The sequence below is a fragment of the Lactuca virosa genome, chromosome 5 (genome assembly GCF_052849685.1).
Source record: "Lactuca virosa cultivar CGN04683 chromosome 5, Lactuca_virosa_CGN04683_v6, whole genome shotgun sequence".
Classification (NCBI taxonomy): domain Eukaryota; kingdom Viridiplantae; phylum Streptophyta; class Magnoliopsida; order Asterales; family Asteraceae; genus Lactuca; species Lactuca virosa.
In genome coordinates this window covers 451,978,818-452,050,906 of record NC_136430.1, presented here as the reverse complement: position 1 = coordinate 452,050,906, position 72,089 = coordinate 451,978,818, and the positions used below count along the sequence as shown (strand labels likewise).

At 36.6% G+C, this 72,089-nt stretch overlaps 2 protein-coding genes, 2 long non-coding RNA genes and 2 other non-coding genes across 10 annotated transcripts; 3 read left to right on the top strand and 3 right to left on the bottom strand.

The window, feature by feature from the left end:
* Positions 1-3,729: 3,729 nt before the first annotated feature.
* Positions 3,730-3,836, top strand: LOC145117870 (small nucleolar RNA R71). The gene has a single exon (XR_013712864.1). It is a non-coding gene; the product is annotated as a small nucleolar RNA R71 (small nucleolar RNA).
* Positions 3,837-17,163: 13,327 nt separating this feature from the next.
* On the bottom strand, positions 17,164-17,268 carry LOC145117960 (small nucleolar RNA R71). The gene has a single exon (XR_013712951.1). It is a non-coding gene; the product is annotated as a small nucleolar RNA R71 (small nucleolar RNA).
* Positions 17,269-33,590: 16,322 nt separating this feature from the next.
* LOC145114444 (uncharacterized) lies at positions 33,591-49,014 on the bottom strand. The gene is made up of 4 exons (XR_013711012.1): positions 48,800-49,014; positions 35,614-35,712; positions 35,381-35,493; positions 33,591-33,741 (listed from the first exon to the last, which is right to left on the bottom strand). It is a non-coding gene; the product is annotated as an uncharacterized LOC145114444 (long non-coding RNA).
* LOC145116448 (uncharacterized) lies at positions 43,943-44,917 on the top strand. Its single transcript, XR_013712094.1, has 2 exons — positions 43,943-44,232; positions 44,703-44,917. It is a non-coding gene; the product is annotated as an uncharacterized LOC145116448 (long non-coding RNA).
* LOC145116068 (putative pentatricopeptide repeat-containing protein At5g52630) lies at positions 45,060-47,317 on the top strand. The gene is made up of 2 exons (XM_079052434.1): positions 45,060-45,330; positions 45,383-47,317. The coding sequence occupies exons 1-2, from the start codon at positions 45,141-45,143 to the stop codon at positions 47,122-47,124; spliced, it is 1,932 nt and encodes a 643-aa protein (XP_078908560.1). The 5' UTR covers positions 45,060-45,140; the 3' UTR covers positions 47,125-47,317.
* A 5,820-nt stretch (positions 49,015-54,834) lies between the features above and the next one.
* LOC145114443 (cytochrome P450 94A1-like) lies at positions 54,835-58,979 on the bottom strand. Of its 5 annotated transcripts, XR_013711008.1 has the most exons (3): positions 57,420-58,979; positions 56,441-56,527; positions 54,861-54,914 (listed from the first exon to the last, which is right to left on the bottom strand). XR_013711008.1 is itself a non-coding variant. In XM_079050455.1 (1 exon), the coding sequence occupies exon 1, from the start codon at positions 58,951-58,953 to the stop codon at positions 57,472-57,474; it is 1,482 nt and encodes a 493-aa protein (XP_078906581.1). In that variant the 5' UTR covers positions 58,954-58,979; the 3' UTR covers positions 57,370-57,471. The 5 variants fall into 5 exon arrangements, 1 of the variants encoding a protein (XP_078906581.1); XR_013711010.1 differs by lacking the exon at positions 56,441-56,527 and having other exon boundaries at positions 54,835-54,914; XR_013711011.1 differs by lacking the exon at positions 54,861-54,914 and having other exon boundaries at positions 56,512-56,530.
* Positions 58,980-72,089: the final 13,110 nt, after the last annotated feature.

The following is a 72,089-nucleotide window of genomic DNA, read 5'->3' as shown; positions in this document are numbered from 1 at the left end:
AACTTGTTTTACTCTAATAACGTATAATACACAAGTTATGAATATTGTTTTTCTTTTTCAACCGTGGTTTCTACGGGTTTAAATTTATTATAAGTCGTTTCACACAAATAATATGTTGCATTATACAAACTCATGACTTTTATAAAATAGGTAGATTTACATGTGTAATTAAATACTTACAAATTACAAAGTTATTAAAAAATACAATATTACAATTCATAAGTGTTTCTAAATTAATGATATATTATTTTATTATATAATCAATTTTTTAATTCTATTTAAAATTATTACCGGTGGGTTCCACGAGTTTTAACCTAGTTAGGTTATAACCCGTGTACTATGCGGGGCAATGTAAAATAACTTTGAAAGTTAATAAACCTTAAAAATAATAATACATTTGTCAATGGTAGTGTGAACAGAAGTAAAAGGATATTAGCCCCTTAATCATAGATAAGAAACAAAAAATAGTCATAAAGGAATTCCTATATATGATAACAAAGAAATTGAATGATTAAATGTTGATTCCACGCTTTGATCTTCAAATACTTCTTCAACGATGTTCTTCAATTTTGAATATGCTTATGATCTCTAAAATTTGTCATTTTTCTTATTGCACAATGCAACATATTGGATATCAATGAGGAGGTCCTTTATTTGTAGGATTCTAGAAATCCTTCTCGTCGGGTCACAAATATAGCATTGTCGTGTTTGTATCATCGCATTTTTGCATTCTGGTTGAAGTAAGACGATTGGCCGCGACGCGAAAATGGAGTTGCCATTACACGTCTTCTTGATTTTTGGCATATTTTCCTTATCCTCTTCAACTAAGAATTTATCTGTAAAAATATGATTTCAAAGGAGTAATAAAAACATGAGTTTAAAGGAGTAATAAAAAAAATAAAACCATGAATTTAATGGAGTAATAAAAAAAGTATCTACCTGATAGAAATCCCGATTATTTAATGTCTGTCAATAGTCTAAAAGTAATTGTTCATGGTGTTTGCACACGAAAAAAGAACTGTGTTTTCCAGTCCAAGAATAGTCATAAAATGAAGTAGAATGCTTTTTCTAGTAGGTTGCAACAAAAAACTATTTTTCTGTAAAGTAAGATGCTATAAATTGCTATTTTTAGTAAAAAAAAAAGGTAAATAAATAAATAAAATGGTTTACAGTCCCAAAGCAATAAAAAAGCTTTGTTTTTCACTCCAAAAAATTGACCGATTTTAAACAACTAGTTAAATCTTCGATTGAGGGTATCTTGAATTTTTTGGGCTCTTGACATTTTTGCCCCTGGTTCCCTTAATGAGTGTTGGTTGCTTATCGGTATCCGGTTGTCTTGTTTTGGTTGGTTTGATTTGGTGGTCTTGACACATGCTGTTATGTTTTCCTAGTTTGGTAATTTGGTGCATTTTTAGTTCCTTTGACGTTTTTGCCTCTGGCCTATTTTTTCAGCAGCCTTGTAACGCTTCATCAACTCTGCAAAAAAATATATATATCCCTTAAAGCTTTTATTCATAGATTTATTAAGTTGTAAAAACACAAAAACAGGATCAGGTTGAGCAAGACGGGGAGCTTGGTCGAATTCATAGACCTATTAGGCTGTAAAAACACGAAAATATAAATATTCAAGGGTTACCTTGTCACACCCTAAGTAAAAACAAATTTCTTGGAGTAATAGGTCTATGAATTCGACCAAGCACCATGCAAATGAATAATAAATGGTATTAATATGAGATGAAAAGATGTCAAGCTCTTAATTGCAAGGAAATATAAGTTAAGATAGTAACAAGTGAAACGAAGGAGGAGCGCAAGAAAAATGAATGCTTTATTTTAGTGTAGTTTAAGTCATTAATCCAAAGACTTCACTAGATTCGAAAAAATAAATAGGGAATATATCAGAAACCTAAAGAGAATTTATCACTGCCAAGGTCAACATCTTCAAGGGATTTTACCCGAACAATGCAATATAACCGCTCTTCAACACATCAATATCCATCTTAGTCCGGTCAGTTGCTTGCATCTCCACCTGGTTACCCTACGATTAATAAGAAAAGAGTGTAACATCCACCTTTCAATCTACCACCCGAATCAGAAAGATTATATGAACCCAAAACTTGATTACCCTGCAATTAATAACAAAAGAGATTCAAAACAAAGAAAAAGAAGTACCCAAAACCAGAAAGGTGTATGATAAATGGTGTATGATAAATGATTATTAAAGTAAAAACAGAAATACCAAACATGATCTGCATCATCTTGTGATGTTTAAACTTAATGGACTCGAAGGTCCAATCAATAGCGGAAGATGGTGATATGTTGGTGGCGGTGACTTAATCCATACAAAATAGAAAAATGAAAGAAGATCTGGCTTCCAAAAATATCAAACCAAGCTTTATCATAACGATTCTTCATTGAGGCAACATGGCTAAAATTTTAGTTTTGGGGGCGGATTAAAGTTGAACAACAATATAAAATGAATGTGTCATTAAATTGATGCTAGCTCCAGAATCGGCTAAAGCGAATGTCTTCGTGGCATTTCCAAATTCACAAGGTAACGTCAGGCTTCCTGGATCTCCCATCTTTGTTGGTATTCCTTCCATGATAACTGCTGAACATTTTTCATTAAGAACAACATTGGAAGTCTTTTCTAGTTGTTGACGAGTGTCGATAAGATCTTGAAGGAAGTTCGCATACTCGGGCATTTTAGCTATTGCTTCAATGAACAGGATATTAATTGGAATAACCTTACTTGGTTGATGAACCTCTTATGCTCTTGTTCCAATGGATGTGACCTTGCTTGAGAAGGATAAGGTAACGTAGGTTGATATGGTTTAAAAAAATAATTATGTTTTGAATTATTCTGATCCCATTACGTGAGAGGTAGCTGCTCACGTCGTGAATCCTGGGCACCATATTGTCTTTTTTTTTATCTTTGCTTCTTTTGGTTGTGAATCGGGTTGCTTCGACTATTTATTTAAGATTACTAGAGGCTCATAGATGGTGTCTTCTTCAGTGGTCATGGCCATGACGTGAGGTTGTGGTTTTGGATTGCGATTTTTGGATGGTAACCGTTCGGTAACGAGTTTAGTCAATTGCCCGAGTTGAGTCTCGATGTTTTTAATGGAAGCTTGTTGGTTTCTAATGGTAACATCAGTAGCATCATGTCTTTTTTCATAAGTTTCCATGAATCTATTAAGCATTGACTCAAAATCCGGTTTCTAATTGGGTGGTGGTTGTTCTTTTCGGTAGATGCCTCGTCCGGTTTGCCGATACTTTTCTTCTTTTTGCTTCTTGTATTCTTCATATGGAAACCATTCCCTCCTGGGCTTCCTCCGATCTTCATCAAACCGGTCACCACTAGTGTAGCATACTTGAGCTTTTTGGATCCCGTTCTCATCCAAATCACAACCTTTCATTAAGTGTGGTCCATTTCAATTGTCATACCCTACTTGTATGTCATGAATAGACTGACCCATCTTTGTCATCCTCCGGTCCATATTCATGAGTTTCACCATCACAACTGCTAAATCCTCCAAAGCTCCATTGCCTTTTCTTCTTGTAACATCCTCTTGAGGGTTGTGGTATTCTCTAGAGTGCTTCGCAAATTCTTCTATTAATTCTTTGATATTAGCAGGATTTTTACTCGCCATTGGTCCTTGAGAATCAAGGAGTTGCCTTATGGTCACATTCACCCCATCATAAAATATGGAAACTTCTTGTTGAACATTGAGATTGTGTTGATGCAAATTTTTAAGCAATCCATTGTATCTTTCCCAAGCTTCATATAAGGACTCGCCATCATTTTATTGGAAATTAGCAATCTGCTTTTTGAGTTTGGCTATCTTTGAAGGATGACTAAATTCTCTATGAATGTTTCATGAAGGTTGGCCCAAGTTCGAATAGTTTTACAGGTGCAAGTGACTTCAAACAAAATTTTGCATCTCCAGTAATTGTCACTGGAAGCATTCTTAATAAAACTGCATCTCTTGAAACATTTGGAACATTGAATTAATTTTCAATTTCCAATACTTCATCAATGAGTTTGAAATCATCTTCTTGCCTAAGGGCGCAGCACAACGAATTCTCCGTTAAAAGCTGAGATTTTCGGCGGCGGTTTCGTTTTCCGGTAAGAATTTTTGGTGAGTTTTTGGAGAACATTTTAGTGAGGCTCATAGAGGAAGGTGAGTGGAGCGCAACGCCGGTTTTGGAATTGGAAATGGTGGCTGGAGTTGGTCGGAAAATGGCCGAGAAGGTGATAAAGGGTGGTGGCCAGCGATGACAACTCCGACCATGGATCGGGGGATTTTTTTAGTGGGGTTTGTAGAGGGGAATAAAAGGAGAAGATTGGTGGTGATTTCGTGAAAATCCAACTGGTAGAACTCCGGAAATCCACGTTTTTTCGGTGAAGTTGAGTTGTGGATGGTGGAGCTGTGAGAGAGAATGAGGAAGATGGATAGGGCTGGCTGCATGTAGTGTTCGAGTTCTTGAGGATTGATTAAGTGAACATGTCAAGGATTCAAGGAACGTCAACTGAGTCAAACATGGTTAACGCGGGTTCGAGGGTAAGGGCGCGGCCGCGTGAAGCTCTACGTGGTCTCATGAGGTGTTGCGCGGCCTAGTGAGTTTTTTCTTTGATTTTTGCGTGGCCTCGTGAACTCAATTGAAGACTTGTTTGGTTCTTTGATCAATCTATGCGGGCGAAGAAGAACCCGAAGTGCGGCCTCGTGAACTTCTATGCGGTCTCAAGAGAGCTATTTGTTTTCTTTCTTCTTAACTCTCAGCTTGTTTCACGCGACTTTAAGTAAAAATTTAAGCGTGGCCTCGTGAACTGAAGACATAAAACTGAAAATTAGATTTTCCAAAAATTAAATTAATCCCAGAAGGAATCCTGACGACTCCCGGTTTGAAAATTTCTACAAAAATGGGACCCCGAACATGGGAAAAAATTGATTTTTCAAAAACAACCACTTTTAAAATTTCAAAAGTGTTAAAAAAATCATTTTATTTGATTTTTTTTAAAACGCAAAAGCACAATGATTTCCAAAAGTGCCATTCTTTAACGTCTTTGGCGAGACATCCTCTAAACTTTTCTTTGACACTTTGGGGCATCCAAATGGATGATGTCTTGGGAATTTGAATCAAATCCTTCATAGAACATCTTTAATCGATGTCCATTAACCTTGAAAACTTGCCCCATGTCAACATTTTTTAATTTCCACACCTCCATTGGGGCTCTTTTCTTGTATTTTCTTTTTACGGGAGAAGCATACTCGACTTAGACCTTTGATAATATGTAACACCGTAAATTTTCAAACAAATTTTTCATTTTAAAATCTCATAATTCTCATTAACCCATTTCACAAAAACCACAAGGTGTCAAATCATCAAAAACACAAATCCATAATTATTTAATAAAAATCCAGGATCCTCCAATATAACTCCATCTCGTGTGTACAATCAAGTCGGCGCCTTCCCGCGATCCTGAGAAGTACCTGAAACACATATCACATAACACGGTAAGCACGAAGCTTAGTGAGTTCCCCGAATATACCACACACATCTCATTAGCCTCTCATGGATATGGACCCTCTGGTCATGTGTCTCAGTGAAGACCCTCCGGTCTCATAGCTCGGGTCGGACCCTCCAGTCCTGTATCTCAGTGAAGACCCTTCGGTCTCACCACTCGGTTTCGACCCTCCTGTCCTAACTCAGTATGGCACAAAATAATATAGCATATATCACAAAGACAAGATGCATAATACCACATAACTCAATATAAGTACATAGGACCCTTCGGTCGACAACTCAAATAAGACCCTCCAGTCACTCAGTAAGTATAGTGAGACGACTCACCTCGCAGAGTAAAGCAATGTATCTCACACTCGAGCTGCTGGTCTAATCCCCGCCCATCCATGGCCTCCAAAATCCACAGTTAACCAGAACCCTAAAGCCAACGGAAGTCAACAGTCAAAGCTGACCCAACTCTAAAAGTCAACAGAGGTCAACACTCAAGTCAACAGTCCATGTTGACTCAACTCGCCGAGTATAGCTCATGAACTCGTCGAGTCCCTCAGAACTCAGTAAATTGCGATAACCCGAGTCTACTCGCCGAGTTGCTAGCCAACTCGTCGAGTCCATGCAGCGTCCATAAGACCAGGAAAACCCTACCTACTCGTCGAGTTGTCTCATCAACTCGTCGATTCCACTCTGAATCCAAAGACGGGTAAAATCCTCTCAACTCGTTGAGTTGTCTCATCAAGTCGTCGAGTTTGTAATGTGTCCAAACCATCAGGGTAAACCCTAACTGACTCGTCGAGTCGACCCACCAATTTGTCGAGTCCCTTTAGTCCAATTCCTCATTCAGATAATTTTGGACAGAAATAAGGTCTCATACTCTGGATCTAGCTTCCTAAGGATGAATCATCACGTAAAGCTGCAAGCTTTACGTTCATGCATGGCATATAGGGCTCAAAATGTCAAAACAAGCTTCATAAAGGTTTTCATACATGGATACTTTCCCAAAGCTTGATAAAGCTTGTATCTTTGGGCTCATAGGGACTCATATAGATCATATGTGGAGTCTCAACCTCTAGTATCAGCTCAACAACTAAAAATCCAAAAGATGGTGGAAATAAGCCCTAAAATTCCCTAGAAAGAGATCTACCACAAGAGATGCCCAAGATGGTAGCTTTTTACCTCAAAGCTGAAGCTAGCACAGAGGAACACTTGATCCACAAGCCTCTTCTCGTTCCAAGGCTTGATGCACTTCACTATTCCTCCAAAAAATGCACTTGAACACAAGATCCTTAGCCTTTCTCTCTCTCACAATGACTACAACTCGTCTAGGGTTTCTCTCAGTGTGTCTAAATGATCAGGGAGGCAGAAATGAGGGCTTAAGGTCCTTTAAATAGGGTTCAAGCCGTAAAATTAGGGTTTTCTCAACATAGACTCAACTCGTCGAGTCCAGCTCTTCGACTCGACGAGTAGGCTTCATAACTCACGCGAACAGCTTTGCTCCTACACGATGAGTCGGGACCAACCAACTCGTCGAGTAGGTCCTACAATATGCATAATAACTCTCAAGTTTCACATCCAGGATTCGGGGTGTTACAATTATAGCAATCATCCAACCACATTCTTTCTTGTACTTGTTCAATAAGGTGATCAACTCTTCCCTCTTTGACATGGTGGTTGAGTTGGTGACCAGTTGGGCGTCTTCATTCTCGGGATACGTATATTTGAAGGGTACGACGGATATATCATTTTCTGGATCTTGTGGTTGGTCTGCCTTTGGAGTTATTTTCTTAATGGTAGTAGGTGGCTCAACTTCTCTTTCGTTAACCCCTAGCAGTTCTTCTATATTTTCATTGACACCTTTCTCAATTTCTTCTTCCTCCTTGACAACCTCTTCCACTTCTATTTCTTCTTCCTCTTCTTTATATAACACTCTTGGGCCATCAAAAATTTTCTCATCTTTCAAAGGAGTGACACATGTGCTATGACATGGGCTCTCTTCAGATGGTAGTTTTCCTTGAGCTTCCATTATACTTATTGATTGAGCAAGTTGTGTTATTTGTTGCTCTAAGCTTTTGAGGCTAGCTTGGGTTGTTTCCTGGAAATTTTGGGTAGAAGTGGAAATGCTTTTCACCATGTCCTTTAAGGACATGCTTGGCATTTCAGGTTGTTGAGGAGGGTAAGGATAGGGTTCATGGAACTATGGACTTGGTTGGTATTGGTTATTTCCCCAAGATTGGTATGGGTTTTGGTATTGGTTATTTCCCAAAGCTTGGACGTTGTCCCACCATTGATCATATTGAGGCTGATCATAACTCCATTGGTTTGACCAGTAGTAACTTCCCCTCTCTTGCACTTCTTTCCATTATCCTTGTAAATATGGACACATGTCGGAATGATGTCCATTTTAGGTGCAAAAATCGCAAGGAAGAGGTGAGGGTTGCATACTTTGGTCACTTCCAATCATCATAACTAACTGAGCCAGCTCAGAAAGTTGGTCTACAATGCAAGGAGTGTTCATTTCCGAGCCACACTTTTTTTCAAAATCAGAATCGTAAATTAGAGTACATGCATGATGAGATCTAGGCATAGAGAAACAAACTGATTAAAAATAAACCAATCCCCAGCAACGGCGCCAAAATTTGGTGGTTGTTGAGACCAAAAAAATAAACACCCTTAATATTGTAAACCAAAATAGCGTATAATGGCAAAGGGATCGTATCCGCAGAGATTGGTTCAGTTTTGTAACTCTATGAAGGTCTCTTGTTCAAGCACTTATAAAACAAAAATAAAAGTAAAAATGGGGGTTTAAATATTTTTTGTTGTTTTGAGAAAATTAAAATTATGCTAGAATGTAGAAATCACAAGAAAACAAGTAAAGAGTTTGATTCAAATCAATGAGAAAAAGATAGCTGACATTGGAATTTCATCACTTGAACATTTGGTTGATAAATCATTAGAACTCAAGGTGCAATACTGTCACACCCCCAAACCAGACGGCGGAAACGTCTGGGGGTGGAGGACTTTATTTGTAGTATCACAACATATGCATCATAGTAATCAAAGTACAAACAACCATTGTATTTAAAAAGTATAAGTATTTACATGTGTTCAATCATTGTATATTGAAACCAAAATAATTATACAAAAGAAGAAGATATGACTCAAAGTAGCTCCATCTTCTCAAAAAGCTCGGGGAGTACCTGTTTATTGTTTCCCTGAGAATACAAGTAATTTGAAAAGGGAGTATCAACATAAAGTTGAGTGAGTGCATAAGTATTTATGTTTGAAAGGGTGTCTCTGTATCTTGCATATGTAAACTGTTCCAGAAAATCCTATATTTTCTGTTGTATATGAAAAGTAGTTTTATTCCCATAAAATCATTCTATTTGTAAATAAATGTTTTGTATTTGTATTCCTTTATGTAAAACTTGTAACTGAGAGTGTGCCTGGTTTCACCATCTGTTATTGAAAACTGTATTGTCCTATTGTAGTTTGTATTCTGTAAACTGGTACTTTGAAGGTGTACTTATGTTTAGTTGATTATACACTAACGTATTGTTAATATCTTTTTAATGAGTTATTATAACCATACTAAGACATGATGGCCTGAAACAAACGCTTTGTGGGCGTTTAAACTGTTGATAACAATTACCACTCATTGGCGTGTATGCCTGACTGTAGCTAGCAGCCTGAGTGTGGGGTTGTCAATCCCGATATAGATCTACACACAACTTGTTTCGATCCCCTGACTTGAGACTCTGCTATAATATCAGGACTTTACCTTGGTTGTCTAAATGAATTAAACAACCTGAATTGAATGTCTCATAAAAATCATATAAACGTTACATTATATTAGTTATGAAAACCCAATCATTCTGAAATAAATGATTGACAGTATGTTCTTGAATTAGTATTCTAAACATGTATATGAAAATTGTATATCCCTTGATTTGTTTTGAATCAAACCTTTGTTTCATGTAAAACGGTAGTATACTTGAATCATGAATTATTGTTCTATGTATCACAGTATCATAAATTATACCTATTATAATTTATATGTTCTTTTTGAATTGGTATTTAACTGTGTTTGAATGTAATTCCTTTGCTCAACATGTTACAAAGGGTATTTTAACTGAATGAAATAACTTTTATAGTTATATACATATACAATTATATATAAGTAAAATTTAAACGACATTCGGACAAATAACCGGTACTATAAGCCCACATCCAAACAAGGAAAAGGACCCAGAATGAGTTATTAGTCCTAAGCCTTTTAATTCTTATATATATATATATATATATATATATATATATATATATATATATATATATATATATATATATATATATATATATATGAATTTTGGGGAAAAATATAAGTTTACAAAAGAGTTTAATGTTTTTAGAATATTTTGATGATTTAATGTCGTTTTATCATGATTTAAAGTCATGATTTTATAACACAAAGTTCTTGTGTTATACTTGTATTCCCCCCTTAAAACAGTAGAAATTATGAAAATACGGGGGTATGAACTCACTTGATAGGTGGTGATTTGGACAGCATTTCGTTTCCTGGAAAGGAGTTTATTTGACGAAAAAACGGCTTAAATCGAGCAGAGTTTCGACCGGAGAAAGATGTTTTTCTTGGGAATCTCCGGGCTTCGAGGCTTGCTTAGGGTTTGAGATATGATATCGGGGCTTTGGGGGTTGTTTGTAAGTTTATGGAAGTGAAAGGGGTGAAAAAGGATGGAAAATGGTGAAAGAAATGTGTAAAATCCGAGAAGTCTCGCAGGCCTTATATAGGCCGAAGCCTCGGATCCGAAGCAAGGGGAGGTTGCGGCGTGTTCGAACAGGTGACGAGGGAGAAGGGCTCGCTTCGGACAGCTGGATCGGTGGTGTCGGATCAGGAGTGGACCGAACTTCGGTCCAATCAGGAGGAGGCGCGTGTCCGAGCTCGGTGGCGTGTTCCTGCGAGGGGTATTGGCTGGCTACTGGACCGCAACTTCGGTCCAATCAGAAGGTGCCACGAGGCAGACACGGAGAAGCCTCGCATGCGAGGGTGACGTGGCCGAAGGTACACCATGCGAATTTTCCCGGTTTTCAACATTTCTCGATTTTTGTGCCCAAAACTTGCGAAATTCATAACTTTCGCATACGAGCTCCGTTTTCGACGTTCTTTATATGCACGCGTAGGTAAAATTATACTCTACGACTTTCGTTTAGACTTTGTCGACTTTCGTTTAGACTTCGTAGGTCATCTTTCTAAACTAGAACTTTGACTAAAAGTCAACGAGTCAAAAGTCAACGGTCAAAGCTAAGGTTAAAATTGACAATCAGCAGCCCTCCATGTTGTAGCCTTCCTTGGCCACGTAGTGGGAACAAAATGCCAAAACAGTCGATGATTCCGAAGTCACCACATCATGGCAGCCTAAGGCCACGCCATGGGTATTGGTCTGAACAGCTCAGTAGAGCTTAATCCGTTTTCTTCCGATTTCAAGAGCTCTAAAGTTCAGATCTGGTCCTTTCCAAGGTCATGATGGATAAAGTTACCAACTTTATCCATTAAGACATCCCTTTAAGTCTAGATCTAAATCCTAAAGTCCAAAAAGGCAACTCAATACATGGAACTAGACCATTAAGCACTTAATCCATGAAATCTTCAATCCAAAACTTCCATAAGTACTTTAGGGATCCTAATAAACGCTAGAAATGTAAACTTTATGGACATGTATACCCCATGCATGTCCTTTCCCATACTTAGGTCAAATGATTCAATAAAACCTAAACTTTAAGAAAGATCTCCAAATCACCACCAAAACCTAGATCTATGAGATATAAAGCTCTTGGAACATATAAAAATCATAAAGTTGCAGACTTTATCTCTTCAAACACAAAAATCACATCAAAGGGACCATAATATGCCATAAAACCTAAATCTAAGAAGAAAGACATGAAAAGATGGAAACTTGAGGACTTACAAAGGGTCCAGAAGATGCACAAAAGAGAAAGGGTGGTTTGCTTGGTGAATCAATGCACTAACTCTTCTTCTTCTTCCTTCAACAGCACCAAGAGCTTGCAAAATGAGCATAAAATCTTCCAAAGGGATTAGGGTTTGCAAAAGGAGCCGTTTGAGGGTGATGGAGGCTGAAGGTGGAGGAAACCCTAACATTAACTTCCCTTAAATAGGGTTTAAAGACCAAAAATTAGGGTTTTGTCCTAAAATGGTCGCCAAGGAGTGGCCACTTAGTGCCACAGTGTGGCACCTAATTAAAACACATGATCAAAAATCAGATTTTCGCGTCGTGGTGATGCCATCATCACGTCGTGGCAACCCAAATTTTCATATATAAATAAAATTCATACCTCGGGATCTGGATGTTACATTATATATATATATATATATATATATATATATATATATATATATATATATATATATATATATATATAGTTTTCAACCACAACCATATCAAATCAAGTGTCAAATACAAATACTCCCAAGATCAATGCATCATAAAAATCTCTCAAAACATATCATCGAAGGATGTGTACGATCACACCTTCGCCTTGCCCTGGTATCCGAAGTACCTGGAATATAAAACTAAACTGTAAGCCAAATCCTAGTGAGTTCCTCCAAAGTACCACATAGCGCAACCAAAAAGATATATAAAATGCATGTTGGGTCCACAACCTCCCGGTTGGGTTACCCTAGCCTACAACCTCCCGGTTGGATTGCTCTGCAAATAACGTATTGGGTCCACAACCTCCTGGTTGGATTAGCCTGGCCCACAACCTCCTGGTTGGATTGCTCCGGATTTGTTGACTGAACGCACGAAGCAGTAAAGTCTTAACCCAACCATACTATGTCGACATATAACATATAACATATATTCAAGAGATAGATAATCATATAGCCAGACAACATACTCACAGGCACATCTACCGATCATTACCGCATAATAACGTCCTATATAACAGGACTTAGTTCTAATTGATCAATACAATATACAAACATTCCCTAGACCATGGTACATAACTCAGTGGGCCGACATTAGTGCCTTCGACCTGCAAATATAGTGTGGAAAACTCACATCTCAGTTTGAAAAAGATCTCTGATAGGGTACAACTCTGAATGTCAGCTCAACCGGTCACCTATTCATCAAGAAATGACCAACCTCAAATACCATTCAAAATACCCAAAATACCCTTAGGTCAAACTTTGTCAAAACCTGGTCAAAGTCAACAAGTCAACTCAGCCATTCGCCACGTCGTGGTGACTAGAGGACGAAATAGTCAGATGGTAGCCATCCACCACATCGTGGTGACCATTCACCACGCCGTGGTGACTATTCAGACCCGTTTATTCCAATAAGCTCTTAATCCTTCAAACCAACCATTTAAACTTCCCATAAGGCATTCTCTCATCTAATGAACCATAAAAAACGTTGCTTTATAGACATGCATGTCCAATGCATGTCTTGAACTCAAACTAGGTCAAAATAGAGTAAAAAGGGGCCAATATCTCATTCAAGAGTTCAACACTCTAAGAAACTCCAGATCCAACACTCCTAACCCCAAAGGGACTCAGGGGATCCATAAAGGTGGCACATTTTTGGGAACCCAACACTCCAATAAGTCCCAACATGAAGAAAAAGGCTTAGAAACCTAGATATATGCAAAAAGAACTAAAAAGCATTGAACTTGAGGACTTAAAAAAGTTCAGAAGATGCATAACAAGAAGATGAGAAGAGTCCCTTGTTGAATCCAAGTCCAAATGTCACCTTCTTCTTCTAATACCTAAAAATCAACACCGAAGGCTCAAACAGAAAGTTGGAGGTTAGGGATTGCTTGGAGGCTGAGAGATTGTGATGGAGGTTGAGGGTGAAAAACCCTACCCATCACACTCCCTTAAATAGGGGCGCAAACCCTGCAAACTAGGGTTTCTCAATAAACCACCACCACGTTGTGGTTATAGGCCGCCACGCCGTGGTGGTCATTAAAAACCCGTGATTACAAAACACTCTACCACGTCGTGGTGATGCTCCACCACGCCGTGGCCACCCCAATTAAGATTTATACATAAAATTTGATTTATACCTGGACTGGATGTTACAATTTTGCAAGGATCTTGTAAGATGATTTAACCTTTTGTATATTTTTACACCTAAATTGGACGTTTTGTTACATTTTTCAAAAATAAGATATGTTTGTTTTTTTTTTCAGATTATATCAATTTATTTTAAAAATTCCCAACCAGCAAACCTCTATTGTATGGTAATACATAGTCCATGTTTTTTTCGGTTAAGTGCTATCTTAATAGCAACTCATCAACCCACCAATCAGAAACATATATTTATGTGTGATAAATAGTAATTTATAAACATTTCTCAATAAAATCAAACCAACTAAAATTAGGAAATTGTTAATGAGTGTAAGAAGACAACATTACCTCTAAACGGATTTTAGTTTTATTATAAGGCCATCCAGAGTATCCACCGTTAACCACTAATGTCGTCCTCAGCACGACACACAGCCACTAAAAGGTTGGTATACCCACCACTATATTCCTCTTATTTTTTGATTATTTAAATAAAAAATATATATGTTTTAACAACTTAAAATGTAGAGAGAGGTAGAGATAGATAGAAAGAGAAAGAAGAAAATAGTTATGCTGGTTCGTGTTACCCACCACAAATGACCACAGAACTTGCAACCATTAGCCACCATTAAACACGTGGGGTGGTGTTCATATTTTTTGTTTGGGCTAGCTAGACCACGAGAATCTTCATTGCATGTACTCCATTTGGTCTAAATGAAAACTCACGATGTTCTCATATCTAAAATTTATCAAATTTTGATACACTGTTCATAAGTTTAAATAGAGCAACAGTTCTCTATTATGGGTTTGAAAGTCGAGACACGCTTCGTCATTCCTCTGATGTCTCTATAAACTTCAGCCAAGAACCACCCCTCACCGTCAATGCTACTACCATCTTCATCGTCATGCCTTACAGTTTACACCAACACCAGTATGACCCGCTCACATTGCACTTGAGGTATGGGTTGTTAATGACATGGTTTTAAAAGGTACACTCATTCGTCTCTGAAAGAAATAGTCAACTACACCATCACTGACGTCCCTCGACTTCTCCCTCTCCGCCTTTATCGAGAAAACAACACAAACCCAAGATCCAAGCCACTTAATGCTGCCATCAGCCACCAAATACATATACCTATATCCATCTCTTTTTGGTCTATTTTGATAAACACACTGATAGAGTCATATTTATACATGTATTTATGCATTATTTTAATATATTTGAGCTATATTTTGGTAAAATGCCAACATATTTGGTACTTATTATGTTTAAATGGTAGCTTGAAGCCAAAAAGGACATTCTCAAGGGAAAAGGTCTAAAATTAAAGAAAGTTGGAAAGTTGGAGCTTGGAGGTCGAATTAAGAAGAAAAGAAAGAAGAAAATAGAGCATATTTAAGTTACCATGACGTGGACAATTACTTCCACGACGTGACATTTGGAATCTTCTTGATTCATGCATGAAGATGTCTCTCACAACGCGACCATATCGCTATCACGATGTGACCACTTGTCAAATATAGAATCTTCTACGGACATGCACGGAAGCCTTGGCGCATACATGATTACCATGGTTCCCACGACGTGGAATATTTTTCCCACGTCGCGGTGAACATTTTTTGGAAAGTATATATTTCAGATTTTAGGGCGATTTCAGGGACTTTTGGCAGAGAGCTACGATTGAAAGGTGACTAACACCGTTCTAAGAACCCTTGGAAGGTAGAAGAAGATTAAAGATCAATAGATTAAGAGATTGGATCAAGAATACCACATAACTCATTCGGTTTGCCAAGACTTAATCATGTTTAACATAGATTTATATTTGATTGTGTTTTTTTCTTCTGTAATCATGGGCTAAAACCCTATAATTTCGTTTAGTGATGATGAACCCTAATACCATGAGTTAGTTTCTCTTTTCATGGATTATTGAAGTTGGTTTAACTTGTCATTGATAATTCACTACCTCTTATGTTAAATGTTACAATATTTATTGCTTAGCTTTCAATGTTTTGTGTAGTTAGATGATCACTTTGATTGCATGAATTTTTTACCTAGTTGTTTATGAATCTTATATTGCTAGAGCTAGTGATTGACGAAATCCTAGATTAGGTGATAAAATTTAGTTGCTTAAAATGTGCTAGAGAGCATAACTAGATCATAATTTGTCTTAATCTTATATAATTAATCTTATATTTATCAGTCATAGTCCAATAATCTTCATAATTAATTAAGTGTCCCACTTGTGCAAGACCTTTGTCTAGTGGTTCATAAATTGGTGAGAACATTAGGAGATCGGACCAAGACTTCTAATAACATTTAAATTGTTAACCGACTGAAATTAATCCATGTGTTGAAACTAACCATAGGAAAAAATGGTGATTCAAAGCTAAACAGAAGTGTCTTTATTCTCTTGCATTTAAAATCGCCTTTACTTGTTGCTTTAGTTTAAAAGTTTTTAGTAATTAATCTAAGTTAATCTGAACTTTCAAAATCATATACCCCCCTAATTTGTAGTTGTTTTTTTCTAGTTTAACTTTTAGTATTTTTTTATCAATTAGAATAGCGTTCTCTATGATTGAGTCCTTACTTACTCTAATTTACTAGTATGCGACTAGGTACACTGCCAAATTGTGTTTTAGCTAAGTCTAATAACTAGGATTATAAATTTAAAGCTTTTGGTATATATAATAAAACACATCAAGTTTTTGGCGCCGTTGTCGGGGAACGACTTATCTTAGTTTTAGTTTAATTGATATTAGTTAATCGATCCGTTTTATGGGGTAAAAACCGAAAAAGTTATTTTTCTACTTTGTTTTTAATTTTTTGCTTAATCAGAGTTCACGATGTCACGAGCTAACGGTCACGACATGAAAACTGAGGGTTTTTAGTTTTTCGTTTATTTTATTTTTGTTTGTTTTTATGTGTTTTCTTTCTTTTGTTTCAGTAGTACATGACCAGGGGAACTTCTTGAAAGATTGTGCCACCACTTGACGATCCGGAATCTGCGTTTCACAAGAAAAAGGACATGAAGAAGGAAGGAAACGATTCAAAATCCGAAATGTTCTCACATTTCAAGAGTAAACTAGACAAGCAAGAAAGCGGGTACGAGCCAGAAACTGAAACCGGAAGCAAGGATGGGAGTGAAGTAGAATACATAGATGAGATGGCTAACATTGTAGAAATGACCATGGAGGAGTACAATAGGCAGATACGTAATGACAATGGGTCGGGACTTGTACCACTAGAAATTCCAGTCGTGACGAACTTTGAGCTGAAGGGACACATCCTCTCTATGCTCAAAGATATTCCATTCTATAGGAAGGATCACGAAGATGCCTATAGACACATTGATGGGGTGTTGGACATTACAAAATACTTCAATATCCCAAATGTTACATGAGATGCGGTGCTACTAAGGATTCTTCTAGTGACATTTCCAGGAGAAACAAAGGATTGGTTAAAGTCACTTGCACCTGGAGCGATCACTACATGGACCAACCTTCGAAATGAATTCATTGAATAATGCAGCCCTCATTTGAAGATAGCAAAGCTCAAAAGAAAATCCATAATTTCCAACAATTAGATGGAGAGTCTTTATACGAAGTATGGGAACATTACAAGGATTACTTCGCAATTGACCACAACATGATCTAAATATGCAACAAGAAATCTCCACCTTCTATGATGGAATCAATGTGAGTACTTACCAGCTCCTTGACTCTCAAGGACTAAGTACTAAGAAAGATTTGGCAACCAACAACGCTTTAATAGAAGAGTTTGTTAAGCACTCAAGAGAATATCACAACCCTCGAGATGATGTGACAAGAGGAATAGAAAATGGAGATGGAGCTTCGGAAAGCTTAGCACTGGTGATGGCAAAACTCAATTATATGGATAGGAGGATCTTGAAGATGGGACAGTTCATTCAGACATTACAAGTTAGGTGTGACAACTATCACTGACCACTTTTGACTAAGCATTGTGATTTGGATGAGAACGAGAATAAGAAGTTGCAAGTATGCTACTCAAGTGGTGATCGTTATGATGAAGATTGGAGAAATCCTAAAAAGGAATGAAAAGAATATGAAGAGTATCGGAAAGAAAAGGAAGAGAAATATCGACAACAAGGGCGAGGTTTCTACCAAAAGGAACAAGCACCACTCGAGAAAAAACCCGACCTCGAATCGGTGTTAGCTAGATTTATGGAAGCTAGTGAGAAAAAGCATGATGTTACTGATGTTACATTAAGAAATCAACAAGTAGCCATATCAAACATAGAGACTCAAATTGGAAAATTCGCAAATCTAGTCCAAGAACATTTACTACCTAGCAATTCCAGACCAAAACCGCAACCACATGTGATGGCGATATCTACTGAAGAAGAAACTCTTTTTGAGCCTTTGGTGATCCTCGAAGAAGCTATCGAACCTTCTAATCAACAACCGAAATAAGTGAATCAAGAAAAGAAAATTGCTTATGCCCAGTCTTTACGACGTGACAAGCACGGTGTCACGTCGTGGACCCTGCAAGAAAGTTCTAAAACTTATCTTGTTAAGTTGTATCAGCCGCCACTTCCATATCCTTCTCGAGCTAAGTAGCACCCACCGGAACAAGAGCATAGGAGATTCATGGAGCAAGTGAAGGGGATTTCGATTAACATGCCATTTATTGATGTAATTGTAAAAATTTCAAACTACGCAAAGTTCCTCAAAGACCTTATTAACAACCGAGAAAATTTGGAGACGGTTTACACGGTTGTCCTCAATAAACACATAATTTTAATTTCTTTTTTTTGCATGTTTTTTTTCTCGTAATTACTTTTTTCAAATTTCAAATTCAAAGAAACTTCCCATTTAATCATTCGTATTTAACATTTAGTTTTAATCAACCCTTATAGTATACGAGTCTCACAACTAATTAATGATATATTGGAAAATGAAAAATGAATTAAATGACAAGTAGAAAATAACTATATCTCAAAATTATGACAATTTGACATATGACCAATTGAATGAGAGAACGACATGTGGTAGAATCATTTTTATTTATTAGGATATATATATATATATATATATATATATATATAATTTTTTTGGAAAAAAAATACATTAGACAAAAAGTTTGCATTTTAAGAGTAGTGCCAAGTATATATATATATATATATATATATATATATATATATATATATATATATATGAACTAATCTTAAAATGAAAACTTTTTGTCTGATGTATTTTTTCCAAAAAAAATGTCAAACACTAAATCGGTCTTATAAACGCATATCCGCAAGGTGCATATGTCCATTTATGACACTTTTTTTTGAAAAACAAATATAATTTTTTTATATTTGAAGAGTGTTTGCGGAAAATATGGGTTCACAAAAGATTATAAACCCCTCTCTCTCTCTCTCTCTATATATATATATATATATATATATATATATATATATATATATATATATATATATATATATAGTTAACTTTTCATAAATTTACTTAGGTGTTGTTTGTTTTTTTCTTATGAAAAATGTCTGCAATGTGAGGACCACATCTGTAAACATCTGCAGTAGAAGAAGTGCACCAAACGTCTGCAGTCTAAAGAAAAAGACTGTTTGTTTTTTAACTTCTGCAAACTGCTAAAATAAACTAAAATCTAATTCAACCGATTTAAAAAAAAAAAACTTAAAAGAGTTTTTCAATAATTTTATGACTCTATTATAGAAAATTACCAAATATTGATCAACTTTTATGTATTATTGTATAAAAAGTGAAAATAAATGGTATATATATTTGATAAAAACCAACAAACTTTCGTCGCAAAGTTATAAATATACATTGTAATTAGAAGTAAAAGAATTTAACACATAAAATAGATGAATATAAATTTTGATTTTAAATGAAAATTTTCAAAATATTCATTTTACTTTTTCCATTAAATCAATTAAAAAGTGGGCATAAATATTTTTCCCAATAAATGAATAATTCTGCATTAAATAATGTTTTATAAAATTTGGCATACAAAATATAAGACAATATTAAGATTTTTTTTTCATATCTATACAACAACTTCAACGGCCGTTATTGTAATTAAATATTTATTTATAAACTTGTCACAAGGATCATAAATGTTTCGCTTTGAATTTTTTTCTTGAAGTATAGTAACTTTTTTTTTCCAAATTGTTAAAAAAACAAAGATATATGTGTTTTTTAGGCTAAAAGATGTGTGAAGAGGTTTGAATACTCTAGTCCACATCTGCATCAAGAAGATGATGCGCATAACTTTTTAGGTCTGCAATCTTAAAAAAAAAACAATCTGTGAAGCCTAATATCTACGCGTTGTCTGCGCGGCGCAGACAGAAGAGACCAAGAAAATTTACAGCCGAAAAACAAACAACACCTTAGTAGTTGCAGATAAGATAAATCCTCATGGTTTAAAAATGGTTAGCCATGTATTTTAATGGTGTTACAGTAAGCAAACAAGAAATTCAATTTCGAATTGATTTTGATAGAAATTGAAATATAAAAAATTTCAAAAGTATGATCCATTGATATGAACACAAATGTTTCATGTTTCTAGAAGGAAAACTACATATGTACCAACTTTAAGGAGAAGTTTGTTTTTTTTTCTTCTTACACTTTTCGATATCATATTGTAATTTAACTTGTTCAATTTCCAAAAATTTAGGATTTTAAATAAACTTTCGAAGGTTGTTTAAAGCGTGATTTTGCAACTTGAACTCTTGAAGTATTAGTAAACAATTTGAAACATATAGCAAATTCAATATGGATTCTTTAACTTTATAAGAGCAACTTAGAAAAAATATATATATAGAAACATATTACCATAATTTAATACAACGACTAGACGAGTTTTTTTGGGACCATTTCTTTCTACTTTAGATGAGACAAGTACAAGATGCCAAAATTCGATGATTAATGAATATGATGATAGGATTTCAAATTGAATTCACACCAAAATGAACACAATCAACAATGGATACACAATAACTACATCACGATATGATTCTTTTTTTTTTTTTTTTTTTTGTGGGTGTGTTTTTGTGGATCAAATGATTGCTTTTTAGTATGGAAGCCACCAACAAATTTGGGTCAGGCAACAAGAGAGTTGGGAGTCTAGGTGGTATTCTGGGCTAAAAATAGAAACTAAATTAAAGCCTATAGCTGAAGTTGGAAAATAAATAGAGCCCACTTTGTTGTTCCTCTCAAGCTTCAGGGCAGCCAACATTTAGCAATAGCATGACTCCATGAGGCAAGAGTCACGAACAAAATCATAAAACAGAGCTATGTTTTAGTTATGTTTCAGTGTAATTGTTGGTAGTGGAAGAACTAACTAATAAAAAATTATGTTTATTAAAAATTAGCTGATAAGTTAGTTGAAAGATATAAAATAACAAAAAAAGTCATTTAGAAAAATATTAAATTTTTAGGTAACTAAGGGTATATTTAATTTTGTTTTTTAAATCTCCCGAAAAACTAGCATAGGTAGCTTTTTAAAAAACTAACTTATAAGTTAGCTTTTAAGTTATTTTTTGATTTGCCAAACATGACAATTTAAAAAAACTTGAAAAAAATCAGCTTATCATTTAACTATGACACGTCAAACAGTAATCTTCATTTTCCAATAAGACATCATTGCGATTAACATTGGGACTGAGTCTCGACATATCTTTAATGCAGTTAGTCTCTATGTTGTCTCTCTTATCTCTAAGCATCCAATACAATCATCGGCGGATCTAGGGGTTCCCGGGCCACTACTCGATTTAGGCTCCAAAGTGTAATATTTATTATTTATTTATTTATTTATTTATTTTTGTATCAAGGTGCTACCACAAAAAACAAATACGTGCACCTACTAGTTTATAAGTCTAAAAAGAAAAGAACATGGTGCAATAACTATTAGCCCAAAACTTTATATATATATATATATATATATATATATATATATATATATATATATATATATATATATATATATATATATATAGACACACGAAACTTTTATCTAAACAAATAATAGTCCAAACTCACAAAACCCAAAATGAGTGTGAGTATACACACCGATCGGGGAAAAAAAAAGAAAAGAAGAATCGTTGTTGGTTGTTGGTTGTTGGTGAACCAGTAGGGGTGTCAATTTATGACACGACACGACAAAAATACATGAAACGAAACGAAATCGGGACGAAATCAAAAATCGAATTCGTGTTTGTGTCAAGATTAAAAAACACGATGTCGTGTCGTGTCGTGTCCGTGTTCATAAATTGACACAATTAAGCATGTAGTTGCCGTGTTTTTCGTGTTTGTCGTGTTATATATCCTTAAGTATGAATGAAATAAAGTAATAGTTATGTAGGCTTAGGTTATTCTATTCAAATTAATTATTGTGTTATTGTATGCATAAATGTGGGCCAATCATTTTTGGTAAATTAAGAAAGTGATTATTGTGTTATTGTATGCATAAATAGGTAACATTCACTTTCTTAATTTACCAAAAAGTTACTAATTAGGAAACACAAGTTTAATTAATAAAAAGTTTCGAATTTTCAGATATATTTGATTTTCTTAATTTTGAATTTTCATTTTTTTAATTAATTAGATTATAATTCTAAGATAATTCTGTTAGAATGATATTCTATGAGAATGTCAGATTATCTATTCTGACAAAATATATGTTTTGAATGAATGAATATTTTGAAGACAAACAATAGTTTTGAACCATCAGTTTAAAAATAACTTTAAAAACTTCTTGGAGAAAACAGAATTGGAATTCGTGATTCCATTCTAAAAGAAAACATCAAAATCTAACAACGAGTAATACATTCTAAAAGAATAATGTGGTCCGTTCTTCAAGCATCAACTTCTGTGATTCCAACATAATTGGAATTCGTGATTCCATTCCAACAGAATTGGAATTCATATCTTACCTAACCAATTACAAATAAAATCATATTCCCCAGCATAAACAAGCATCTGAATACCATCTTCCAAAAGCACTGGAATCCCAACCTTGAAGTTGGAACACAAGAATACCCCGTTTGACTTAGGAAAAGTCAAAATTGAACCACTTCACATCTATCATGAATTCTGATTGACATCCATTAAACCCGATGTATGTTCTAAATTCAATTCCGATCGTGATTGATCCGGATTTTGAAGATATGATTTCGACTTCCAATGAAGCTTGCAATACACAAACCAATTTTCTATCCTCTGATGCTCGAACAGTGAACGATAATACCGATTTTTGCTTCTAAATGATTTTAGTTGCAGCATTCAATCCCAAGTTAGTAATATTCGAAATCGCTGAACGCTGATACGATCGATTTCTGTTTTACCTCCCGATTCCAAATCAATTACACATTCAATTATAAGCGAGCCTTCGTTTAGGGTTAATGCGATTTCAAAATCGAGTCAAGAACTGTGATTCTAAAGATTACACATCGTTCTAAGTGTGTGACTGATCTCCGAACGAAAGTGGCTTGTGCGAATTTGATTCCAAGTGCAAATCATAATCAACAAACGAAAGCAGAATATAAAGCTTGAACATGAACGAAAGTGTTACAGAGCGAAACCGATTTCCCCTGACTTTCGCTTATTGACCTGCAAATTCTGGTGAGTTCGATGACGATGGTGGCTCGGTAGTGGCTGATGGTGTTGGTCGGCGAACGGGCAAGCTCCAGCCTCTTATCTTCTTCAATCATCGGCATCGGTTAGGTTGAAAAAGTAGGGATGGATCGGTGATAAAGAAGCAGTAACGGTTTCAAGGGATTTAAAGGAAAGCAATCCAATATTTTAGGGATTAATTAAATTTTTATTTAATTAAAAAAATTAATTAATAGGTAAGATTATATATCCTTATTTAAGTTTTTGAAATGATTGGTCCACATTTATGCATACAATAACACAATAATTAGTTTAAACAAATGAACCTAGCTCTAGTTATGTAATATTATCTTTGTCGTGTTTTAATTGGTTCGAATTTTCGTGTTAATGAAAAAATACACGACATCGTGTCGTGTTTGTGTTATACAAAACTTTGTCGTGTCGTGTCGTTCCAGACAAAAACACGACACGACTGCCCGATTTGACAGCCTTATGAACCAGGCAAAAACTCACTGGAAAGCGACTAAGCAATTTGATTTTCACAATACTTCTTCCAAGAAATTTGATTTTGAGGCTCGAACTTTTAAGAAAACCGTTTTTGAGGCTCTTTCCAAACCCTACAATGAAACAAGTAACTATTGATATTTTAGGTTTATGAAACTAATTGTTTTTTTTAAAACTACTAATTGTTTTGGTGAATTTAGTAGTTGTTTTGCCCAATACGACAAGAAAAATAAACAAAAATAAATTAATTAAAATCATAAGAACATATGTTGTAAATTGTGGAAATTTAAAGGCATATAGGATGAAGAAATCTCATTTCATCTCACATCGCTGGTAGAAGGGAAGATGAGAGTCAAATCTCTTCTATAAAAAGGCAATTCGAGACTAAAGGAAGAGATCTTGCTTGGTGGTTCATTTTTTTGTAGGTTGCCTTTCGCAAGTTCAAGTTACAAACTTTATTAAACCTAAAATACTTGATTTAAAAAGGAAACTCAGTTTTTTTTTAGTAAAGTTATTTATTTATTTATTTTTTACTTCGTCTGAGTTTGACAGGTTTCATAGGTTTGTCTTGTCTCGACCCGAACCGACGTGAACCCGACCTGACACAAACCCGTTTGTCGGGTCTATGTTATTATATTTTATCGGGAAAAAATTGGTGTTAATTATGCGAACAGATAACTGGACCGGAAAGACTGCATCGGTGTTGGAATTAATTAGTCAATGTTTTGAGCCAAAATGATTAGAATAATGTCAAATCCACCTAGATTATATTCATATTTTATTTTATTAAAGTTTAGTCCTTGTGGAAGGAGGTATTGTTAGTTAAGAGATTTTACCATTTAATTGTGTTTTGGGCCGAAGGGTAGAAAGGGAAAAGTCATAGGTTGGGTTTTTGCGTGAAATGTAGATTTTTGTTCGAGCAGTTTTTAGTCTAAGATATTTAGATAATATTGTAGAGCTCTTCAATAACTTTCCGTGGATATAAAGAATGTCGAAAACGAAGTTGGAACCAAGAAGTTATGGTCATTTGAAGTTAGGACGATTTTTGGGTCATCCGTGTACGTTGGGTGTAATTTGAGTACACCGGGCTTACCGAGTATGCCTGAGTACGCTAGGCGTACGCGATTAGTGCCCAAACCCTATTTTTGTGGTTTGAGCCCTAATTAAGCTCCTTGACTTCCCTAAACCTACTCCATTCTCAGCCTCCACCTCTCCAACACCCTCTCTTGAAACCCTAACTCTAGATTGAGCCTTGTGAGCAAAAAGAAGGTGTTTTTAAGTGATTTAGAGTGATCTTGGTGCAAATTAGATAAGAAGGAACTCATGGAAGAAGTGTTGGTTGCATTGGAGCTTGTAGATCCAGACTTTGTTCTCCTTGATCTTTCTTCTAGAGGTAAAAAGTTTGAATCTTGATGATGATATTGTTAGATCTAGCTAGTTTTGAGTGTTATGAGCTTTTGGTCACTTTAAATGCATAAAGTTTAGATCTTGAAAGTTTGTGACCTTGTTATGAATAAAGTTGGAAACTTTATCCATCCAAACATCATTTTGGGCTTGGATATGGAAAATGGGCTTAAGAGCTTAAAGATTAAGCTCTTACTGAGTTGGGTTGGCAGCCAGCTGCGTACGCTGGGCGTACAAGGCGTACGTTGCATGTATGTGGTCAACAAGCCCGTTCCTGGTCAACCAATGCATACGTTGGGCGTACAGCTAAGTACGCTTGGCATACTCAACTGGGTTGACTCGATTGACTTTTTGGAATTTTGACTTTTATATGATTTTGACCAAGTTTGACCAAAGGGTATTTTGGTTATTTTGGATTGTGTTTGAGAATTGGTCATTTGTATGGATAGGTGACGGTTAGAGCTGATATTGGGAGTCGGGACCTCATCAGCTATTGATCAAATCGAGATGTGAGTTTTCCTCACTATACTTGCGGGTCGAAGGCACCAAGGTCGGCCCATTGGATTAGATATCCTGTTATGTAATACTCCCTCCGTCCCAAAATTAGTGTCCACAGACAAAAAACACACAGATTAAGGCAACATTAATTACCACTAACTTTATTCAATAAAATGACCGTTTTGTCCTTACTTTGCATTTAATGCTCCATTAAATGATTAGTTGGTTAAGTAATAATGAGGGGGTATTTTGGTAAAAATATTATTTATTTTTAGAAGTGGACTATTATTTTGGGACAAACCAAAAAGGAAAGATGGACTATAATTTTGGGACGGAGGGAGTAGTATGTTATCGTGTTGTAGTGATTTGTTAGATAGGTATCATGGTAGATAGGATGATGCTATGATGTAGTGATCTGTAGATCTATCGAATAGTTTATTGGATGGTTGTATGTTTATCTGTTATATGTGTACATATTTTGGTTGGTGGTTGAGGCTTTACCGCTATGTGTGTGAGACAACAGACCTGGGGCATTCCAACCTGATGGTTGACTGGGCCCGAGGGTATTCCATCCCGAGGATGACTGGACCCGTTGTATAGTGGCATTCCAACCTGGGTATTCCATCCCGATGATGATTGGACCCGGAGGTTGATTGGGCATGGCGTATTCCAACCTGATGGTTGATTGGACCCGAAATGATGTTGTATATGTTATTTGTTATGTTTATGTAGTGATATTTTGGGGGAACTCGCTAAGCTTCGTGCTTACATTTTTGGTTTATGGTTTCAGGTACTTAAGAGGACTGTGGCAAGCAAGGCGAATGTGTGACAGTACACATCCTGATTTTATGTTGTTGATCTTAGGAGACGCTCATTTTTATATAATTATTTGGAAACAATGCTTTTGTAAACACTTTTATTAGTAAATGTGTTGTTTTGAAAAGTTTTAATTGGTTGAAAATTTTGGGATGTTACAAATACACCCCAAACTTTAGAAATCGCAAACCTGATAACGCTTTTGCGTTAGATACAACCCCTCGCCGATTCCCGGCCATGGAATCACCTCAAGGTAGTTTTTTCAATTTGCTTCAAAACGGTTCCCCTATCCAACAAACACCGCTTTTCCAATAACAATACCAACATTTCCCGACCTTTAACAACAATTTCACCGATTTCAACAATTCCAACAATTCAATCCACAATCGTCAGAATCACCACCTTCACAACCACAACAATCACAACCACCTCATTCGCCAGATTTCGTTTCGGAAACGCAACCTTCACCACTACCACCTCAAACAAAAAAAAGGAAAAAACTGGCATGACCCATTACTACCCAAGAAAGGGTGGCATGGATAAAAGAGGAAGAAGAAAAGCTAGCGGACGCGTGGGTTTTAGCTTCCCAAGACACAATTGAAGGAGATAATCAAACCTACAATTGTTTTTGGGAGAAATTTCGAAGCGTGTTCTATGAGTTAATAGAAAGTGAAAGTCAAAATCCTGATCAAATTAGCTTTGAGTGGTGCGATATTCGACTAAAATGCACCGAATTTGGAGTAATTTACAACAACCTCCAAAACATGTGCAAAAGCGGGACAAACGATTTCGATGTCTTCAAGGTGGCCTTGGAACCATTTGAAAAAACAACGCCAACCCGCAAAGCTTTTGCTTATGTGAAAGTGTGGCTAAAACTGAAAGACGCTCCAAAATGGATACAACAAACTAAAGGAACTTCACAAACCTCTTCCGGCTCAAAGCGTTCGAGAAACCCGAATGCGACTTCCCAACAATCGGACGGACGAACATACATCGACATCAACAATGATCCGCTCGATCTTGAAAACGAGCAACCTCTTCGCCGGCCCGTTGGAAGAAATAAAGAAAAAAAGTGGCTTTGACGTCTCCAACATCTAGTGTTATGGATCATTTTGGAGACAAATTTGATCGATATGTGCAAGTTCAAGAGAACAATGTCGAGATAATGAATCGGGTGGAAAAAAACATCATTTTAAGAGGCACAAGCGTCGCTTCAAACAAAAACCGATATGAAAATCTTGAAAATGAAAGCGAACGACCTCGAAGGCGAAGACTTGTAGCTTTTTTCGCGATGAAAGAGTCCATTCGAGTCCGACGTAGGAATAGGGGTAGTTAATTTTAGTTATTTTTGGTATTTTTAGGTTATTTTTAGTTTTATTGTTATGTTTTTATTTTAATTAATGCAATTATTAATGTAATGTGGTATTATAATTTAATGAAAAACTAGTATTTAAAAAAATATATGTTTTTAATGTATTTTTAAATTTAATTTAATTTAAAAAATGAAGAAGAGTGGTGTGTTTAGTGGTAGATATCTCATGGTTAGTATTAAGGAGTGCGGTGCTGATGTGACACCCACCACTATAGTGGTTAGTGGTGGGTATAACGGATGGCTAAGTGATGACCTTAGCAAACAATCCTTATACTCACCTCTGCATAAGTACATTGTTTCTGCCATTGGAGGTACATTTCCCCCTTTTTTGTTTTCCCAATCCAATTATGAGTTTTTAATCGATTACTCAATCTAGGTTAGTTGCATTTTGAGAAGTTTAAAATTTGAAGTAAATCTTATTAATCTCAGTTCCCGAAGTTCAATTATTCTTTGTTTTCCCTTCTCTATGATGAGATCTGACCTGAGTTGATTTACATGTTCATGGGGTTTTATTGTATTTCAGTCAACCAAGCCTTCTTGGTGAAGGCATGTAAGGTCGATCTGATATCGTCAATGCATGTTCCCTTAAAAAACCGATGCATATGGCTGGGTAAAGATGATGAATCCATGTTTCTTTCCTACGACATCTTGTGGTACTTATGGAAAGATGATTGATATGCTGGGATTGATTTAAACGATCGATATATCGTAATATCGTCTTCTTCGATGTGCGTTTCTTAATTTTACAGAGTCAAACTTAAAACTTTTCAAATTCAAATTTCGATCTTGTTGGGATTTCAAAAATCAAATTTTGACATTTATATTTTGTATAGATTAACTTGAAAGGCCTGGGATTCAGGGGCCGGTTCACGTGGGGACTGGTTGTTTTTTCAATCGACGAGTTCTGTATGGATATGATCCTATATTTTAACGAAGGTTGATTTAGAACCAAACTCTTTGTTTTTGAAAGGTAATGATGAAGATAGATCATTACTAATGTTAACCTTTCGAAGCAAGCAATACATGCTATTAAATGTGGTTATCAAGATAAAACCGATTGGGTAAAGAGGTAATTTCACCATTCCGGCTTCCCAAATCTTGTTGTACATGGTCACCGGAAAAGCAATAATCTTGTTCTTAGTTGTTTTGTGTATAAGTAGATTGGATGGATTTATGGGTGTGTGAAAGAATATATTTTAACTGGATTCAAGATGTCATAGCATGTTTGTGCCACCACCACTGCCAGAAGATATTAAACTTCATGATCCTTCGGCTACCTCCCACTCTAAGGTTTTATTTTGTTTCCAAAAATGGTTTGAAGAATAATGATTTCATTTCGATTTCTGGGATTTTCAGTCCCAAAAACGATTTTAGATTCATGAGTGTGGGTGTTTATTTTGTAAAACAAACCTAAAAAATGGAGTGTCTTGAGTGCATGTTCTTGAGAGAGAGAGAGAGATTAAATGACATAGCAAGGGGTAACCATGTTGCCCATTTATATCTTAAAAAATGGCCAAATAAACCCAACAAAATGTACTTTATTCCTTTAAAAAAAAGCAAGAAATTAAGTTAATGGTGTGATTCGGCCAAAACCAAAAAGATTATAGGACTATTGTGTTATTTTTTTTTCTTATTATATACATTTGAACTGTAAACCAGAAGATCAAATTGCCCTTATTGGATTTGGATTTGCATATATTGTTGCTTTATGGGTCTCGCCTAATGTAGTCACGATATATGCTTACCTTTTTTTTTTTTTTTAAGATTTTTAAGATAAATATATATATATATGACTGTTTCTTTTTGACTTGATGAGTTAAGCACCCTATTAACAAATATTGTGGCTCTCTCTCTCTCTCTCTCTATATATATATATATATATATATATATATATATATATATATATATATATATATATATATATATATACCTCTTCTAATAAATGAAACCTAAAAATGACACGTGTCAGTTTTTTAGAATGCTTCTTTGACACGTGACATTTTTTTATGATTTTTATGATTTCCTTTTTTTTATAACAAATCAAATTCAATCCAAATTTTGAAAATACAAAATCTTATCCTAATAACATTATTATTTTATTTTGCTTAACAAATTAATTCATAATTACTTACAATCGACAATATCTTGGTTTTTTTACATTTATTATTATTTTTATTTATATATAAATTTTAAATATACCGACGTTTCCACGGGTTATAACCTAATATATATATATATATATATATATATATATATATATATATATATATATATATATATATATATATATATATATATATATATATATATATATATATCATACGAGTAGGTTAATAGGTTATAGACAAACTTGCGGTTCTCCCAAGTGTATTTGAGCTTGTTGGCATTTCGTTCTCAACAGTAAGTACTCTTATTCCACATTCCACATGTATAGTAATATTGACTTTCCTAATTTACAATCATTTTTTAAAAATATTAACATTTTCTTCATTTTTTCAGTGGTTTGTCTATCGTTATTTGTTATTCAAACCCGACAGGTAAAATTTATTCTTTTTCATAAGTTTAAGGACAAGAAAATGTGATTTTTTTTAAAAGTTTTGAAGATCGGGTTCGATCATACCAAAATCACTAATGCATTAAATCTCATCAGAACTCTACGGTTAAACATGTTTGCTTAGTTGAGAGTAACATTAAAAGATGCTTTAATAATTTTGTCTCATTGCTTTATAGGGAAGAGTTAATTCAGATCATCAACAAGTCATTATATTATGTTATAGTCAATAATTTATGACAAACTCAAAGTTGTAAATGTAACAAGTTCAACTCTAGGTGATGATATGTTTATGTAACATCTAGGGGTGAGCATGTAACATCCCAAATTTCGAGTCTAAAAATTTCATTTTAATTAACGGATTATAAAACATTCATAAGAAAACTGCGTAACAATATATCATTTTGTGAATCAATGTATCATGTCTGAAAACCCAAAACATATAATAGCAACATGTCAGAGTACAATCCCAGAATATCTCAAGTGCGGAAAATCAATGCGTGTGTGTATGATGTGCCGCTATCGCGCCAGCTCTTTCCCCTTCGCTGAAGAGGTACCTGAAACCAAAACTGTAAACTGTAAGCACGAAGCTTAGTGAGTTCCCCCATCGTACCGCATACCATACAATCACATAACATACATATACTGTCAGGCATATCTGGGTGCCCGACCTACCCCTTCGGTCCTCTCGACCGGATGCTGCCTAGCATATCCGGGTGATGGCCTCCCCTTCGGTCCTCTCGACCGGATACTGCCTAGCATATCTGGGTGCTGGCCTCCCCTTCGGTCCTCTCGACCGGATACTGGGGACTATTTCACCCCACCACTACTACCACATAACATGTAACACATAATCATATTCCATCTAGCATGACTGGGTATGACTACCCCCTTCGGCCCTATCGATCGGGAATCTTGGGGACTATCTCCCCTACTGCTAACATCATATCATACTAGCACATAACATATCAGGTAGTAGCAAACCTAGATGAATATCACAAAGACAATCATCAATCATACAACTCCTACTGGTGGGCCGGCATTGTGGCCGTAGACCCACCGCTACTGGAAGGTAACTCACCTCAAACTAGTAGCTGCTGATAATCTGTGTGGGGAATCTCTGACTGCTGCTGCTCCGGAAATCCTCCGGCTATAATCCCCACAAAACACTTAATCAGAATCTGATATCTACCCTTAGGGTAAAATGACTATTTTACCCCCAGAACAAGTCCAAGTCAAAGTCAAAGTCAACTTCCAGTTGACCCGACTCGCCGAGTTGGGTTGTCAACTCGTCGAGTCCCTATTTCTTTAACTGTCCTCATCCACATCCCTACTCGTCGAGTTTAGCAACGACTCGACGGGTTCTCCTTTTAGCACAACCTCGGATGAACCTTCATCCGACTCGCCGAGCGGTATGAACACTTGTCGAGTCCATCTTCAACCTATGAACACGTCCTATCCTCGACTCGCCGAGTTGTATGAACAACTCGTCGAGTTCATCTTCAAGAGTTGGGAGATTGCCTTGGACTCGCCGAGTCTGCTCGTGCACTCGTCGAGTCCTATGAACTCCAGGACTATGGCTTATCCCAATACGTTTGGGTCACTCCCTTGGACCCTCTAAAAACTTTCTTTCACTCAACTGGTTCCCAAGAACCATAACAGAAAAAGGGGAGTCTAACCTCGGACTCGCCGAGTCCCAAGAACGACTCGCCGAGTCGATGCAGTCCAAGTCTTATTTTTTCGATTTCTGGAGTGCAACTCTTGTCCAAATGATAGATCTAGGTCCCTAAATTCAATCTAGCACGTAAAGTTACAAACTTTACGTGCATGCATGGGACTTTGAGCCTAAAATGCCCAAAAAGAAGCTCTTAAGATGCATGGGGCCTTCCATGGGTGTAAAAGCAACCCCTAACTGCCTTGTGACCCTTCCATGGACCTAGATCCGAAGCCTCAACCCCCAACCATGCTTGCAATCATGGTTGGCTACCAAGAATGACTTATAAAATCCCTAAATCTCCCCAAAAAGGGATCTAACAAAAGAACAAGCAAGGTATAGACTTTATACCTTCTGAGAACAGCAAATGGTGCACCAAAATCGAATCCTTCAGTCTCCTCTTGATCCTTCTATGCTCTTCCTTCTTCCTTGTGATCAAAATCCACAAAATCACTCAAAAGCCTTGAATCTTGCACCAAAACACTTAGGGTTTGCTAGGGAGGGTTTTTAGGAGCAATAGGGACGAGTGGGGGCTGAATGAGATGATTAAATAGGGTGCAAACCCTCATATTAGGGTTTTTATCCAGACAGAGCCTACTCGTCGAGTCCAGGATCCGACTCGACGAGTCCCATACTTAAACCCCGCTGTCTATCCCGCTTCTACTCGGCGAGTTGGGCCATCAACTCGCCGAGTCCCAAGCCAAAAATGTAAAAATTACATAAATGAAATACATACCAGGAACCAGGTGCTACAGAGCACATCTGAACCAAGAAACCGAGAAACCGATTAAAACCGACGAAACCGAAACAAAAAAAAACCGTAACCGAAGCAAAACCGGTGGTTAAGGTTTGAATTTTTTAAAAACCGGAAAATCGGGTTCGGTTTCGTTTTTTACCCAAAAACCGACCCATATATATATATATATATATACATATATATATATATATATATATATATATATATATATATTATAGGCTTATGTTATTGTGTTCTAACTAATTATTATGTGGATGTAGGAATGATTATGGACCAATCATTTTAGTTATTTTAAGAAAGTCATTTACCCATATTATTAAACTAAAAAATAGAATAATACAATTTAATTAAAAGAAGTGTAAAATTATACATTTCCATTACTTTCAAATTAGGAAACACAAATTTAAAAAAAAATTCGGAGCTTAAGGTATTTTTTATTATGTTAATTTTGTATTTTGATTTTTTAAATTAATTTAATTTTAATTTTGTTAGAATGCATATTCTGACAGAATACAAATTCTGACAGATTTCATATTCTGACAGAATACATATTCTGATTGAATGAACATATTGAAGAATATCAAAATTTTGAGCATTGAGTTGAAGAATAAGAACATTCTTAAAGAATAATCATCTATTAACAAAATTCAAGAAACTAGTGTCCAAATATAAACAAATAAAACAAATTTATAGTCACATTCTATAAAAATATAATGTCATTCTTGGAAATTTGTCACATTCTACAACCATACAATGTTTTATAGTAAGTCATTTTGAAAGAATCTTCATTCGTATTATTGGTGTGGTGAATCTCGATTGTCATCAAATTGTCTCTTAATTTTCACCCATCATTGTTGTTCCAAACAACCTTGCTACATTCTGAGTGGTCCTGAAACAAAACACATACAAATAATGAAGTTCACGAATGTAAATACATACAACTCTTAACAAATAAGATGTAGAAATATTGGACATTCTATGCAAAAATTGACATAAGAAAGAACAAAAAAAGTCATTTTTCTTGTTAATAGTACTCAAGGCATCAAGATTTTTGCAACGAAACTTTTCCTAGCATTATGACATGAAAAAAAACAATTGTTATTAAAAAAATGACAGCATTTTGTATAAAAAACTTAACATTTATAACACTTTGTATAAAAACTTGATAAAATTGCAAGAATGGTCCTTGTGGTATGTCAAAACTAGCAACTTTGGTCCAAAATGAGTTTTGCTCGCAAGGATGGTCCAATAGTTTCATTTTGTTGCGAGTTTAGTCGAATTTCATATGAACTTTTTTATAATGACGGATTTGCCCCTTATTATTTTATTTTCCACTTTTCTTTTATTACAACAATTAAAAAACAATTAAAAATAAAACAAAAATAAAATCTCTCTATCTCTCTCTCCTCTCTCTCTCTCTCTCTTGATTCATCTCCTTTCTTCCTTTCGTCCCTATTTCACAAACAAAGAATGGAGCACCAGTGGTTTTGATACCGGTGGTGTTGCTGTGGTGACCACCGTGAACATCCACCACCTCTTCGCCTGTCACATCACCACCACTGCCTTTCCCGACTTTCTCCATCCACACCCCCCCTTAGAATCTGCAACGATGACGAGAGAATGACACGGATGTGAGCTCGTCGACTGCCAGCCTTGTTCCGCCCGTCCCAGTCGCTCAACGCCACCTCTCACCACCGTACATGATCTCACCACCCTTGTCACCTCTCTCCAGTCATACTGCACCGCTAAGGAGGAAACCCAGCTCCTCTCGTCGCTTTGCCACCCAAACAGCTTGTTGCCACCGCTGTTGTTGTGAGTTCCGGCCACCAAATGCTGCTACTCCCTCCGACCACCAGCTTCCTTTCTCTTCATTCTCGCCGGCAGGAAAGAAAAAATGGAGGCAACAAGTGTAGTGATTTATTTCAGATCCAAAATCAATGGTGGGTTTTCGTTTCTCTTCGAATCGATGGTTGGTTTTCGTTTCGGGTAAGGTTTTGTGTGTGGATTTTGTTTCAGATCTACCCTTTTTCATCTTCGTTTCAAATTTGGAACCAAGAACGTACCTACCTTCAACTTTTGGATTTGGGTTTTATTTCCGATCCAAAATCAAGAACAAAGAACACTCATTGTGGATTTGGATTTGGGATGTTGGATGGTGGTGGGTCACGACAGGGGAGCCAGAGGAGCTGCCACAGTCGACTGTGGTGGCTCTCTTCGCCGGAGAAGTGCGAAACGAGGGAGATAGACGAGTTGGAGATAAAAGGGAGAGAGATATATATATTATTTTTCTTTTTCTTTTTTTGATTTTTGTAATAAAAAAATTGAAAAAGGGAAAATACCAAGGGCAAATCCGTCATTATAAAAAGTTATAAAATTTTTGGACTAAACTCGCAACAAAACGAAACTATTGGACCATCCTTGCGAGCCAAACCCATTTTGGACCAAAGTTGCTAGTTTTGACATACCACAGGGACCATTCTTGTAATTTTGTCTAAAAACTTCACTTGTAGCAAGTAAGAATAATAAACCTGATATTGATGGGGGTAGGAACAATCTGAATAGACATAAGAAATGGTCTTCCTGATGAAGCACAAGTCATAGGTTTCGCCAGTTCCACCAATATTACTCTACCATCAAGATGCTGCAAAAACAAGTCAATTTATGAATGTTTTTTTTTTAATTTCACTCAAGAAAAAGGATTTTAAATTTAATATCTTAAAAATAATGTTAATATAAAAGTAAAGAAAAAAAACCCAAAAACCTTATCATCCATGGTTTCTAGGGCACTCATGGCATCTTCTTGATTTGTGTATTAAACAAACACACACCCTTTTGATTTATTTGTATTTCCATCCTTTAACTACACAAAATTCAAGATCATATAAAAAGAGTTAGCTTTTGATTTTAAAGATTCAAAATGAATTACTTCAATGACAAAATTGCAAATTTGGTCCCTGTGGTATGTCAAAACTAGCACGTTTGGTCCAAAATGGGTTTGGCTTGCAAGGATGGTCCAATAGTTTCATTTTGTTGCAAGTTTAGTCCAATGGCTTAACAACCGTTACCAAGCTCCCGTTACTTTACCCATGCCCCTCTCACTTAAGGGTATTTTAGTCCATTCATCTAGCCCCTTTATTATTTTACTATTATTTAGTACATAAAGAGACTTCAACGTCTCTATTCTCGTCTCCAACAACAAGCCCTAACGATCACTCCATCTGTGATTTCATCTTCTCCATCGATCACCCCCTTTGTGATTTCATATTCTCCATCGACAATGGTGATGTGCTTTTGCAGAAAGTGGGCGATAGTTCGGACATCGTGGACAGATAACAACCCAGGGTGCCGATTTTGGGGATGTCCTGACCCGGTAAGTATGTTACAGTTTGTTTTTGAGGAATGCTCCCTGATGATCTAATGTTTCTTTCTTCCTTTTTTCAAGAATTCATCATGTGGTTTTATTGGGTGGTATGATGAACCCATGTGTGCTCGTTCCAAAGTTATAATACCAGGGCTGCATAGGACAATCAATAAGCTACGAAAAGCAGTGGATGATATAAAAGATCAAGCAAGTAAGCATGAAAAAGAAGTGGTGAAGATCAAAGAACAAGGAACCATGTTGAAGTATTACCTAGTCTATAGCTGGATTTGTTTTGTTGTTGTGTTGGTGTTCTTGTTGTAAGTCCACAAATGTTATGGTTATCTTTTGTAATAGGTTAGGGGTATATGTGTCTGGTTTAACTAGTTTTTTGCAAATGTAGAACATTGTTGTAATGCAAATTAATGGTAATGAAAATTTGGTATCTATTGACCAATTATGGATTTGTTCTGTTGTTCATACATAACCTGCTAAAGATAACATAACATGCATCCATATGTAGTTAACACAAAAGCATACTAAACACATAATACCTATTACCATCTTCAAAATACATGCCATAAGTTAATTGAAAACAAAGTTATTGCAACAAAAGACATCTTACATGTAGGAATTAAAACGAAGTTGTCAAACATAGTCAAAATAAAAGATAAAACCAACATAGTCCATCAAGTCCCTCCTTGACCTTTGCATGTCCTGGAGTTGTGACCTTTGTTTCCACACTTACTACATGTCACACTAACAAACTTTCTTGTTAGTTTCCCACTACCATGTGGGCCATGATCATGAATCTCAGGTTGGGTAGGTCCACCAACTCCATCATTAGTAAATGCCACAACTCCATTACATATGGCCTTCAATCTGCATTTGTCATTTTTTTTAAATGCAATATTCTTTTTTGTTTCCAATGCATGCATTTTGATTTTCTCTTTCAACTCCTGCTTACTGTTATACTTTTGACCTATTTTAAAATGACACTTATGAACCTCATCTAAAGAACAACTTTTTTCCTTACTTAGTTGTTTCAAAACTGCTCTTCTTTTCCTGTCCTGATCAGAATCCTCATCCATGGAATCAAAAGCATCATTGTCAATAACATCTAACTCATCAGCTTCTTCATCACTCTCATGTTGTCTAGGATTCCTAATCCTTTTATCCAAGAACTCTACTTCTGTATCAATGCTCATGTTAAAATCCCTCATATCAACTTCAACATCTTCAATTACATTATCTTCACCCACCCAATAATCACTATCATCACTATCATCTTCCTGCTCTGTTTCACTTCCTTCTTTACTTTCAACCTCACTACACTTTGTTTTCCATTACTGTCCATGTTAGACTGAGGTTGGCTTTCACTTCCATCTTGGACACAAGCATCAGTTTGATAGTCAAAATCCCAAAAGCCATTCATCTGAGGTTGGTTTTCTTCATCCATCTGAGGTTAGTTTTCTTCATCCATCTGAGGTTCATTGACATCATGCATGTTAGGGCCATTGACTCCATCAACATTGCTTTGTAGTATTTGTTGGTAGAGTCCAATATCAAAATCAATAGCTGCCTCAACAAAGTCTTTGGCTATCTGCTCAGTCTCACCAATACCATCAAAGTATATTTTCTTACTACAAGATGCCATCACTCCATCCTTGCTCGTAACCCTTCTCCTATTATATTCAGGTGATAAGGATGCGACTTGAAGTACTTCATTGAATTGGATTTCAAGTTGGTTTGGTTGAGTGGGCACCACATCAGTAGGTGTAGTCATCACAGGGGTTTCCTTTGATTGGTCATCAGGAGCTTCATCATTGTGTTGCACATCCTCATGTGGTTCATCTAACTATACAAGGGTAACCTTGGTAACAGGTTTACCCTTGGTAACAGGTTTAGGATTCAAGAAACAGGTGAGTAGTTTTGTTTCACCATGTTCTGTGTATACCTTCATCACTTTGTGCTCACTGACATATTGGGAAAAGTTTGCAACATCTTCATCATTTCCTAAAGGGCGAAGACCAAAGTGGAAGTCTCCACCAGGCACAAGAAAATGGTAGTATATAACAGGAGGAACCCCATATCTGAAACCTTTCATGATTGCATCGAGCTCATGAACTGAAAACTCATCTATGTCTACCATGTCAACATAGTTTACAGTTCCGTCAATGTAACGAACATCAGGGTACTTAGTGAACTCGCCTCCATGGTACAGCTTAATGGTAAACAATGTTGGGTGTCCATCTTCAAAACAAGTAAAAAAAACACTTCAGGTGGAGTTACATCAAAAAATTTCAAGAAATCAAAAGATGAAAAAGGGCAAATTACGTATCATAAAAAACCTTGGGGTTGAAGTGTGTGTTTAACAACCTTACGTGCCACATTGGTATGTTCATCCACCGATAATCTCACCAAATCGCAACTTAACTAACACAACAGATTTTGTGTCTAGGGCTTTTATTGATCTTGGTTAAAGAACGACGATTTACTTTATTGAGGAGGAGACGAACTGCTTTTATTTAGCTTTACCGGGAACGATTACAGGGATGAATGGACTAAAATACCCTTAAGTGAGAGGGGCATGGGTAAAGTAACGGGAGCTTGGTAACGGTTGTTAAGTCATTGGACTAAACTTGCAACAAAATGAAACTATTGGACCATCCTTGCAAGCCAAACCCATTTTCGACCAAACGTGCTAGTTTTGACATACCACAGGGACCAAATTTGCAATTTTGTCTACTTCAATCAATTACTACTATATATATATATATATATATATATATATATATATATATATATATATATATACCTTCAGCTATTTCCCCACATTTTGAAAATTGTTTCTTTAAACAGCTTTCACTTGTAGAGTACGATAAATCTATGATTCAAGTTCGAAAGTTGGAATATATATACATAAAATGAATCCAAAATCTAATATTAGAGATGGAGAGAGAATGAATTTCATGATAACCTAATTTGTATTAGTTTATGGAACGATGCAGCTCTGAATTTACTAAAAAAAATATTTAACAGTTGTGATTTGAATACCATCGGTGTAAATTAAGAAGATATCGAAGAGATAGAGTGCATATAGATTCAAATAGCGATACACAATTGGACATATATTTGTAGAGATTGAGCATATGCAACTTATTTCTTACAATGATTTTGCTAGCTAGAGGGTATTCGATGAAACAAGCACATAGTTTGGAGGATTTGAGATAGAGAGAACGATTTAGAAATGGAGATGATGATGTTGTTACGATTGTGGGTCTGATGAAGCATCCGCTTGTTAATATTGTCACAACGAATTCAGGAATACCTGGATTTTATCAAGAGACTGATGTCAACAGGGTTTAATGGAAAAAATGATCGATGGGTTTTTAGGGTTGAGAAACTAATTCCCCCGATTTAAAGATATTAAATGTTATAAATATTTACCATAATTAAGTGTGCTAAGATTACTATTATACCCTTAATCAAATTTTTGAAATGATTGGCCCACAATCATTCCTACATCCACACAATAATTAGTTAAAATATATGAACACACACACACACACACACACACACACACACACACACACACACACACACACACACACACACACACACACACACACACATATATATATATATATATATATATATATATATATATATATATATATATCAGTGTTGCAGAAATCGGCCTAATCGGCTGATTAATCGGCAATTAATCGCTAATCGGACCTCCACCGATGAGATTTATTGCTAATTCGTCACTATAATCGGGTTTGGTCAATACAGGTCAAAGTCGGAATTAATCGGACTTAATCGGACCTAATCGGATCTGGTCAACGCAGGTCAAAGTCGGACTTAATCGGACCTAATCGGATCCGGTAAGAAATTTTTTTTGGTAGGAAGGTAAGAAGTTTTTTTTCTACATATTTTTTTGACGAACAAAATAAATGAATCACTAGATGATTCATTTGTAAGATGATTCACAAGAAAAAATTCCCAAAAAAACATATTTATGATTCATTTTTAAATAAATTAAGAAAAAATTCACTTTTATGACAATTTTAGTGAATAACAACAAAATCATTGTATAAATGAATCATCGAGATGTTTTTCTTTGAGAATTTTTTCTTGTGAATCATCTTACAAATGAATCATCTAATGATTCATTTTGTTTGTTCGCGAAAAAAATATGTAGAAAAAAAACTTCTTACCTTCCTACCAAAAATTTCCTTCTTATTTGATCTTGACTATATATATATATATATATATATATATATATATATATATATATATATATATATATATATATATATATATATATATATATATATATATATATATATATCGGCATAAAATTACACCATCTCTTTGTATTGGTGGTGGATTAGGAAGAACTCCAGAATTTATTGGACTAACCAATGTCGTCATCTCCTCTCACAAACGGGTTCTTCTCCCACCACAGTTGACGTCATCTTGTTAATCTATGCTTACGGATTCTTCTCTTTGTATTGAAGGTGGGATAATAATGTTAAGTATTTGGAAAGTGGTGTTTCTGTAATGTTCCTTCGACACCCAAAAGTTAAGGGTTCTCCTGTCCTACCATGTACAAACAAATGTGGTCGTATGAATCATGTGTTTTTTTTTGAAGTATTTAACTTTAATTTGGTGTTTTTTTAAAGTATTTAACTTCTTCTTTATTTCTGGAAAATGGGTTAAAACCCAAAATCCATGGGTTTAACCCCATAACTCATGAGTTTATAGGTTGAACCCAGGAAACCGAAAAACCGCCTCTAGAACCCAAGAAACGGAACCGACTAGAAACCGACCCTATTGGGTTCTAAAAACCAGAAACCAACCATTTATGGGTTGGATTCGGTTTGGGTCCAAACTCAAAATCGAACCATGCACAACCCTAGTAACATCAATGAATGTTTTTCTTGTTGTGTGAATAAGCTTTGAGTTGTTTTTTTACTAGTTTTCGTAAATTACGTATATAGATATTATGTCGGAGATGATCGATATAGCTTTTATAAATGAGTGTATTTATTTATGTGATAATATCATGTCATCTAGTTATTAAGTCTCTTAAATTTATTATAGGTAACCAAATGATGCTTATACATATAGCATATGAAACAGTATTTGGTTTTAACCAACTCGTTGTCTGTTTTCTAGAAAAATACCTTTTTAAGCGCTTATGTTTGTGAGCGGGAACACATCTACGTCTATGGAGCCTTGAAGTATGTTTGGTTTTTTTAAATATTGCTGACATTTTGACGTCTGAGCGTCAAAAGACCTAGATCAATATCTTCGGACGGGTAGACCTTTGTCCTAGACCTTATTTAAAAAAAAAAGAATTCGTATATACTTTTGTTAAGCTTTAAAATATTGTATTTATCCGACCTTAAATCTAAATATCATATTTACCATTTTTAACTTCTAAAATATCGTATTTGTCCAAAAAAATAACTTAACATTTTTTAAAATTGTTTTAATCTGTTTTTATATTTTATAATCATTTTAACTTTTAAAAAATATAAATAGACTATATTGCCCTTGATAATAAAACTTTTTCACATATCTATTTTTTGATCATATTGCCCAAAGTGTCTTACACCATGTTCCCGAGTTTCATTTAAAGGAAAGGAAAAAAAAGAAGAGAAATACGTAGAGAAAAGAAAGGAAAAGAAAAGAAAGTAAAGTGTATTTTTCTGTTTCCGAGTTTTGAGAGAAAGGAAAAGAAAATTATTTTTCTTTGTGTTCCTGAGTTGGAAGAAGAAAAAATGAAAATTAAAAGTGGACAATTATACCCTTGTGAGAGAAGCAATGATTTTTTTTCCTATGATGTTGTGCGTGAATATAGGAGGTAGTTTGGTAATCATAGGGATTTTTTCTTCTCTTTTCTCCAACGAATTTGGGAGGAAGATTAGGAGAGAAGAGAATGCTGTAATTTTCTTTCTTTCTTCTTAAATCACTCCAAAAAAATAAATTCTAGAACACTCGTGACTCCTTTTCTTTCTCTCCAATTCTCTTCTTTTCTCTCTCTTCCCTCGTTAATTTCGACTCGGGAACATGGTGTTAATTCCTAACCTCCCTGAACTCTAAAAGCGTATCCAGGAGAAGACGATGCATGACCACGGTTGTTGATAATACCACCGACATCATTCCAAATTCGTTGGTGGTTAAATCGGCCTCAATTCTTGATTCTCTGGTGAGTATAGCAACGGTAATTAGGTTGAATCTTGTTCATGGATTCCAACAACTTTACAAGATCACAGAAGTTACTTGACTTGTCTGAACGATTTCGTCAATGGAAGTCAGTTTCCCCTCAATTAGTCAATCCAACCAATCCGAATTATCCAAAAGACCCAACCGAGCTGCAGTTCTGATATGCATATGCTGCTTACCCTGAGCAAGAATGGGGAGTTCCAACATCGACACCGGATGGCTGGATTAATCAGATTCTATGGTTCTTTGCACACTATTCATTTCAAGGCAAAATATAGATATGGGTGTTGAATTGAATCAGTAAATCAATACATAATAAAGGGAAAATAAGTTTTTTGGGCCTTTTAGATGAAATAAACATGGATCAAGAAAGAAGTTTTACTCCAGAAATATCAAGAACCAATGAAGTTTTAAGAAATTTTTTTGACAATTTAGATGGAAAGGAATTGGCTTGTTTGTGCAATGTATTTTCATTGTTTCAATAACTTTGTATTATGATCAAGTAATCATTCGTAACATACAAGAATTCATGAGTTTTATTGTGAATTATGCAATTTCCCATTTTGATGCAATCAATTTGGTTGATCAACAAGATATCTTTTTCTACGAATTTAACATATCTAGATCAAATTTCCTTCCTCTATTTCTTTCTTGATGCATATACTACGTTACTATAATTTACCACTTTAAATGCAAAATAGTGTATCACTACTTTTTTTTTATCAGATGCATAAGGTCATAACAAATGCATGATGTCATTTCTACCCTTTAAATGCAAATGGCATTAGATAATTTTTTACCACTTTTTTGAGAAAATACATCGATATTTTTAGCAAATACATAACAAATTGGCCACTGAATTTACACGGTTATAAGTTAACCAAATTCATACTTGTCACTTGTCTAACAAGGCATAAATGTAAAAAAAATATATATATATGGGGATGTAAAAGAATACTAGTTTAATAGGGGCATAAATGGAAATATAGTTGGGTGGAGCGAAGGCTATTATATTGGAAGAGGGGAATAACTGGAAATTAACTGGGGTGAAGCGAAGGCTAAATTGGAATAGGGGCATAACTGGAAATAAAATGGGGTGGAGTTGGAACTTAAAATCAAAATATGTTGCTACTACTACTGCTTATAGCCGATTGAAAGAAGGAAGACTAAAAGGGAGTTGTGATCAGACTTATGCGTGAATATTGAATGTGTGCGTCGTCTGTATATGTGTCTATTTAGAATGGAGTGTATGGGTTAGGATAGTGAGGATGATATGGTGGATCCATTTTATTTCAAAATGATATTCTTATTTAAGGGTAATATAGTCAATTAACTTCTTTTTATAAAAATAAAATAACTAAAAAACATGAAAACTTGTTAAAAAGTTTTAAAAATATTTAAAAAAAATGAAATTTTACAAATACGATATTTTTAAAGTTACGAAGAATAAATATGATATTTCAAGATATATTTTGATATAAGGCCTTAAAAAAAAAAAAAAAAAAAGACTCTTCGTCCTTCCCGTTACGTTTCCAGATTTCCCTGTTCACAAACCTTCCTCCCCGAAACCTAGATCGCTGAAACCTTATATGCCCGTGAATTCTTCGACTCCGGTGATAGCCTCGGCGCCGACCACCTCGTTGATGTCGTTCATTGCTCGCAGATGGACTTTGCTCTGCTCAGCAACGTCGCCGGACGTCTAATCTGCCTACGTTCACTCTCGTCGACGCCTACTGTAACGCACACCATCTTTACCAATGTCGGAGACGTCTGCTTCCACCGGTACGTTGTTAGTCAAGTTTATTTCCCTGAAATCAGATGATATCTTCTAGGGTTTGTTGTTGGTGCTCAAATATGAAATTAGATTATCATAGTTGCTCGAAATGGGATCTATTTGTTGAAATTAGATGTTCATAGTTTCTGATTATCAGATATATTTGCTGAAAATGTATATACTTTGCTGAAAATGTATATAATTTGCTGAAAATTTTGAAATCTTATGTTATATTTGCTGAAAATGTATATAGTTTGCTGAAAATGTTGAAATCTAATGTTATTGTTGCTGAAAATCATATTTTAACTAAAATTAGATGTTCATAGTTGTCGAAAATCAGATTTATATGCTGAAAATGCATATAATTTGCTGAAAATGTAAATAATTTAGCTTGATAAGTATTGTTGATGATAAAGATTGCACTTTCTACATCTGCAAGGCTTTTAAATGATAAAAAAAATATTGATTACTGAAAAAGGGGATATTATCGGCTGAGAAGGCGCATGTTACCAAAGAGCTACCTGCTGTTACTTGTGTTATGGGTTTGCAATGTAAAGTATTTCACATATGAATAATGTGATTTAGAGCATGGAGTTTGATGTTTGGATAGTTTAGGAGATTCTGTAATGTAATAATGTATTATGATTATTTTGATTCATTATATGATAAAATTGTTTATTAATGTCATCAAAATGATAATTTTTATTGCTCTATAATGTGATGGTAATTGTCAAAATTTGTTTATTAATCTTTTTTTCAAAGTCTTTGAAGTTAAAAAAAATCATTTATTTTTTAGCAGTTTGTAGCCTTTAAAAAAAAAATAGTTGCAGATTGCAGACGTTTGGTCTACCTCTTCTACTACATGAGTTTGCAGAAATGGTCACTATTGCATGCATTAGTTGAACCATAAGCCAAAATGCTAATTCGAGTTCAAGTGACAACAAAACTCAAGAGATGGACTCTTTCACATGACAAACTCATGTTTTCCTCTCTGACCACCATCGTTGATTCTGATTCTTCATCCAACTCACGACACCAATGTCAATCACTATATCACTCACGAACAACACCGACTATGACAACCCATCATCATCGTCTTCCTCCGAAGCTCCACCTGACCAATCGTTCTCGATTAGATTAGTCTTCCTCCGAAGCTCCACCTGACCAATCGTTCTCGATTAGATTACCAACATATTTTAAAAACATTCATTGCTAGAAGGGCGATTCAGCCAGGTAGGCAGCTTCATGCACATCTTTGCTTAAATGGTCTTGGAAACGACACCATTTTATGTGGTAAGCTTGTTGATTTGTACTGTTCTTGCAACCAGGTGTCTAATGCCCACCTACTATTCGACAGAATTTCTAAACGAAATGTCTTTCTTTGGAACGTTTTGATTTGTGAGTATGCTTGGAACGGCCCTTACAATGCTGCGATTTCTCTATATTATGAAATGATCAATAACGGCATTTTTCCTAATAATTATACATTTACGTATGTTCTCAAAGCATGTTCGAATCTTAGTGCCATCGATGTGGGGCGAAATGTTCATGACCACATGGTGAGAACCGGATGGGAAATGGATGTTTTTGTGGGTGCAAGTTTAATCAATATGTATGCAAAATGCGGAAACGTGAGTAATGCACGGCAGGTGTTTGATAAAATAATTCAACGAGATGTTGTCATATGGAACTCCATGCTTGCTGCATACGCTCAAAACAATCATCTTGAAGACTGCCTGGTTTTGTGCAGTGAAATGGCCTCAAAGATGGTGAGACCAATTGTTGCGACTCTTGTCACCACCATCTCCGCCGCTGCTTCCATGGCAGCCTTTCCACAAGGAAGAGAGCTTCATGGGTATAGCTGGAGACAAGGGTTTTACTTCCAAGATAAAGTAAAAACCGCACTTGTTGATATGTACGCCAAAAGTGGATACGTGAAGGTAGCCATAAATCTCTTCAATCAATTATCAGAAAAACGTATTGCTTCTTGGAATGTCATGATTACAGGGTATGCAATGCATGGACATGCAACCGAAGCACTAAATTTGTTCGAAAAAATGACGTGTGAAGCCAATCCCGACCACATAACTTTTGTTGGTGTTCTCTCCGCTTGTAACCATGGTGGTTTACTAGAAAAAGGTCGAGAATATTTCGAATCAATGATCCATAATTACAAAATACAACCAACCGTTCAACACTATTCGTGTATCGTCGATCTAATTGGTCATTATGGTCGATTAGACGAAGCTTATAACATGATCAAGAATATGTCAGTCAGCCCAGACGCCGGCGTCTGGGGTGCACTGCTCCATTCCTGCAAATTCCATGGAAACATCGAGCTTGGTGAACTTGCGTTAGAGAAGTTGACTGAGCTCGAACCAGATGAACCTGGAAACTACGTGATCATGTCGAATATTTACGCGCAAGTCGGGCGGTATTCAGGGGTGGAAAAGCTTCGGGAGCTAATGACAAAACGGGAACTTAAAAAGGATGTCGCGTGTAGTTGGATTGAAGTCAACAATAAAATCAACGCATTTCTTTCGGGGGATACGAGTCATCCGTTGTCCGATGAGATAGATGCGGAATTGAAAAGGGTTGAAAAGTTGATGAGTGAAGCGGGATATGTTCCTAACACTACACCAGTGTTTCATGATGTGGAGGATGATGAGAAGATGGGGATGGTGTGTAGGCATAGTGAGAGGCTAGCGATTGCGTTTGGGTTGATTAGTACACCACCTCAGAGTAGACTTTTGATCACGAAAAATCTTCGGGTTTGTGAGGATTGTCATGTTGCAATTAAGTTTATATCCAAGATTACTAAGAGGGAGATTGTATGTAGAGATTTAAATCGGTACCATCATTTTAAAGATGGTGTGTGTTCTTGTGGGGATTATTGGTGAGGGATCGTGGAGTAATGATTATTACAAGTGCAATGATTATTCTGACATTAAGTGGAAGTCTTTGTTTTATGAAAATCATATCTACAAGAAAATTGTTGTTACGTTTCATTTGACCTATAGTTTGATAACAATGTTTGCTTGTTTTTGCTGATGTTTGATTCATATGGAATTTAATAAAATATTTGGGTTATTTCTTGGTGCCTTATTGTCAATCATGATACGAGTAGGCGAGAGCCAAACTTCCGGTCCTCCCAAGCGTATTTGAGTTTGTTGGCATTTTGTTCTCGATAGTAAGTACTCTTATTCCACACACTAATATTGGCAGTCTTCTACTAAATGGTTTTTGGCCAAGTGGAATCAAGGTGTTTGAAGAAAGGGAAAATTTCATTCATGTCCTTATAAAAACATTATAAAAACAGAATATTACATCAATATCCTTATACTTTAATATTACGTGTATATCCCTCTAAAACTATAAAAATTACATCAATATCCAAAATCAAATTTTAATTAGAATTATATCAATTTTTATTAATTTTTTTATCTAATAATCAAAATTATATATTAGTTTACCGATTTACCATTTCCTAATTAAATCTCAAATTAACCCTTAATTAAATCTCAAACTAAATCACATAACATATTACACAATCCTATCTCTTAATTCGATTAAGCCCCCCTTATATAGGAATCATCTTCTTCGTTAGCGTATCTTGTCTCCATGCTAATCAGTTCGACAGGTCGCAAATTTTAATCACAATAGGTATGCCATCTTGATTGAAGTAATTGTAATTTGCATTAGATTAACTTTGCATTCAATTATTATCTGTGTTGGATTAATTTTGGTTAACAAAAAACAAAGTTTCTCCTCCATCTATTGTTATCGTTCTATCTTCTTAATCACAATAGGTCTGTCATCTTATTTGAAGTAATTGTAATTTTCATTAGATTAACTTTGCATTCAATTAATTATGTATCTACGTTCTACTACTTTTGGTTCACAAAACAGAGTTTCTTCTCCATCTCTTGCTATTAGTGCATTCGATTAATTTTGATGGATGATGAGATTGATACACTGAGATGGGAGATAAGTGATCACTCCCCGATAATTAAGTAACATGGAAATACAAGCTTAAACTGAAATATGAAGGCTTTTTTCGGTTTACCAGGAACTCATGTAGGCAAGTGTATTGTTTCGGCTTTAGAAAAACTCTCTATATAAACATATTCTCATATAACTTGAATCAACCGGTTGAAGAGGTGAAAAAACATTATCCATCAAAAAACGATATTGTTTTGTCAATAGTCTTTATTGACAAGCATGCAAAAGAATAATGTTTTATTAAACTCGATTCTGATGAAAACTTCATGGTGATGCTTAACATGTATGACCAGGAGAAAGAGTAATAATTTATGTGACGACTGAAAAAAGTACACAACAAAGGCATAAACCGTCTAGTGTCCAAGATCAATTTATTTATGGACATGCATGATTGATCCACAACCATCAAGATGCTAACTTTATGGACTAAGGACCTCAGAAACATCAAGAAAAGCAACTCCTAACTTCTGGAGTGGAAGGAATCCATTAGATCTCAACATATCACCAAAATGGGATCAAAACTTCATAAAGAGTAGATCTAAGCAAACAAGGAACAAGTTCAAAGATTTATACCTCAATGAAGCTGGAAATGATGAGAAAAATCTAGATCTACAAGCTCAAGCCACACCAAAGCAACCGCCAAGTGTTCTTCTTCCTTAAAATCACCAAAACTCACTTCCAAGCACAAATCTCACAAATGGCAATTAGGGTTTCGATCTTAGGGTTTTGAGGAGTGGAAGTTGCACATAAGATGCACCCAAGGCAACATCAGTTGCTTAAATAGGGCACAAACCCTAAAAATTAGGGTTTTCCCCTGCTTAGCGTACGCCCAACATACTCCCACGTACGCCCAGCGTACGTGGGGTGCCTCCACGTCCAATCTTCGAGCTAATACGCTCAGCTTACTAGGCTAGGGACCAAAATGAAAAGAATTTTAAAAATAGGGTATAAAAGGAACATACTCCTACATCGTGAATATTACAATTCTCTTCCACTTGAATCAGGTTTCGTCCTCGAAGTTCGCTGCCGCAAATAACTCAGGGTAGTGCTCCATCATCTCTTCCTCCGACTCCCACGTCCATTCTAAACCCTTACGATGCTGCCACCACACTTTCACCAACTCAACAACCTTGTTCCTCTAGGTTTTCGTCTTCCGATCAAGAATCGCCACCGGTCTCTCGATATAATTCAGGCGATCATCCACCTGGAATATCCTTCAATGGAACCATCGCGGAATCATCAACCAAACATTTTCGCAGCTGCGAGACATGAAACGTGTTATGGATTTGACTAAGCTTCTCGGGAAGATCCAAGTGATAATCAACCCGGCCCACCAGGGCCAAAACTCTGAAAGGACCGAAGTACATGGGGCCCAACATGCCCATCTTCTTGAATTGGATGACACCTTTTGAAGGCGACACCTTCAGGAAAACCATATCCCCAACCCTGAAACTCTAGGTATGATAGGCGCTTGTCGGCATAGTTCTTCTGCATACTCTGTGGTGTCTGAAGTCTACTCCGAACCTGCTGAATCAACTCGGTGGTCTTGAGTACAACTTCGGTACTCCCCATGACTCTTGACCCACCTCACCCCAGCATATCGGGGTCCTGCATTTCCTCCCATAGAGTATCTCAAAAGGAGGCGATTAATGCTTGCATGATAACTGTTGTTATACGAAAACTCCGCCAAAGGGAGATACGTATCCCAACTCCCACTGAAATCCAATACACATGTCTGAAGCATATCCTCCAAGGTCTGGATAGTCCGTTCACTCGGTCCATCAGTCTGTGGGTGGAAAGTCGTGCTGAAGTGCAGACGAGTACCCAACTCCTCGTGAAAGCACTTCCAAAACCTGGAAGTAAAAACCGGATATACCTGTCTGAAACCACTGAAACCGGCACCGCATGATGTGCCACAACCTCCCTGATTATATATCGGTCAACTTCTCTGCGGATATACTCTCTTGAATCGGAATAAAATGAGCGCTTTTGATCAATCAATCCAAGATGACCCAAATCAAGTCCACTCTGCACGCTGTCTGAAGCAACTTTGTAATGAAACCCATGGTAATCTCTTTCCATTTCCAAACGGGAATGTCTAACGACAACATCTTGTCGTGAGCCCGCTGATGTCCGACCTTGACTTTCCTGCAAATCAAGCACCTATCTACACACCAAGTTACATCCCGACGCATCACAATGAACTACAAAGTCCTCAACACCCTCCGACAGGGTCAGAATCGGTGCCTCACACAATCTCCGTCTCAGAGTCTTAAAGTTGCATGCTGCTCAAGCCCCCGGCGAAACCTGACAGTCTTCTTTGTCAATCGAGTTAGAGGAACCGCTAGCTTGGAGAAATCCTGAATGAATCTCAGGTAGTAACCTCCCATCCCATCATCGCCTCGACCTTGGCCGGGTCGACCAGAATACCGTTCTGGTTGACAAGATGCCCCAGAAACTGTTGGATTAGGTGTCTAAGCCCATAACTAGGTATATACTTGAATTGATGGTAGCACAGTCTTTTTGGGTTGCCATCATAACTAGCAACTAGACAGGATGACATCTGGAGAGATGATGAATTTATTATTTGATTAATAAATTGAAATAAATTATTTATTAATGTATTATGAAAATAATATATTAATTAGAAATCATATTATTTAGTTAATATTTAATCAGAAATTAATTTGAATTAATTTTGGGATTAAAAGAATTAATTGAAAGTGTAGGGACTTAAGTGCAATTGTTGAATAGTTAAGGGGTTCCAGAACCTTCCTAGAAGGTGGTGGACAATTTTACTAAGGATAATTAGGGTTTTATATTATCCTAAGTAGATAATTAAAGATGTGGATAATTACCAATTTGAATTAATAATATTTTATTCAAATTAGGGTTATCTAGTGTATCCTATCTGCACTATAAATAGACCCATAGGGCTTGTGATTTTCGGCCACTCTGAATCCCAGAAGGATAACCGAATTTCTAAGAGCTTCTCCTCCTCTCTCCTCTCTCATCCTCTTGCTTAGTTTGAGTGTGAACCGTTGGAGGCGTGACACTTGTGACGTTTGCTCTCAAGGTTAAAGAAGACTTGGATTTTTATTGTTATTGCAACATAACAATCAAAGGTATGTTTACTAACTCTGGGTATGTTTTTCGAAATTATAATAGTGCAATTAGGGTTTTCCTTTTGATGTTCAATACTTGTATGTTCAATTAGAGAAAACATAGATCAAAGCAATTAGGGTTGCATGCCCACATATGATTGTTATGCTCAAACCCCATCAGAAACTGCACCTCGCGCAACCAGAACTCGCACTTGGAGAACTTCGCATACAATCTCTCCTTCCTCAAGGTCTCCAATATCTCCCTCAGATGCTCCTCATGCAGCTCATGGGTCTTATAACAGACCAAGATATCATCGATAAACACAATCATAAAACCGATCCAGCATATACCTGCATACGCAGTTCATGAGGTCCATGAACACAGCTGGAGCATTGGTGAGCCCAAAGGGCATCACCACGAACTCGTAATGACCATAACGAGTCTGGAAGGCTGTCATCTGCGTATCATCCTCTCTGACCCTCATCTGATGATAACCCGAACGTAGATCAATCTTGGATAACCAAGATGCAACCTGAAGTTGGTCAAACAAATCATCAATCCTCGGAAGCGGATAACGGTTCTTCACCGTTAGCTTATTCAGCTCCTGGTAGTCAATACACATCCGATGCGACCCATCCTTCTTTTTTACAAGAAAGATCGGCGTTCCCCAAGACGAACTGCTCGGTTGAATGAACCCCTTGTCTAACAGCTCATGCAGTTGTGTAGACAACTCCTGCATCTCTAAAGGAGCTAACTGATACGATGCTTTGGTTATCGGAGCCGCACCAGGAACCAAGTCAATCCTAAACTCCACCTACCTCTTCGGAGGCACTCCAGGCAAGTCCTCCAGGAACACATCCGGGTATTCCCGAATAACCGTCACATCATCCACAGTCGCCTTACCCTTTTCCCGGGTATCCATAACATAGGCAACATATTCGAAACAACCCCGCTGAAGATAGCGTCTGAACCTAGCGGCTGAACATAGAATCGGCCCACGCTGAGCACCCTTTCCCCGAACCACTAATTCTCCCCCACTTAGGGTCCGAATGCGTACCATCTGATGCTCACAATCAATCAAGGCAACATTGGGGCTCAACCATTCCATCCCTACAATAACCTTGTTCCCGCGCATAGGAATAGGGACCAAATCAATCGGATACTGCTCGTTGAACATCTCTAGAACACAACCCCGATGAACCCTCGATACCCAGACAGATCGATCGTTCGCAATCTCAACCTCTAATGGGCAATCCAGCTCTTCCGGAGCACCAACAAACCTCTTGCTGAGCGCAAGAGATACAAAAGATCGGATAGCCCCCGAATCAAACAATACCAAGGCAGAGATATCGTTCAAGAGGAACGATCCTAAAACAAAACACACAAATATAAGCAGAAAATCAACATAAATAAAGGGATAAAGAGAAGATACATATCCATCACCACATCAGGTGCTACGCGAGCCTCCTCGGATGTCAGCTGAAAAGCCCTGCTCCTCACAAAATGCGCATCCGCCTTGCCCTGGCGGCCATCAGTAATCTGTAGAGTCGTTGGAGCAGGTGCTACCATTGGTCCCGTTGCTGCCAAACTCGGGTAATTGGCCATCTTATGGCCCTTCTGATTGTAATAGAAGCAAATCAGGCCAGATGTCTGGGTGGTGGTAGTAGCAGTGCAATCCTTGCTAATATGACCTGTCTTGCCACACTTGAAGCGGCTGGAACCACCCACCATGCACGCCCCATCGTGCACCTTGTCGCACTTGCCACAACGGCCCGAACCTTCTGGTCTCACGATCTCGAGTCAAAAACCTTGGGCCTCTTGCCCGAACCTTCTAAGCCCTGAACCTGATCCGGTTTCCTCTTCCTCTCCATCTCCAAGTCAATCTCTCTCTCTCTCCCTGGCCGATCCAGTGTCCTGCAACTGGATCGGCTTACAAACTCCCGGATATCACTCCTCAACATCTCATGCTACCTTGCCTTCTTCATTTCCTCATCCTCCACATACTGCAGAACCAGCAACGCCTTCTCGCAGAACATAGCGGTGATCTCAGCCACCGTCTCAGTAGTCTGGCGAAGGTCCTGGAACTCTCTCGCCAATTGTTGGACCTCAATCACAGGTGCGAACTCGGCCCAAAATCTCGTCACAAAATCCTCCCAAGTCATGGACTCAATCGCCTTGCCTCCCAAGGCATGTCCTACCTCCTCCCACCAGTACCGGGCTCTATCTTTCAGAAGACAGGAATCAAGTCTGACCTTTGCCCCATCGTGACAACTGCTAGTGCGGAAGGCATTAGCGACATCCGCTAACCAACGTTTGCTCGCGATCGAGTCCTTCTTCCTGGAGAACTCCGGGGTCCCACATGCCCGAAACTCACGGAAAGTCAAAGTGTGAGCTCTCGTCATCGCTACCATCTCAGAACGGAATGAGCCCAAGCGCTCCTCTAAAACCACCATTATACCCTCCTTGATCATACCAAAGATCATAGGAGTCTGCTCGAGTATGTTGTGGGTAATCTCTGACGATATGAACTCCCACATCTGGTATCATCGTAGATTTCCTTGACTCGAGTATGGATCCACTGCTTTCAGTAGTACGGGCCCATATTGCGTTCCACATCTATCCGTACTTTCCTCAAGGATCGCTTCGAATTCTCCAAGTCACTTCCTTATCCATACATACAATCCTCAACAAAACAAGGCTCCCAACATTAAATCTCTTCCTATGTTTTCCTAGGGCAACTACCACACTACTCCCCGCCATCAGCTGCGGAAGGAACTCCCCCTAACATCCTCTAACTAGCTCACGAATACAATTTCATATCATCGACACCAGATAATTCTTCGAATGAAAGGTATCACACTACAACGGTTTGACTCAAACAAGAGTTCCACAATAGAGTTAAAACCTAACCTTCTAAAATTATTTAGCCTCAACAATATGTAACTTAGCATATTCGCTTACTAGTTAGCTGAAGTTAATGGGAACTCCTAAAAGCACAAAACATGCAGCATTCGAGCATCGAGTAATCAAAACAAGCATAACCTAAACAGGTAATCCTATCTCTGATTGATCAGTACTCGCATTCAAGTCTACAAGCTCATCAATAGGCATACAAAGGCATCTCTCCTAGAATTCTTTCATGCAAATCGTTAACAAATCCTTAGCCCTAAACTAGCATGCGATTCACAAATTCACAAATCAAAGCATATCATAAAACATGTATGGGTATTTTGGGAAAACTTACTTGATCTCGGTCAATTGCATTCACCACACCCCTTTTCTTTTATTAGAAAACTATTTTATAAAACATTTCCTTTTGAAAAAAATTCACCAAACCCTCAGTTTGAGTTCAGACACACCCGAGAGTGTGCTTGAATCTCTCAAACCAAGACTCTGATACCAACTTGTAACGTCACAAAAATCAAGACCAAAAATTTAAAATTTTAGAATAATAAAACCATCTTTCAAAACATGTTCATAAAACCATAATAGAATCAAAGTATATCTAAAACACCCAAATACATCAGAGTCAAATAAAATACGGAACAATGTGGTGTGTGCGATGCGATCAGATCCGAAGTACCTGAAACATAAACTTAAAACCGTAAGCACGAAACTTAGTGAGTTCACCAAAATACCACATACCATACATATCAAACATATAACGTGCCCCACTCGGAACAGATCTGTCAGAAATATGAGATAGGCCCCGCCTCATCACATTCATCAGGCCCCATCTAGCATCGTGCCCCACCCGGTATACATATAAAATATCATACATGCAAGAGTCACACAGACAACTAGCATCCTAATCGTAATAAATCATGGGTCAGCATTGGTGCCTTTGACCCGCAAAGCAAAGTGAGGAAACTCACCTCAAATTGTTGAACCTCTTAGATAAATACTCAGACTGTTGATATGGAAAAATCCCCGCGCTAACACCATCAAATAATATCCAATCAGTAAGATGGTTACAACCCATAACTGGGATCCCAGTTCAACTGTCCAATACTCATGGTAAAAGACCATTTTACCCCTTCCTAACTTAGCCTAAAATCTGAGGCCCAATCCAATAGTACCAAAAATCCCAATATGGCCCAAAGCTCTAAAAGATTCCCAAAACTCATTATGGGCACAAACACAAGAAGGCCCAAAGCCTATAAATGGCTTAAAGTCAGAAGGGTTGATGGCTCATCAAGGCCTAAACTCCATTAGTCCGAAAATGACCCAAAGTCGCAAAATCCCAATCCATTTCCGGTATGTTGCGCGTACCAGACGTACGCCCAACGTACTAGGTTGCATGCATGTCGCGGACACAGGCACGTACGCGCATCGTACTCTTGAGTACGCCCAGTGTACGCGCCTGATAAGCACTTTTTCTGCTTAATACTTGCCTTCCAACATCCAAATTTCAGATCCAAGTCCAAAAGAACGTCTTAATCCATAAAGTCGTGAACTTGGAGCCTTCGCATGGCTCAAAAGGACCCAAACCTCACTTTTAGCACTCTACTTTCGGCATAATGACCTAAACAAATGCATGGTTGATCCACAACCATCAAGGTGCTAACTTTATGGACTAAGGACCTCAGAAACATCAAAAGAAGCAACTCCTAAGTTCTAGAGTGGAAAGAATCCACTAGATCTCAACATATGACCAAAATGGGACCAAAACTTCATAAAGACTAGATCTAAGCAAACAATGAGCAAGTTCAAAGCTTTATACCTCAATGAAGCTGGAAATGATGAGAGAAATTTGGATCTACAAGCTCAAGCCACACCAAAGCAACCTCTAAGTGTTCTTCCTTCAAATCACCAAAACTCACTTCCAAGCTCAAATCTCACAAATGACAATTAGAGTTTCGATCTTAGGGTTTTGAGGAGTGGAGGCTGAACATAATATGCACCCAAGGCAACATAAGTTGCTTAAATACGGCACAAACCCTAAAAATTAGGGTTTGCCCCTGCTTAGCGTGCGTCCAGCGTACGTGGGTGCCTCCGCATCTAATATTCGAGCTAGTACGCTCAACATATTCATAGAGTGCACCTAACGTACTCACTTAGGGACCAAAATGAAAAGAATTTAACAAATAGGGTATAAAAGGAACATACCCCTAAATCGTGAATGTTACATACACACTGTAGAAGGAGCTAATGGTGGCGACGACGGTAGTAGTGGTGGTGTTACTCAAACGCATCCTGCTGTGATTCACCGGTCAAATCCGACTATTTCGTAGAATGTGCAGGATATGAATCAGGTTATTGCTTCTTCTTTTTTTATTATATTTCGATTTAGTTGTTTGTTGGGATTTTAATGCTAACAATTTCATTTATTATATGTCTGGTGCAAGAGATCTGGAACATGCCTAAAGACGATCTGATGCAATTCATAACCCATAATAGCAACGTGCTTCCATTTTTTTTACATAAACTATCAATGTATTGTCCATGGTACCATTGTATTCGCATTTTGTTCACACCAAACATAAACTGTTAATGATTGCAAAATTTACTTCTACTTTATTTCATTTTTAAGCATCGTACTTTTAGAGTTAACCAATTATAGCGTCCTACTTTCGTGACCCACCAAACATGTAAAGAAAAAACCAGATTCACTAGTTTACAATATTTGTGACTTGTAAGGCTGTGTGTCTTCTTTGTTTTGTTTTGGACAATTTTGCCGCTATAGAGTTTCGGTTAACTATCAAATGGATTTTACTTTTATTGGTGGAAATTTTACAATTCATGTCACAGAATGCAATGCTATTACTGATCAAAAAATAAAAAAATCTATTATAGTTTATAGGACTTTGGGATTGACTTTTGAGAAGAACGGTGTACATGTTTATCAATAGCGTTGGTCATATTAATATGGATATTTGATACGTGTTACCATTCTATAACTAAATTATACGTTGTTTTTATCAGAATATGTAACTACATAATGTTTCCGATTACATGATAGTTTGTTTTCAAAACTTTATTATTTAGAAATCCATTTTCTTATTCATAATAATAATGAATTAAAGTATATCTACGTATTTTAATAAATTCTAGCTTATTACGAAATTGATAAAAATAATGAACTTACAGGTACATATATGTAGATAGCTCATCAAACCCTTTCATAATTACTTTTTTAATCATCCTTTTCGTTCCTTAATCTTGACCGGAAACCCACCTTTCATTTTGGAGGTCAAAGCCGCCACAAAAACTGGCTCACTACCATCATCCACCGCAGGAACCACCATAAACTGCCGTAAAACGCCTGCCACCACTCGCTTCATCTGCAAAAACGCCATATCCTTCCCCAGACAAATCCTCGGACCCGCCTGAAATACTGGATATACATACGGATCCCTCGCCCTAAACTTCATCTTCTCCGCCGTATCATCCTTTTCCAACCATCTCTCCGGTCGGAATTCCATCCAATTTTCCCCCCAAATGCTTTCCATTCTTCCCATTGCATACGGATGATAACTCACCATCATACCTTTCTTCACGACGGTCCCGTCCGGCAAAACGTCGTCGGCGTTCGCCAGCTTCGAGTCCACCGGAACCGGCGGGTAGAGCCTCATGCTTTCACAGAGACTAGCATGAGTGTAAACCATATCCTTCACTTCATCGTAAATGGGGGAATCTGATTTCTCTTTGACTTCTTTCACAACTTCACTTTCGATCGCCGGGTTCTTGTAAAGTAACCAGAAGAACCACGTCAAAGCCGCCGAGGTTGTGTCTCTTCCGGCGAGTATGAAGCTGATTACAATATCCGTTACAAGGTTCTCATCCAAATGACCCGAGTTCAGAAATCGTGATAACAAATCAACGGGTTCGGTCGTGAGTTCTTGTTTCTTTTCGTTCAATATTTTCGTGGTAAACCGACGAATCTCGGCAACTGCTTCTTTAAGTCGTTTCTCCGATCCGATGTTTAAAAACCTTTTGAACTTCCAAAACAATGGCGTAATCGTACGGAATCTCTCACTGCTAATACGAACAGCGTCTTCGAAAGCAACTGCAAATTTAGCTTGTGGCAGCGACGGGGTTAAGTAAGCAGGATCATACCCAAAGGCGATTCTGCAAATATTATCAAGCGCAAATCTTTGAAGAATGTCTTGGAGATCAAGAACAGTATCATTAGCAGCAGCGGTGGTTAATATTGGGATTAAACGATTGTTAAGTTCATCATCGACCACATGTTCGACGAAATGGCGAAGAGACTTTGTGTTAAATTCATGGCTGGAAAGCTGTCTCTGGAACTTCCATTCGTCACCATCGACGTTAAAGATTCCATCTCCGAGCAGATCGAAGAGAGTTGACCGGAAAATATCACCTTTTTGGTATGTTGAGAATTTAGTCTTGAGGATATGCTGAACGTTTGCGGGGTTTCCGGTGAGCACACGTTTTTGACCGAAAGGACGGCGGACCACGAAGGTGAAGCTGGGGGAGTTGTGGATAGCGTCGGAGGTCCACTGTGTAAGACGGTGGCTATTGGCGTAGATGGAGAGATAATTGCCGATGAACGGGTATGATTTGGGTTGTGAGTTTTCATCGGAATCGGTAAGAAGTAGTTTGAAGAAGATGAAAAGAAAGGGAAGAAAGTAAAAGAGAAGTGACACTTCGAACATTGTTGTTCAGTACCACAATTTAATGATCGAATGAAAAATTGTTAAGGTTCGATATCTATTTATAGTAATTTATTAATTTCTTATGTCAATCATATCTCTAAACCATAACTTCAAGTAAAAAGCAACATTAGATATTAAAACCTTTAGTATAAATATTTTAGTATAAATATTAGGTGTGAGACGCGGTATAATATTAGTGAAAATTATGTATTATTTGTGTAGTAAACATGTTAATTATAACAAAATGTTAAATATTAATGTTTAATCTTAATTTATTAGAAATTGAAATTTGAAATTTAAGATTAATATTGTTATTATGGTCTATTTCATTTATGGAAACTAAAATTAATATGAAAATAAAAAATGAAAGTAAATGACAAGTGACAAATGGAAAATATATATCTCTAAATTACCACAATGGAAAATATATATCTCTAAATTACCACAAACTCACATTAGAAATACTTCTTTCTTATTTATTTATTTATTACTATTATTTTTTTATCAAACCAAAGACCTCGATAGAGAAGAAATAATACTTTTTTTTTTACATTTCAAATAGCATTATATATATATTTTTATACATAATAATTTATGTTTTATAAAATTATATAAAATAATATTTTAATTTATAAATTGTTATGTATGAAAAAAAATTATTATCTTTAATTTTAAAATAATACTAGTTTAGTAAATATTTAAATAGGTTTTTAAATAATGCTTTTTGAATATAAAATTTTGTTTAGCAAAAAAAAAAATCCTATTTTGATCAATAACCGGCATAACTAAAGGAATGACCGTTTTTATGTCGATTTTTGTTTTAAGAAATAGACAAAAGTTAACCAAATCGTTAAAACAACTATCAATTTTGCGGCGTGAAATCGATGAGATTATCCACAAATTATAGTGTTATATGCAATTAAGCATTTTGTAAAAGAAAAATAAAAAAAATAAAAAATAAAATAAAATACCACTCACAGTTGACATTTGGAACTTGATTTCTTCTGCAAAAGCCAAAAATGACCATTTTGAAGATGTCATTGCAAACTCGCAAATTTCATTTGCGAAACTTTCAATTGCGAAACTTTCAATACATGTGATTACATTCAAACTTATCACTTTATTTATGAATTCAACAAATCATATTTTATTTTCCAACTATTTATTTGAGTAATATATGAAGTTTGTTTTAATCTTAACATTCTTTTATTCAAAGTAATACGAGTTAATTTGATTTTTTTCCATTGTGAAAATAAAGATTGTCATAGTAGTTGTGACATCTTTATTTTTATGGTTTTTTTTAAAACTTTTTAGTTTATGTTTATTTAAAACATTTATTATTGTGGAATTGGTCCAAAAATATCATTGACATAATATAATATCAAAATCAAGACATTTCAGACAAAATTTTATATTTTAAAAGTCTGAGATGTCATAACTAATACAAGAACGTAAACATAAACATGTCTTACATCAATATTTTAGCAATCTACGAACACCTTAAATCTCTCAGCAGATAATTACATTATCTATTAGTATATTCGTATCGCTACGTGTGATATATAGAAACTGAGTGAGTTATGTTGCGAAACCTGGTGAGCACATATGGTTTTCAACCCACAATATTATAATCTTTAATTATATAATATTCAACATTTAAATAACTCGGGTACCTTATTCTCGTTTTTCTCACTTCCTAATCTTAAATCTCAAGAGATCTTTTCTAAAGGATATTTAACAGCAGTCATCTATATTTCCTTGAGTAATTAGGTACAACAGTATGACAATACCTTGTACACCGCACGGTAGTCCAGTAGTAGTACTTTGGGTAAACACGGCAGTACGATAGTACTTTTGGTGTAGACACAACAAGTACAATGGTACTTTGGACAGACATGACAATACAATAGTACTTTTGAATAAACACAACAAGTCACGACTGATATTTTCGCACAACACTCAGTAACATATCACTGTCATTATCTTACATAGCCCTATCACAACCTCTCATTTATTATTTTACACAACCCATTACTACCCAGTCATATTATTAAGTATAACATACGATTAGATAAAGTAACGATCATATCATGTAGTACGAATATATTAAACATAGCAAAAACAACGCACATAGCATTTAAGCATATATGATACTTGTATTTATGTGTAAGTTTGAAAGTAACCATGCACTCACTTGTTAAAGTTATGATTTGGAAATCGGACAACGCTTCGCTTTAGCACTTAGCTTTTCCTTTTATGTGACCTAGTATAAGGGGGTGTTTGGATAAATTGGATTATAGCTTATTAGCTTATTTGCGGTGGGAATAAGCAATAAGCAATAAGCAAGGAGAGGAGATACTTATTAAAATCAGCTTATTTAGCTTATCCCTACGACAATAAGCTGATTTTTAAGGATTCTTATCCAAACACTTAAACTTAGCTTATTGTGGTGGGAATAAGCAATAAGCAATAAACACCCTCTTTTTTCCTTATCCAAACACCCCCTAATTGTCACTAAGTCTTAGTCTGATATTACTTATGACTAATGATAATATAGATTCCTCAATAATCCTAATGTCTACTAATCTATAGTTAAAAATGGACAACCAAGTAAGATCATATCGGAGGTAGGGTCAGTTTGGTATACAGAGTATACCGTTTGAAAATCCTACTTTAAACACCTCAATAAATCCAACCTAGACATCATCCCCGTAAATAGATCTATCAATAATATGATGTTAGATTTACTGATAAGTCTTATTTTTAAATTCATAACAACAACTATGAATTTAAATATAAATTACACTAAAATAATATAGAGTGTAATTTAACTTACAGAGATTCCCTAGACAAAAGTCCAGAAATTGTATTGGCAGAGCTTCTACTCAAAGGCTACTACATGTCGAACACTCAGGGGTCACAGGGCTTCGCGGTATACTAAAAAATAAGGAAATTTTTGTTGAATTAGGTGTCTAAACCTATAACTATATTTGGTATGTACTTGAATTGATAGTAACATAGTCCTTTTGGGTTGCCTTCACACTAGTAACTAGATAGGATGATTAATTGAGGAAGAGGTTGAATTTATTATTTGGAATAATAAATTAGTATATAAAATGATTTATTAATATGTTATGAAAATAATATATTAATTAGAAATCATGTTGTTTAATTAATATTTAATCAAAAATTAATTTGGAATTAATTTTGGGATTAAAGGAATTAATTAAAAGTTCAGCGGGTGTTTTACAATTAATTAATTGTTGCGGTTTGGGCTCTTGGATCGCCCTAAGAAGGGTTGGCCGAAAATCTTAGGGAGGCCCTAAGGATTTTCGTCCATGGCCTAAAGAAGGGAGATCCATGGGTTGTTTAGGCCTTAAGCTGGAAATTAGGGTTTCCAACTTCAAACCCTTTGGGACTAAGCAACCTTGACTACAAAAGGAGCATCACCCCTTTAGATTTCGGCCATCCTAAGAAACCCTAGAAGAGCCTAAATTTTGAGCAACTCCCTCCTCTCTCCTATCTCTCATAATCATCCTCTTGCTTTGGTGTGTTTGTGAGCCATTAGAGGTGTTACATTTGTGGCACTTGTTCTCAAAGTCAAGATCTTCAAAGGATTCTATTGCTATTACTACATAACAATAAAGGTATGTATTTAAACCCTAGTTTTATGTTAATTTTGAAAATTGTACATGCATCATAGGGTTTCTAGTTTTGTGTTCAATGCTTGTATGTCTAATAGAGAAAACATAGATCCAACAATTAGGGTTGCATCCACACATATGATTGTTTGCTATGTATAAAACCCATCTGTGGTATCAGAGCAATTGGTTTTTGTTTTCAGTTATATTTGATTCAATTGATTGAATTTGACAAAATTAGGGTTTATGGAAATTAAACCATAGGCCTTGGATTTTTCGCAATTAGAGTTTCATAACCCTGTTTTTCAAAAATTGCTAGGGGTTTATAAATCCTTTCCTTTGGCCTCCATATTTTCGAGATCTAGGCTTTCCTAACCCTAAGGTTTTCGAAAATTAGGCAAGGTTGAAAGCCTTGCCTTCCACCCCAAGTCATGGATTTCGAAATTAGGGTTTTGGGTGGGTTGTTATATTTGGTAATTATCTTGTTAATTGTTTAATTGGATAATTAAAGATTTTGGTATATCCCTCCCAAAATTTTGAAATCTAGGGGGTAAGGGATTAGGTTAAATTAATTTGTTTAATTTAATGGATAATCCTTATTTGATTTAATAAATTAGTTAAAGGTTTAATTAATAGATAATTATTAAATCAAAGTTTTTAAATTTTAAAATTGAAATTAAATTTGTTTAATTTTTGAAATTTTAAATTGATTTAAAACCCTAGTATTTTGAAATGTTTTAAATGCACCCTTATACTATATGTAATATTAAAGGTTTAAATATTTACTATACGTATAAGACAAGTTAGTCGAACCACTAGTACACCTCATTCACGAAGCCGATCTATAAGTGGGATATAAGGAAACTGCCTATAAAATGACGGTTGAATGGGTGTCCACTCTCACCTACCGCTTCCTTAATTGGTGGAGGGTCGTTAGCCGAACGGGTTTGATAGGACACTTAATTCTCATTAATAACTATAATGGAATAAATAAAGTAACTAATGTTTTTTTATTAAATTCCCAATCTTAGTTACTTTAGGAAAATGTGAATTTGATGCTAATCCATGAAATTGCACATTGCACTTTATAAAAGTCGTTAGTGGAGCGTGTGTGGTTAACCGGCACACTAATATGAACTAATAAAGGGTGGAAATGGGTGTCTCGTAAATTATCATTGATTAATGGAGTGTGTGTGTGGTTAACCGACACATTAATTAGGTGATAAATGACATCGAGAGTACCAAACAAATTTGCATGGTTATTCACATATTGTTTGTGAACCTCGGTATCCCAGTCACAAATGGAAAGGGCATAATCGAGATTAAACATGCCATTGAATAGTTCAGTGAATCTCAAAAGATCTAGGAATTTCATTTAAAACCTAATTCATTTAAATTTCGTTTTTTTCGTGGTGAAATTGGTAAATCGTCATTTACCTACCTTTAAATAATTTGCAATTAGATTACAACATCCCTCTTCTGAATTGTGAATTATTTAGTTGGATCCTAGCCTTAGTATTTCATTTGGGTGTTATATTGAGGATTTTCTTATCTAATCAAAACTTGTCCTTTTTCCTTTTCAGATGTCAACTTCAAACAATGCTTCTGGTTCCTCCTCCAACAACAAAAACTCCTCCAACCACTTCTCTCTCTTGAGCATCTGCTCGAAAGTCACTTTCGATGGCTCCAATTAAAATGATTGGATCCGTAACATCAAGATGGCTTTGCGATTCGAGGACAAGAAATATGTTCTCGAGAAAGAGCAGAAAGAGATTGATGAAATCACCGCTACTCCTAAAGAACTAGCTGAGTATTGGAGACACTGCAATGATGCTACCAAAGTGGCATGCCTCATGGTGGCTACTATGACTCTTGAGCTACAAAGGTTCTATGAGGACTATTGGCCATATGAGATGTGCAAGGACTTGATGGAGAAGTACCATTAACGAGCTCGTCAAGAAAGGTACGAGATAGTCAAGTCACTCATAACCAACAAGATGAAGGACGGAGAGTTCGTCATGACCCACTTGCAACGCATGCAACGTTATGTGGATCGTCTGTTGAAACTCAATGTGAACTTTAATGAGGAATTGGCTATTGAAATAGTCTTGCACTCATTACCTAGCTGTTATGATCAGTTCATAATGACCTATCATTTGAACAAAGAGGAGACCACATTGAGCCAGATCCAAAGCTTGTTGAGAACCACCGAGTGTGGAATGAAAGGAAAGAGTATTGCCTCCACTCCTGTTGTTGCTGCTGCTGCTCCCGTCTTGGCCATAGGGAAAGGGAAGGGGAAGAAGAGGACAACTCCTCCTAAGCAGAATTGGAAGGGAAAGTCTCAAGCTGGGTCATCCAGCAATGACCTTAAAGGCAAAGCCAGTTCTGATTCTCCTCCCGCCTCTGATTCGAAGAGGCTACTTGCTTTTACTGCCATGACAATGGGCATTGGAAGAGAAGCTGCCCCAAGTACTTGCAAGACATAAAGAATGGCAAGATCAAGCCAACCTCGACAAGTATTTACACTATCCTATCTAATATTCTGGAGTATTTATGATGTTGTTCCGGAGTTGGTGCTGGTTGGTGGGAATTTTGGTCCGGAATCTGACACCACGTACATTTCGGACTGATAAAGTGTAGTTCGAACTACCGTACGGAATGGTCGTACATTTTGGGGTGATGTTCCGAAGAGCTAGAATTAGGGTATTTGTATGGTTTTGTTCCATATTGAAATATATTTGTGTGTTCAATATATATGTGTGTTTGATACTTTCCATATACATTCCGGAAAAGTATGTATACGACATTTTTTCGAGTGCCAGTTTCTAATAGAGGGCAATGACAACGTATCGACGAATGTATGTAGTATATTGCTCCAGATACACATGCTTTGGTGTAGATATAAGCAATGATATCAACTTAGATGGGTTATTTATGTTGGTTTCTTCCAAGTCCAGGTTACACACTAATCAAATTCGTCTATTTTTTCAATGTCATGGATCAAATATTGTTATGCAGATTCTTGACAATAATAATGTTAGATATTTTCTTAGTTTTGCTAGTAATATGCCTCCCAACACAATACAATTGTTTGTTGTTAATAATGTTATGGAAAGTGGTACTAACCTGGGGAAAATCGTTCTGGTGGAAATGGGTCTTCTGGTGCTGGAAGTAACCAAATTTGTAATTTATTACCCATGACAACCAACCATATTCCTTCTTACAATGACTATACAGATGGGGTTGATTAAAGGTCAAAAGGTAAGGTTGTTGTTCACGATGACCCTACTGTTGATGTTGATGAATATGGTAATGATGAGGCAAAGCTAATGATGTTGCTTGATGATGGTAATATAATTCCACATGGAGAGCCAGTTGAACATTTTCAGAGTCACACAAGTAGAAACAGTGATGCTCCGTTTCCTAGAGAGTCAACAAAAAATGAATCTTCAAGTAGGTCCAAGTCAAGTGCAAAAATTAACGTTAAGTCTAAGAGTAGACCTCAAGTTAATGCTAACACTACTAGAAAACATCCCTTTAATGACACGCAAACAATGACACGCACTGATTTACGATACGTATTTTTTGCACGTCCTAAAAATAATGACAATTTTCTAAAATTTGAAGGATAGAGGACACGCATTTTTGCGTTCCCTAAAATTAGTGTCCAACAAAAAAAAACACGGAGGACACCTGTCATAAAAAGTGTGTCGTGTAAAGGTGTCATTTTATATTTTTTTTTGGGAAGGCGCGTTCTCCGTTTTTTTAATAGCCGATGGGGGGAAATGAAATCCCAAAAAAATTAAACGCCCCCGCCTTATGCGTCTCCTTTTTCTCCTTCTAAAATCCTCTACCAAAGAGCCCTAATAGAATTGTGAGGTTGTCAATCCTTCTTCCAGGTTAAATAATTTCTTCCCAATTCCCCTTCACCTTCTTCCTACACTTCGTCCCCCCAAATTTTGCTGCTTCTTCGATCTAACAACTCACGTGTTTACACACAGGCACACATACAATTGCGTTGAACGAAGAAAGACGGAAGTCAACTGTACAACCCTCGAACTGCTGAAGAAGTCGATTTTTATGCGGCTTTGTTCACATCTGGTTTTCGATTTCTTTACCCTAATTGAAAAACCTCGATTGCAATACTACATGCTACACAATCGTGGGTTGATTTTTCCAACCGAATAACGTAAACATTTCTCAAGTTACTCTTGATTTCTTTATCCTTTGTGGTTCGATTTTTCCTTGAATGACTCCGGTTCCAAGACTTCCTACTATACCTTTGTTTCTTGGCGATTTAGGGTTCATTCATCTCCTTCTCACCAGGGGCGGATTTAGGGGGGGGTCACCGGTGGCACCGGCAACCCCTGACTTTTTCGGCCGCAGTGGAAAATTTTTCGAAAATTTTTAAAATTTTTATTTTTTCTACTATCGTACAACCCCTAACTTTCCCGTGCAACCCCTACTGTGAAATCTGTTGGGTTTTGAGCATTCTAACACTCCTATGGTGCGCATGAAACCCTAGAAACCTTGTATCTATGTTTTCTCTATTATACATGCAAACTTTCATTTTTTCCAAGGTTTCATCCTAACTAGCATATCATGGGGTATATGTAATACAAAAAATCTAGTATAATGACATACCTTTCTTGTAGCTTTGATTCCTTAAGACTTTGTGAGCCTAGCACCCCAAATGTGATGCCTCAAGTGCTTCACACAACACCACCAACAATTGGAATAACTTGAGAGAAGATTATATTGCACCAACATCGGCTAGCCCTCACTTGTGTATCTTAAGCGCCGATTTTTCTAGTATGAGGCTTCTTTATATAGTGTGCACATTAGGGTTACACCATGTAACTCATTCCTTCCACATTCCTCATGATCCATGGGTTTTAACCTCCATGGAGTATCCATGGGTCACCACACGGGTTCAGCCCAACATGAAGAACTATGGATCATAAGCCCACTATATAAGAATGAACGATTTACCAAATCAATCCACATTTATTTAATTAGTCTCTTTTGATCACAAAATTAATTCCAAACTAATTCTTGATCAATACTAATTAAATAATATGATTTCATATTAATATATTAGAACTTATAATATATTAATAAATCATAAATATCCTCTTCTCACAAAAGTTTATCCAAATTGTTCCGATGCCATGCAACTCAAATGGACCATGCTAAATCGGGTCAAGTACATACCAAATATAGTTATGGACTTAGACACCTTATCCAACAGTCTCCCACTTGTATAAGTCTAATAACTATAGTTGCAAGTACGACTTCAGGATCCGACCAACAATCGTAGCTCTTAAAAGTCTCGTGGAACTAATTTGTGCCATTTTAGATAAGTGATCATATAATCCTCTATTCTCAAGATATCAGTCGGACAAATACATGGAACAACGTCGTACTTATTGTCCAACAGTTTGTTTCCTGATTTCCGATTTGTTTGACATAGAACTTAATCGAATACATCAATTCAGTTTTGACCGGGCCCGACACATAAGTCAAAAAAAATCATCGAGGGGCCCAAGATATCGCTTTTAATCCTCCAAGGACTAAAAGGAACAGATAAACTTCGACTCATATGCTTGTACTAACTAATCATCAAATTGTACACAACAGCACGTTTTATAACATCAAGTTATTGATGCGTTTTCGTACTATCAATGTACAACCAACTCATAGTCAACAACTCATATCTCTTGGTTTGAAGACTTATATGATATTACCGTCTCACGATCACTCGAGATAAATTCCATGAAGTGATAGAAGTGAGTGTGGGTTGAATCCAATACTCAGAACTTATGAGCACTCATGAATGTTGCAACAATAATTTCTATGTCTAATACAATTCAGACAAATCTACAAACCCAATTCATGATAGTCTTATTTCAATACCTACTTCCAAAGTATGATCGAATGTGGATAGTTTGAATAATATAATTATTCTGGAAGTCAAAACATGCAAAATGAAACAATAGTAAATGATTGACACAAGACAGTACCATACTAGTAAATAAAAACACCTTTTATTTAAACATCAAATGTCAATTACATTTCAACTATTACAAGTTTCGAAAGCTATCTAATTACTAAAACTAATATCATCCTTCAGCCCAATGCGCCTCGCATGCTGTAAATGGTTAACCCTACACAGTCCCTTCGTGAGGGGATCTGTTGGGTTCTCATCCGATGATACCCTCTTTTCCACGAGGAGTCCTTCTTCTATTCGATGTCTAATGAAGTGGTATTTCCTGTCGATGTGCATGGATCTGCCATGATCCCTTGGCTAAAGCAACCGCACTCTCGTTATCACAGAAAATCTCCATAGGCTCCTTAATATCTGGTACAACTCCAAGGTCTCCAATGAAGTTCTTCAGTCATATTACCTCCTTCGCCGCCTCGCTTGCTGCTATATGCTCTGATTCGCAACTTGAATCAGCTACTGTCTCCTTCTTGGAACTTTTACAAGTAATTGCTCCTCCATTTAGGGTAAATACCCAGCCCGACTGAGAGCGGAAATTATCCCTGTCTGTCTGAAAGCTGGCATCACTATACCCCACTACTCTCAAGTCATCACTCCCACCAAGGGTAAGGACCCAGTCCTTAGTCCTCCGCAGGTACTTGAGAATGTTCTTGACCGCAGTCCAGTGAGCCTTACCAGGATTCCCCTGATATCTGCTGATCATGCTCAAAGAAAAGGCCACATCAGGGCGAGTACAATTCATAGCATACATGATCGAGCCTACAGCGGAAGCATATGGTACTCGAATCATCTCAGCTATCTCAGCCTCTGTACTCGGGCTCTGAGTCTTACTCAGTTTGGCGTTACTCTGGATCGGTAAGTCACCTTTCTTGGAATCATCCTCGCTCCTCGAAAATCCAAACTCTTTGACTTTCTCATCGAAACAAAGATTCCATCTGCGAGATGCTTGTTTTGATCCATAGATGGATTTCTCATGCTTACACACTCTATTACGGTACTTTGCATCGACAAAACCCTCTGGCTGACTCATGTAAACATCCTCAGCCAACTTTCCATTAAGGAAAGCGGTTTTGACATCCATTTGCCATATTTCATAATCATGAAATGCAGCTATGGCTAGCATAACCCTAATAGACTTAATCTTCGCTACTTGTGAGAAGTTCTCATCATAGTCAACTCCTAGAGTTTGAGTAAATCCCTTCGCAACCAGTCGTGCCTTATAAGTGTGTACCTTCCCGTCCATGTCAGTCTTCTTCTTGAAGATCCATTTGCACCCGACTGTCTTACGACCTGGTACATTGTCAACCAAGTTCCAAACTTGATTGTCATACATGGACTGAATCTCGCTGTCCATAGCCTCCTTCCATTTGGCAGACTCAAGGCCTGCCATGGCTTCCTTGAAGTTGTTAGGTTCATCCAAATTTATCAGTGTACTATCACTGATAAATGCATCACCTTCTGTAGTAATATGGAAAACATAATAAAAATCAGGTGTGCTCCTAACTCTTGTGGAACGCCTCAGAGGTACGGACTTATAAATCACCTCAACATGAGTTTCCTCCTCAGGTTGATTGCTAGTGTTTGAGGTTCCTTCACCACTTGACTCTTGAAGTTCTTCAAGGTCAATTTGCCTCCCACTGTTTCCTTGGCTTATGAATTCTCTCTCACGAAAGACTCCTCTCCTCGCCATGAAGACAACATTATCACTCGGTCTGTAGAAGAGATAACCAAAAGATTTATGTGGGTAGCCGATGAAAATACATCGCTCACTTTGAGGTTCAAGCTTGTCATGAGTCTCGCGCCTCACGAAAGCCTCGCAGCCCCAAATCTTGATGTGGTATAAAGTGGGAACTTTCTCATTCCACATATCGTGAGGTGTTTTGGCAACCTTCTTGGTAGGGACTAGATTAAGGATATGGGCGACAGTCTCTAAGGCATACCCCCAGAATGAGATTGGTAACGAAGCTCGACTCATCATGGAACGAACCATGTCTAACAAGGTTTGATTGCGCCTCTCAGCCACACCATTCAGCTGTGGTGTCCTAGGAGGTGTCAATTGTGAAACAATTCCACATTCCTTAAGATAGTCAAGGAACTCGATACTAAGATACTCACCACCTCGATCGGATCGGAGCATCGTTATCTTCCTGCCCAACTGATTCTCCACTTCCTGTTTAAACTCTTTGAATTTCTCAAAGGTTTCTGACTTATGCTTGATTAAGTAGATATAGCCATACCTACTGTAATCATCAGTAAAAGTCACATAGAAGCAGTTAGCATCCCTTGTGGCGGTTTTGAAGGGTCCATACACATCTTCGTGTATGAGGTCCAACAAACCTTCACCCCTAGCATAAGTACCAGTGAAGGGTGACTTAGTTATTTTTCCAAGTAAACAAGATTCACAACTATCATATGACTTTAAGTCAAATGACTCCAAGACTCCAGCCTTTTGGAGTTGGCCTATGCGCTTCTTGTTGACATGTCCAAGACGACAATGCCACAAGGATGCCTTATTCAAACTAGTGGAAGAATCAATATGCAATACATTATTTCCTAAGTTGTCTACAACCGACACAGTTGTTGGGTTTTGAGCATTCTAACACTCCTATGGTATACATGCAACCCTATGTGCTTTGGATCTATGTTTTCTCTATTATACATGCATACATTCAAAATTCCAAAGCATCATCCTAACTAGCATACAATGGAGTATCTATACTAAAAAAGTCTAGTTAGATGACATACCTTTTGATGGAGCTTGAAGTCTTGAGCCTTTAAGAGCTTAGTGCCCCAAGTGTTGCACCTCAAATGGAATCACACAACACCACCAAAAATTGGAATAACTTGAGAAGAGGTTACTTGGTTCACTCTATTAAATCGACTTTTCCCTCTTTGTGTCTCCACTAGTGCCATTTCATGAACCATAGGGTCCTTTACATAGTGTGGCTCATTTAGGGTTACACCATGTAAACCCTAATGTGCATGACTTTCCATTTCCTTCATGATCCATGAGTTTTAACCTCCATGGAGTATCCATGGGTTACCACATGGGTTAAGCCCAACATGAAGGACTATGGATCACAAGCGCACATATATAAGAATGAATGATTTACATAATCAATCCCCATATATTTAATTAGTCTCTTTTGATCACAAAATTAATTTCAAATTAATTCTTGATCAATACTAATTAAATAATATGATTTTATATTAATATATTAGAACTTATAATATATTAATATAAATCATAAATAACCTTTTCTCATTTGTCTATCCAATTGTTCCGATGCCATGCAACCCAAATGGACCATGCTACTCTCGGGTCGAGTACATACCAATAATAGTTATGGGCTTAGACATCTAATTCAACAGTCTCCCACTTGGATAAGTCTAAAACTATTATTCAAGTATGAATCCAAGATCCCGACTAGCAATCGTATCTCTTAAAGCCGATGTTGAACTCTGACCTAGTCAAATGACGTGTCCATTAG

Coding starts and splice junctions, on each gene's coding strand:
- LOC145116068 (XM_079052434.1), top strand. CDS start 45,141: ATGCTAATTCGAGTTCAAGTGACAACAAAACTCAAGAGATGGACTCTT. Junction 45,331..45,382: donor TCATCATCGTCTTCCTCCGA/AGCTCCACCTGA, acceptor CTCCGAAGCTCC/ACCTGACCAATCGTTCTCGA.
- LOC145114443 (XM_079050455.1), bottom strand. CDS start 58,953: ATGTTCGAAGTGTCACTTCTCTTTTACTTTCTTCCCTTTCTTTTCATC.